Raw genomic sequence first — 72,089 nt, 5'->3', positions numbered from 1 at the left:
TTGTCACAAAACAAGGTGGAGAAAGGAACATCTGTCTTCCCATAATTTGTTATAGCAGCCACAGAACATTTCTGTACTTTGTACTTTTCCTCAAGGATGATATTCAGCAGAACAAAGCCTATGAAAACAAGATTTTTTTTCTTAGTCCTGAAAATATTTCCTTGAGTATACAAGTTTAACTCTTCTTTTAAAGGATGTGCCTGTATATCCAAGTATCTCTTCTTGGATCAGCATAACTGGAATTCATACTATTATAAAGTAAATAAATTTACCTTATTTATAAGGTTTCCCTATTACCAATCTCTGTTGTTAATCAGTCAGGTAAATCAAATGAAACAACTTTTAAGTGCAACAAAAATATGAGGATCCCTGTAAATTCAGGTGTATTTGTTGTCTTCATCTTATTTTCTCAGGTTGTGAACAGACACTGAAGAGGTCTGTAATTCCAGATGTTACTTTTCCTCAGCCAGAGAGTACAGTATTAAAGCCCAGTAAATGTACTAGCTCTCACGAACTCTTCCTAATCTGTTTTAAATACAAATCATCTGAGTTATCCTGAAGAGTTTAAATAGGAAGCACCCCATCCTTCTTTCTACTTGCACAATTGAGAGGGTAGGACCTCTGATGAGCGAGCACTAAGGAGCATGTTTGGGCCATTCTACTTGTAAGAAAAAACTTTAATCTTCTCTCTGTTCTGCCTAATCCTATACTCTGAACAGCAGGAACAACTAATATGAGTACTAATGCTATTTTAAAAAAAAGATCTTTTGAAGAATATTTTTGCCAGCCATAATTTTCGACACTTTCTGAAGGAACTCAAGTTTAGTTCCCTTAAACAAGTGAGACAGTGCCTCAATATGCATGTGGCTTTTCTTAGTCGTTAAAAGTGGTATATTAGACTTGAAAGGAAACATACAGAATTTCATATTTTAAAAACAAAATAATTCTTTACATCTTTTCTGTTCCCTGGAGTTCATACATGTAAACGGTTTTGTTTCTATGTATGAACATATATAAAGACTCTAGCTATGCTGCAGAGAATTAGGCCAATGATATTAATTTAGAAATAAAACCAGACTCAGTTGCTAAAGTTGCTTTTATGTCTCTGTATGATCAACACAGTTAATAGAAAAAAGGAAGGTCCTTGATTCTCCTGTATCTGCTTTTCCTATTCTTTATCTGTAGGAGGAACTCTGGTTTAAAAAAATGTCACAACTAATATGTAAATACACTAAGAAATGTGTAAACTAAAAAAACCCAGTCATGTTAAGATCTTAAAAGAGTCTTGTACTGGGAAAGATATTAAAACCTTTCTCATATCTGAAGGTGGAGAATATGAAAGCAACTACTGACAGTTGAAGTTAAAAGAAAATATATTATTTCTGTTTACTTCTCCTTGGTAGAGTTTAAATTGTTTCAAGATGAAATATTTTTGTTGGAATTGAGCTGATTTAAATCTGTTGGCTCTGCTGCTGCTCTTTTTATAGCATCTGTAACATTAACTTCTGCTTAAGTAACTGGCTGCTGATTGACAGTAGACCACCAGCTAACCCCAGAAAGAACAAAGAAAGATATTGTATAATCAATATTCAGGTAAGATTTATAGATTCTCAGTTTTTTGTTCCTACCATTGACTAGAGCAACTACACCACATCTGTAGAGAGACCACTAAAATTATGATAATATCACAAGTTAACTAGGGGTGGGTTCATTCTATATTTAGAGAAGAGACTTTCAGGAAGATGTCATGAATTTATTGAAAATACTACAAACTCATTTATATGAGTTCATATATACACCATCCTTTTAACATCTTCACAAAATGAATGAGTAAGAGGGAATTTAAATTAAGCTCTTACAAAATATACTAATATAGGATGTGTCAATATACTCTTCCACTTGTACCAAACATCAGATATTTTTCCTGTTAAAAAAAACACCACTGTTCCATTTGTGGACTCCTCTCTGTCTCTCTGAAAACAGCAGTACCTTCTTCACCAGCCAGTCACCAGAGCAACATGAAGCTCTGAATGTTTCAATGATTTTGCATAAGTAGTTATAGTAGAAATTGTCATTTACAAAAACCCCAGTGATTATCTATTTCTTGTCTCTTATTGAATTCACATTATAAATAAAGATAGATGAAAAGTCTGTTCGTTGTTAAGGTTCTCATTTGTGAAAAGCCAACTGCTGATACAATACAAGAATCTGAGAGTGAAACGAACTAGTCCATAGCATTCAGGAACTTGAATGGAAGGAGGATCTAGATTTCCTTTAAACCAAAGGAGAAAAATCATCTGAATCATACAAGGAACTCAAAAGTGCAGGAAGACAAATATTTCGGTGTTCCAAACCTAACTAGGTAAATAAGTGACATAGAGAAATATGGGAATGAGAACAGTTCAAATATAAACAGAAGATAGATATCAGTACAAACTGAAATTACAAAAATAAGAAACTGGGAAAGTTTACACTTCTGTGCTTCCTATACATTGCTTGTGAATCAAGCCATAAGAAATTGCTTCAATTCCATAAATAAAAAAGATTAAAAATAGAAGAATCAGTTGTAATATGCAACAAGAGTAGGAAGATATCTTTATATGATAAAGATACCTATTTATAAAAATACCTTTAAATTAATATTTTCCTCATTTTTCCATGAATCTGATGACAATGATGATGAACATGAAAGCACTGGTAAGGTGATGAGTCTGTGAATAGTGGTTATTATCCATTATAGTGCAACTGCAACTGAGATAGAACCAAAATATGAAGATCTTAAAGTATCCCAAGCAGAGGAATAAAGTCCTTTTATTCCAGATTTTAGAGAAAAATGAAACATAGAATTGCAGACTTCAAAGTCTGTAGTATTTTTTATTTCCTGGGTTGTTTCATATCAGTGGAGAATAGAAGATGAGGTATGAAAAGGAGGGCAGAATGACAACCCATTAGTCTGATAAATACTAATATTCAAGGCTTCTTCTGAAAGACATTTTGAAAGAAAGAATAAGATATTGCCAGTCTAACCTGATAGAATGCATTGAAAAATGATTGATTCTCTAGATGGGAAAAAAGAACAGATCTTATCAGTATGATACCACACAGGAATTGTTAGTTAAGAAGACGAGAAAAAAAGGATTAATCTGGGAATTATAAAGTGGAGAAGGGACTAAAGGAGGGGTGACAATAGGAGTAAAGAACACAGATGATCTCAGGTAGAGGGAGGCTGCAACTGCAGTTCCTCAGTGATTGGTCTCTTGAGTGGCTTAGTTAATATTTTCTTTAATAACCTTGAAAGAATTATGATACATAGTTAAATGAAATATGTAACTTGTTAGGAAAATTGGGATATCATGCAGAAAGAATTGGATGACCCTGTGTACTGGAAAAATAGGAGCAGAATGAAATTCAATAGTAAGAAATATGTTGTTGTGCATTTAGGAATTAATAATAATAATTTTTTCAATAAATCAGAAATTTATATTTGGAAATGACTGAGGAGAAAATCTGTTTCTACATGTCACAGACAACTATGTACCATTGTGTCAGGGTGACCATGCGAAAGGAAATGTGATCCTTCAAAGTATCATTTGAACTGTTTTCAGAGAAGACAGGCAGGAATCAATGACATTGTACAGGGCAAAAGTGAAATGTCATGAAAAACAATGTATGCAATTCTGATCACATACAATCAAAAAAAGACATTGAAACTGGAATAGGTTGGAGAAAGGTGCATAAGATCAGGAGAAAACCTTCTTACAAAAAGAAACAAAATGTTATTGGGTATTTATTAATTTAGTCATAGAAAAGAAGGTCAAGAAGGACTGGAAACATATACAAGGTGTCAACACAACAACAACAACAACAACAAAAAGGCAAAAAAGCTAAACTCTTTAAGTGATAATGATGATTCAGGATTTAAACAAAAGACAATTAGCCAGGTCATGAATAGACATCGGCAAGAAATGAGAATAAGATTTCTGCCATAAGAACAATGAATTATCTACAGAAAGAGCACAACCCCCAAAAAGTCTGACCTATTTTTAAAGTGGAATTAATTTGTTTATTTTTAAAAATTATTACATGTTATGTACCTGTAATATCAGAAGCTGAACTATATTTCAAAAATAATTTCATCCTAGTCCTATGTTCCTAAGCGTTTGCTGACTTACCAGAGAGAGAGGCTTATCACCAGCTAATGTAAATCAAAATGACAGATTTCAGCCCTTAGTTGTTCTGCCAGAGGAAATCCCTAATCAACATCAGCAGCACACGGTATATAAAACTTTTCATTGAATTAGATGTCACATGTCAATTGGAGTTGGAAATCTTTGTTACGTTAGGATAGTTTCAGTTTTTATTTATATAATTTAAAAAATAAAAAGGCTTTTATTTGTCTACATTCAGTGCCATTGTGCTATTGTATGCCCCTTCCAATTTTTAAAAGGTAGATGTGTAGGGTAGGTTAGTAACTGGCATGATTGCAGGTGTGAAGAGTCTGTCACAACACGCTGTTTCAAGACTTTCCAGGGACTCCAGCAAGAGCTATGTACGACCCTTTGGGAAGGTAGGAACCATCTGTTTCTAATGGGATAAAGCTTCTGTTTCTAACCCTGCAGGGTTGCAAGATATTGAACTTACAGTCTTTCCTATATTTAAGGCAGAGTGAATTTTGAAAGAAAGTGTGGGAGAAAGAAGAAAGCAGTTCTCTGGCAGTTATTCCTTGAAGTGACTCTGAGCTCAAGAATGGCAGAAATAATCCGTGAGGAAATGATACAATGCAGGAGAGAATAAAACATTGTATTAGCTTAATATATTACAGTCCTCCAAAATGAGGACATAAACTCATGACATGTTTATCACTCACAGAGGTGATTTAACAGCCTATTCAACTGAAGAAAACTGGTTTTAGACTTTGTGAATTCATGGGGACCGTGTGACAAAACATTCAGATATTTGTAGGTAGTTAGATCATGAGGACTGAAAAAGATAAGCTTAACTTAGTAACATTTTCAAAGGAAAAAGCTGACTGTGTAAAAAACCAGTAGACTCTCTAATAACTAGAGAATAAAATTGAATCAAACCAAAAAGGCAAACCACAAAGGTAAAACAAAGCAATGCAAAATGCTAATCCCCTCTATTGATTCTTCCATGTAAACTGAAGAGGAATCCAGATGTCTAATAAAGGTGATGAAGGACTTCTTCTCTAAGAATGAGAAGAATTGGTTCTTGGAGGGGGGAGTTTCAGAGATACCTGAATTCCCTGCACCCATAGTGGTGTGAGGTGATGTCTCTGGAGGCTTGGATAGGGATATGCTGTATGCTTTACCTCACATTCTGCTGCAGGTGAGAGAGCTTTTGCTTCAATGTTCCACATACTACTAATATTCTATATAGGCTACACACAGACAAAAAGATGCCTCTTTCCATCACTTCATCCTGAAATTAGGATTTAGCTCTTCTCACCTCTTTTCCTAAGAACACAGGAAAAAAGGGGAAATATGAATTGCCTTCAACATTTGGGATCAGTCTTGCTCACGGCTGCTTTTTCCAAAGTGCTGGCCCTTTATACTGAAAGTTAGTGGTAAGAGCAGCCTTAAGAGATGAGGTAGGACATCAGTCCTAGAGTAGGGAAAATTATTTCAATTTCATTTAGTTCCTTTCTTACCAGATAGATACCAGCCTTCCTTTGCTCTTGCCCTGCGACTTCTAACTGTTTGATTGTAAACAAGTTGAATGTTCCAAAACTCCACAGACCTGAGAGTCTGGGCACTTTGTCAGCATTAAATGTTCTGTCTCCTCTCGTTGAGTAGCTTAGGACCTAGAACAGGATTCTACCACTCTATCTATATCAAACCTTTATAGAAAAAAAAAATTAAATCCCAGTCAACAGACAGCATACCAGAGGATGCTAAATATAATCTCATAGTTCATGTTTGTCAAGCTTCTCTACAGGCTTTGACAGAGCTCGGGTGTCTATTTGCACTGCCTGGTGTGAATGCAATTCTTATATCTGGGCAATTAAAATTAAGAACCCAGGGGGCTTTAATCTAAGAATGAAAATACTGTATTTAAATGCCTTAGGAATTTCAAAAAGTATAAGAGTATTGGATTTCTTTTAGCGACTGTGATGGGTTTAAGACAGAGTGTATGTCACCTTGAGTTCCTAGACTTGGATTTTCAAAAAATCTGCAAAAAGGTGCACAGTAAGAATGGATTTTAAAAGTAAATTGACAGGTTGCCTGTTTCTTGCATATTAATGAAGTCCTATAAAAAGGCTTTATTCAGTGTAGAAACAACAGAATTTTATTTAACATAATTTTGTGTTTTATTAAGAAAAATATAAAATTGTGTATCTTTACTGGTGTACGCATACATGTGAATAATAATATATTTTTATGATATAAGTTTAAGAGTCAAATAACATGTAATTTATTTACTACTCAGTTAAGAGCAATCCACTTTAATAACTTCTATTTTTAAATACAAGACAACTAGAAATGGATTAATGAGGCTTAATACTATGAAAAGAAAATTAATGATACATGTGAAGATAATACTTCACAACACAAGCCAGCAGAGGACTGCTCTCCATTAGAAGAGCAAGTTCTGTGAAGGTTCAAGGATGCAAGTGAATACATTATAATATTAGCAGATAGTTACAATTTGCAGAACTGTAACTGTGGAATTTCCATTTTCTTACAGGATAAAATCAACAGATATTGGAAAGCTCACCCAAGCACCTTTGGTCCTGCTGAAAACCCTGAGATAATCATCTTTCCCAAACATGAAAACAATAATATGCAAGGTTACAAGAAGAACAACAAAATTGTCAGAAACATGGCATTCCTGCACTAAATGAAATTAAAAGAGCCTTTCCTAGTAGGTCCCAACCTTGTAAAGAGTTCACATTCCTACGTTTAGCTGTGCGAAGAGTCATATTGATTTCATATTCAAAAACCTTCGTGGGATTAAGGTTTAAATTGGGGTCAGATGTCTCTGGTCACTTCTGTTGCCCTTCTTGAACTGCAAGGCACTACTCACATGCTCAAAATTAGATGTTTACATGGTCAGAATCTCAGTCTAGAAACGATGAAAGTTAAAGCAGATACAACAGAGAAGATACCATAATTTTGTATGGTACAATGATTAAAAAATAAAATAAGAAGCTTCTTTTTATATCCAGTTATGAAAATGCTTACATTGAGTTGAATAAAAAATCTTGGTGAATGGTTCCTCAGGAACGTATTTCTTGATACCAGTTTGGATTCTGTCTCACAAGATTTAGAAAAGGAAATTGGGATAGGCTTGTAGCAGAGATTTGTGTGCTAGTCTTCAGGCATATGACTACTTAATAAGTTTAATAACTCCAAATTCTATACAGTAGATGAAAATGTATATGTTTCACATGTTCAAAGTAATCAGGGCACCTGAAAGAAGACACAAAGCCATAATGAAGTGGCTAGATTTCTGGCAGCCTAAACTGCTCTAACTGCTGGTCTTGCTTTTTTCTACACTGTTTGGTAGGATTTTGAGTTCCCTTTCTACCCCAGCTCTGGTGTTCCTCCTTTATTGGCTTTATGAAGGTCCTTGAGTGCACTGATCAGTCACTTTTATTGTCTAATTTTTGGTAGATATATTGAGTTGAGGTCATACAAGAAAATGTCCAACAAGTACCAAAACCTTTCAAAGGAAATCATAGAAATATCTGACCACAGGGAAGAAAATGAAGCATAAAATTTTCCAGTTATAGACTTGGAATATCACAAGACTCTTGAAGAAGCTCTATTTCATCAGGAACTCCTAAAAATTATTATTACTCCTCCAAGGACATAAGTATCACTCTTACTGATATCTGTTCAGCTTTCAGAAATATTCATGGGTTTTGGATTAAGCATTAGCATTAAGATTGGTGTCTTTAATATAGATGTTTTCCCTCCTCTGCCTTCTTTATCTCACCTAAAGAACTCACAACATAGCAAGGAAAATATAATTCCCACTCCCTGTTTTCCCTTTCCCTGTCCCCCTTTACTAAAGTGGTGTGAACAATCATCTACTGTGTAAATGGAAGCTGCCTGCTTAAAGAGGGGAGAACACTTACATTTCTACCTGATGAAGCTGTGTCACTCTTTCTGGATCATTTATATTCCCTTGAGAAGGGTATGATCCCACATTCCAGGTTGTGGTCTGACTAGCAGGCTGGCAAATTGTTCTGGTCTACCTCTGGCTCCTCTGTTATTTAATTATTTCCTGGTAAATGAGACAGAAGAGGCTGAAAAAATCCCATCCTGGAATACTTTATCAGTGGTACCCCAAGGCAGCTTTGGTTCAGTCAGAGAAAATTCAAAATTTAGCTCCCTCACACCTCACTAACCACTGAATTGTCCCTTTAACATTAGAGCAGCTTTGCCTTTTTTACAACCTGGCAACAATGTGGATATATCCAGGTAAAACTGTTCTGGAAATACTTGTTTTATTAATCAAGCTGAGATTTAAGAAGGATCTTGGCACTTCACTCTTTAATGCTAACAGATTTAAATTATTGTGCAGGCCAGGATTAAGTGGCTAGGAGAACTTAACTAATGGAAATTTAGGTGTTCTGGGGTTTTAACATTGTCTCCTGCAGTAAGTAATGAGGTGGAGGGCTGTGAAGCCCAGTAGTGCTATGGAGAAAGTGGTATTTCATACCACTTAGGTATGAAATCCTTGTAGTGTGCATCAATGGTTCATCTGGGGAGTAACCTCTTGTCTCCAAAATATAATTAATAGAACACAATACTGCATCCTATTTTTAGAAAAATTATATTTAATAATCAAATAGAGATGACAGGTATGACTGAGTTCAGCTTGCAATTTCCTTTAGCTACTGTACATACAAGAACTACTTTAATGACTCAGACTATAAAACAATCACTTATCCCTAGCTACAGAGGAATTATTTTTTGTGTGTGACAATGCAAAATCATTGGGATTACTTTCTCTTTCCCTGAGCAGTTTTATTGAAGGTTCTACTATGTTTCTTCTTCTTGTTATACTTTTGAAATCAGTATCCCCATGTGGATCTGCATTGCTTCCCAAGTATGAGCTAACAAAGCAAAGGCAAGAAAATTGTAAGTTATGCTTAAAAAATGCACTGAAAATTTAAGGACATAATCTGCATACTTGGATTTTGGTAAGGTGCTTGTCTATTCATTTTATTGGAATTCAAATAAACTCCAAATATAAATAATTGAGAAACACAGATTTCCAGAGAGCCAGTGAAAAGTAAACACAGAAGTCATGTAAGCACATTCAAAAATCTCACCCCCCAGGTGGGAGCCATCCCGCTTAGTGTAGCTATGTAAGAGCTAGCCTAGTCTAAGAAATTTGTCAGGTCTCCTTTTGTAATCATTGAAGAGTAAGAGGCATATCCAGAAGGCAACATTTCTCATTTCTAAGTCTCCATGAAAGGGGAGAAAAATTCCAAGGAGAAATCTAATTTTTGTTAGATCACTCTTAGATAAGTCCTGCATTTTACTTTCCATAACACTCAATTCTTGTCAAGATTAAGAGGATGAATGTTTTCTGACTTGTTAAAAACTAATGACCCAAACTCAAGTGTGTTTAATTCACTTCTGTTTCATTCCTCGGTCTAGACTCCCACTGGAACAGAACCCTGACACACCCTGGCTATTGTGCTAAATCCCTTAAAAGTTTGTCAAGCTTAGGATGATTATTGTAGGAAGTGGGAAGTCCACACTTGTTAAAATTCAAAGATGTTTAGGCTGAAATTCTTAATTTTCTCCATTTTTCTAGTGTATAACAAGATCAATAGTGTATATAGTGTAAGACAACATTTGAAAGTAAAAATGTAAACATTGGTTTTTATTAATGTATTATTTTACATTTAAGAATACTGCATATATATTATATATAATAATAATTTTTGCTGAGTTTTTAAAATGTCTTTTTCTCAAAGTATTCTTCCAAGTTTTTCAGCCCAAAGCAAAATAACAGCCTACATATGCTGACTAATAATCAAAAATATTTACAGGTGCTCCTCATCATATTCATGTGTTGGTTAAAAGCATCCTTTAAAACATTTCTAAAGCTTTGTAACCAGCGCAAATACTTAGTAATAAGTATTTTTGTATAGCACAAAATGCTCTCTGGCACTTTGTAATAGCTTTTTGAATCTGTATTTTCTTTGTGCTCGCAGCTTCCCAGCACTGTCATTTGTGTACATGGTTATATCTGAATCTGGATGCAGCTGTGTGCGGGATTCAGCTGACGGTAGCATAAAATGCATCTTTTCCAGATTCAGCTGTGATAGAAAGGAGCTCATATTTCTATAGCAGCCTCACCAGCACAAGTCAAAAGAGACTTGGATGCAGTCAGTGAGGTGACTTTGCATTCCCGATGGTGTAAGAGGTATATTTAGCATAGGACTGAAGACCTGTATTAGCTGAGCTGCTGGAATCAGGGAGCAGAGGATCCAGGAATGGGAGTTGAGAAAATCTGGGGATAGAAATTAGTGCTATCTGTCTGTTTCAGATATACTCACTTGCTTCACGTGGCAGCAAAGCAGTTCCATCCTTTTTGCTGTTTTTAACATGATTTTGAGCAACCTCATAGATGCCTACACTTGTGTTATATTCATATTTCTTATTTACAGTCTCAGCAAATCTTAAACAAGATCAGACTCTGTTCCTTATGGAAAATCCTGATCTGACCCAGGAAAAAAAAGCAAAGACAAGAGCACTTTATTTTTATCTATTAATGTTATTTATCGTTATTGCTATTTCCTGTCAAATCCCATCTTGCTGGTTTCTTTCACCCTGACCGAGTTTCGTCCCCAGCCTTGCAGAGCTGCCTGCTGGCTGCCTATCACAGGCAGGCTGAAACACCTGGGTGCTGGTGCTGCACAGCTGTACACACGCCACTGCCCGGCCGTCTGCAGAGCAGCCCATATGGCCATTCCTCCTGTGGAGCAGGCTGACAGGCAGCTCCATCCGACAGGGAATGCTTGTTCTATAATTAGAAAACATTGCCTTAGGATTACTTATAATAAGAGCAGTATCAAGCCTCTGCCCCAAGCCCCACCTTTATCCCAAATTCAAGGGTATTTTGTTTACTGGTTTGTTTGTAGGGGGTGATTTTGTTTATTTTTTTCAGTTTCGGTACCTTCCCCTGCCACCTGTGAGCCAAAGTGCCAAAATGTCATCACAGTGGTTGTTCTTGCCGTATTTATTCTGAGTCTGCAAATAGAATACACTGAAAATTCCATTTCAGAATTCATTTTGGTGAGTTTAATTGTAGTCCAGCCCAGATAATAGGTAAGGATGCTGTTGTCTGAAGAGTAAAATGGAAGAAAAAAAAAATTATAACATCAAAAATATGTGCACTTTAGGTGGCTCAGAAAAAAGTCAGGTATGAGACAATGATTTAACATCAAATCTAATACCCTCACAAGTTTGTGCAGTCTTCCCTGCTTCCCATTTTGTGTACAGTATAAACTACAGTGTGGAACTACAAACACCTTGAGAGACACTTTGGGATACGGTGGGGAGAAAGGGACTGAGACGTTGGGAGAAAAAGGAAGGGAGAGAAAATCTCAGCTGATGTAAATATTCACAGCCTCAAAGGGGCTGCAATGATGTCTTCAGTCAGATAAATTAACCTTGTACTTCCTATGAATATTCTCATTGCTGAATTATATATTTCCTCATTTCCTCCTCTTGTTTTCTTCCTGAATTTTCACCATTGATTTACCATAAGAATTGTAACGTGACAGTATATTAGAGACACCACTATATTTTTAACCTACATAGTCATGGGCACAAGAAAGTTTCTCCTCAAAAGAGAGCTGCAAGGAGTGTTTTCCCCTCCTCCAGCTCAATTAAGGAACAACATGTTTTTCCTCTCAGTGCTTGCCTTTTATCTATCCCTCTTCTCATGTTTCTCTGTTATTTTTTCTCCTTCATGGCATAGCAGTGGTACTGAATGCTGATGAGATAATGCTGATGAGATAACACTAAGTTTAACCCCATGGACTCCTGTCCCTAATTTCTTCAAGAACTAGAAATACAACCTGAACTTTTTGAGGTTCCCTGGTAGCCCACTGAGCCGATACAGATGTCACAACATTCCAAATTTCTCCATGACCATTGAATACAGAATAGCTCCTGGAGACAGAAGCAGTTAGGAGACAGCATACTCTGTGTCAAAAGCAACTGCTGGATATTGTTAGACTTTTTGATAGCTTCTTATTTGATTTTCTCTGTTAAAAAAACTGAAACTTGTTTCCAAGACAATCATTATTCCATTCAAATTCTTTCTATCACCACCTTACACACACACAAAAAAACGAGAGCCTGCATCAGAAAATATTCTATAAATTATTTTTATGAATATCACTTTTTATACCCACTGGGACTATAGAGAAATGTCCTCTGTCTGAATTTGTTTAGCTTTTATAATATTCAAATAAGGATATTTGAAAAATGGTAAACATAATGGTATTTTTCCTCTTTTTTATAACAAAATGAAAATGACAGAGTATTTGCTTAACTGTTGGTACTGCAACTAGTATATTTTGTAAGCATTTAGATTTGGTGATATCAGAAGTTCTACTTCAATTGTATTTAAAAAATTTTGAAAGTTGGTAGAGTGAAAGAACTCCTTTCATCTTATGGATAAGTACATTAATTTCAAATAGAATGTTTTTGTTTTATAATACATACACTTTCTGCAGTGCCTGCTGTAAACTATAGTTTTCTCCATGCCATTTAAATCCATGTATTAATTTTAAAAGACTGTTGATTAAAACACACATAATAATGAATGAAAAGTTTAACAAGGCTTTTTTTTCTTTCTTGCAGAAGAGTGAAAAATTTTCTTCATTTCATAACAAGCATTGATTTCAAGTTAATATATGTTATCAAAGTTTTCATGAAAGGAAGGAAGGAAAGAAGAAATATGGGGTGATTTGAATTGTCAAGATAATATGAAGCTGAGGTTTTAGTCTTCATTGAAAATTATCTGAGCAGTATGGTTTCTAATTCTTCTTTTTATCTTTATTTTTTAAGATTACAGAAATACAGATCAAGGAAAAGCATAGGTAAAATAATAGGTAAATTTTCAAAGGTGAGAAAAAACACCAAAACACCACATCAAAATACATTTGTTCCAGGCTCTCAGAGTCTGTTACCAGTCTACTTTGTTTTATTTTCTCAAATATCTCAGCAAATAAAAACTTTAGCAGCTTTTAGACATGTTTTTAGTGCTATATATCATAACTAACCCTATGAATTTGCTCTCAAGTTCACACATCACTGAGCTAAAAAGTACATCAAAACATAGAAGAGTAAATTAAATTTGTAACTTGTAACACTGCTGGATGCATTGGTTATCTGAAAGTCCCTTAACAGCATTATTGTACCAGATAGCCATCATCTGGTAGGAAGTGACACTGTTGAACATACTGCTAAAGCCTTCCAAGTTTTCTTAGTGATTACTGCAGAAAATCCTGTTGTCCCTCCTTACACTGTATCTCAGTTTATGAAAATATTTCTAATAGAAAAATATGTGGACATAATTATTTGTCTATGAGGGACCCAGTCGTTTTTCAGCATCCTTTCTGGGAGCAGTGGGAGCCCTGCCCTTGCTGAGGAGTCTCACTCTTCACAGCAGGGCTTATTGCCAGGTAGGAACTACCATCCTAACTAATAACACAGGATATTGGTTTCAGATAATCTGATGACAGATTGAAATCTAATGGTCTACAAGTGATAATGTGGAAAAAAACAACCTGGAAAGAAACAAAACTTCATGTAGATAGTGACAGCCACTGTGTCAGCAAGGGAGACAGGAAGAGAGGCCTTCAATAACAAAGTGTGTGTGCATATATATATATGTATGTATGTATGTATGTATATATTTCATTTTAAAACTACAAACAGACAAGGTCCTTTCTAACAATACTAACAGTGTATGATAATGTGAATTCTGACACTACTGTATAATTAATTTATGTTGTACAGATGTTAGACAAACTCAACCAGCCATATAGAAATAATGGATCTTTAGAGAATGGAACAAGTAATTGTTGTATTTGCCAGTGAAAGCCTACAGAAACAGTTTTTAGAATGAATTTAAACTCTCTGTTTTAGAAAAGGATGCTTGGCACCTAATAATTAGCAAACCAGAATCTATGCACCAAATTATTATAATGTACATATTCATTTCATTAGATTCACACCACCGTGTGGTGTAAAGCGGGAATAATTAAACACCAGATGGTGGTGTAAACTCCAATAGAGAGAGCCCATGCATAATGCATGAGAATGGGATTTACTGTTGTTTTTATCCATTTGGAGCCATTATACTACTCTTGGACCCCAAACAATGTCTCAGAGAAAAAGATCTCTCTGTATTAAGCATTCCTCTATACCGAACAATTTGTTCATTTGCCTTGTCATATCCTCATCAGTTATCTTCCTGTTCAACTTCCAGAATTTCCGAGAACACATTATTTTCTGGCAGGGCTCACAAAACTCCTGAGCTTTTCCATCATGCAGAAGCACCCGCGCTTACGGGATATCATTTTATGTTTCTGCCAGCAGTATAAAGTTTAAGATTAGGACCTTTGGAAATTGAATCTGATTTTTAATGATTGTAGTGTCATATTTCCAGCCTGAAATACTTTCAAAATGTCATTAACTGATGTACCATTAATCATTTAGAATTTTTTGACCATTAAAATATCTTTTTTTTTTTCATTAAAGAAGTAATGAATATGAAAGCGAAGTGGAGACAGGGTATATAGTATATTAATGGCTGGCACAGAGAGCAGATTAGTATGCTTAATTCTCCTTCAGTCATGACATTCTCACTTAGATGTTTATACTGCTCCTGAGTAAAACAATGGCAGTGAGAAAAAACAAATGAATAGTTCACCCCCTCATCAGTCATGGTAAAGGAAAACAAGTTAATTTCTGACCACTACCAAATAAGTCAAAATCAGGAAGGTTAGAAATCAAGGCATACTTTTTTTACCTTCTGCATGAGAAAACATATTCTTGATAAATACTTTTGGTACTTGCAACATTCACAGAAGTCACCATCCCTCCACAAAACAGAACTTCACTTTGCTCATTCTGTGCTACTGAATGAAAGACACAGGACCTCCAGCTTAGTTGCTGCTTAGTCTTTTGTTTCCCTACATCTGAAAGTTCCCCTTGCCTTCCAGTACCCTGTCTGTCAGTCTGTCTGTCCAGAAAATGGGAATCAGGGCATCAGAAGGTCCATCTGTTTCACAGATATAGCGGCTACATGCAATAGCAACAATTCTGCTGTTACTATTTCTCAGCAAGCCTTGTGAAAGATGTGTGCTTTCCAGCACCCTTTTGAAATATGAGTAGCTCCGTGTCTGAATGACACAGCACACACCCAGAAAATATATGGTGGAGAAATAGGGGTAGTTTTAAGACATTGGTTGTCAGCTCAAGAGTAGAAGCTCCACTTCCTGCAGGGAAGAGAGGTGGACACACTGCTTCAGCTGCTTCCCTTCACAGAGGAGGGGATACCATCGCTCCCATGGCCCTGAAAGGAAAATTATCAAACATTTCTAACTGGCATCAGGTAGCTTTACACACGTGACTAAATGCATAATGTACATGACAGTATAAATACAGCAAACTTCTCATGCCACTAGCTTGAATTGTCTGAAGTCCCCAGAAATATTCACAGGACTAGTTACTGGAGTTAGAAATGTTTTCTCATATTATATCATAAGCCTGTGCCTCACTGTGATTCATCCTCTACCTCACTGGCCTTGCTGCAAAGTAGGACCGTTCAGAGTAAGGGTAATTGAGGACAGATTTTTTTTTTTGGTCCTTCTGCACTGGAATAACCCATGACACAATGGGAAAGCACTGTCACGCAGCAAACATTGAAACAGAGCTTTCTAAAGCAACTTGTGTTTCCCTGCAGGGATAAGTTCCAAGCTGCTAGCTCCATTTTGCTAAAACCAGCTACCTAAATCACAATGAGGTCACAAACCATCTACCAAAGAAGAGTTTATCAGGTTTCACTCACCGCTGCAGCTCCATCTCTTTGGGACACACAGCCTCTGCTTGCCTCAGTGGGGGCAAGTGCCTTTTTCTTTGCTCTCTCTGGATCCCAGTCTCTTGTACGGATAATGCTGAATCCTACAAGGCTCCATGATCACCACTGTCAAGTGGTGATCACTGCCTCAGTGATTTAGTACCACAGCCCTTTCTCCCAAAGATTTTTTTTTTGTTTGAACTGGGTTTATACAATGTGAGCTTAGGTCCATAGTAACCAGGTTTTGCCTCAGTACTACACTGGCAAAGAGCTTCTGTGTGGATGCATCTGTATCAGCCAAATACGCCCTTTATAAATACTAAAAAGTATCCACAAGCTGTGCTGGTGTAAGCAGAGGTGCTCTAGGAGCATTAGAGGTTTCTGCTTACACGGCTGTTTGAGCCCTTGGTTTTGCCCTGACTGCAGTACACAGCTGTACTGTCAGGGATCTGCATCACAGACTTAGAGAAGCACATTGACAGAGTAATATTCACTGCTAGGATTATCACTGTTTTCATAATACTGGGGTTTGAGTGAATTGGAAGTTTTTTAAAATTAAATTCCTTTCCTCAGAAGAGTTTTATGAAAGTTGAATCATTTTAGTGAAGCCTAAAGCAAAACAAAATATAAGGACCCTATAGAACAAAATATAACCAGAAAATCTTGATTAAGAATTTTTCTCTGAGAAAGTTTTTTAATGAAAATTGTGAGTTCTTTAATACCAAAGTTTCTGAAAGGATTAAGCAAAAAAAAAAAAAAAATCTTGTGAAAATCTAAATTCAGTTATTTCATTACATTAAGTAGTTTCCTACTCAGCTTCCAACTGCTTCAAAATATTTAATTTCTAATTATTGACCCATTTGTGTAAGGGCTTATGGAAAGTACAGCTGAAGTCACTGTGCTCCCTTTAGCAATGGACTCATTTGAAGATTGAAACCTCTTCGGTAAAGTGCAACCTTTTTATCACAAGTTTAAGGCTGTAGGCAGTAGAGATTATACTAGGCCCCCGAGGATTATAATTCAGTAATTCCCATAGTCCACTGGCACAAAGATCTAGAGAAAACAGTTTTCTCTTGGGTTAGCTTTAAACATTTTTAAGAAATGTACTGAAATAATACCCTTTACAAGTGAAGCTTGCTTGTGCTCATGGCCCAAAACAATACGGTCACAATCATGGTAAGCCTTGACTTGTACTTCGTGCCACTTACTGAGCTCAAGCACAAGCACTGCAGCCACAGTGAGGGGCATGGTGCTGACTGAGTGCAGCAGTATGAGCACATCATCTGTGAAGGCCTGTAGGGATACATTCCAAGGTCAACATCCCTCGCCAAACGTGACGCTGCTGTTTCCTGTTGCAGTTCAGTATTTTGCCATTTTGCCTATATGGAGACTTTCTACACTTGAGATGTTCAAACTTTGCTGCCCATTAATTTCACAATTTCTTTTTCTTCCCGCTCTAAGCCAACTTTTTTTTTTTTTTTTTTTTTTTTTATATATATAGAAGAAAAAAAATGGAAAGGCTGACAATCCATCCAGACACATAGTACTAGAGCTCACTCTGAGCTAAGCTCAGTGCTTGTATCACCAAGGTTGTGAGCTCAATCCCTGTACAGGCCATCCACCCAAGAGCTGGACAAGTGGGTCTCTTCCAACTCTGAAATCTTTGTGTGTGTGTGTGGGTGTGAACAGACAAGTTAAGCTCTGAACTGAACTGAAGGATTCCTAGTTCCTCCTCACAGCTGTGTGTGTAAAGGAAAAGCAGAGTGTGCTGATGTCTCTGTAATTTTAGCTAGAATGGCACAGGACCCATCCTCTACTGTTGCTGCTCCTAAAAGATTGTTCTCTGCTGACTTCCTGGAATAAACAAGAGTTCCATTCTCCCTATCACCTCCTTCAAAAAAGAAGAGTAGCATTTGACATTTAGGACAGAAAGGACAGAGCTAACCACAGTAGTATTTTCTGTCCTGTATTAACTTTCTTATCACTTCAAATTTCTACCTAGTTCTTACCAAAGACATTCAGAATATGAAAAAAAGAAATGAAGATAAGTGGTTTATTCCTTCAGATTCCATGAACTTAGTATAAATCTCTTCCAAACAGATAACACTTATTGGGAGTTCTCTTCTGGGTCTGACAAAATTGAGTGTATAGAGACTGTAAGAAGAGCAAATTATGTACTATTATGCAGTATAAATAATATTGGAACAAAGAAGATTTTGGTGTTGTTTAATGGCATACTAATTTTAAATTTACATTTTGTAAAATTCTATCTCCCTTTCCTCAGAATAAAAGAACAAATGGCAATCAGTGAGATGGTAAGGAAAAAAGCTGGAATGGTGTAAAATGTGTGGTTTTGATTAAAAGAATTCTATGGAATTCATGGTTGAATCCCTAAAAGAATTTAGATGGGTGTATAGACAAAAACCCTATATAGCTCTATAATGAAGAGTATTAAAACACAACTCAAGCAACTCTTTTAGAAAACATTGAAATATTTTGGGCTTCAGGCATAAACAGAGTCTTAAAGAAGAGGAAAAAGGGATCATTCATCAGGCAGATAATTAAATAGGGCCTCATTACAGTGTTTTTTGAACTTTGTTTTGAAGAAACTGGTACTACTCACAGTTAGGTTGCTTCTTAGATCAGAGGAACAACTGATCAGATTCTATACAGCAGTTACCATGACATTACTAGCAAAATTGAAATGGTATATTTTCCTATTTCATAGGAAATTAATCCACCCGATTTTCCATCCTGGCATGAAAGCCAAGCCTCAGTAGCTGATTTTGAAACATTCAGGTATAGGCAAATATGAAGCTGCTTTTCTAACTCTGCATTCTCCAAAAGAGTAGAACAAACGTACTCACCCAATGAAATATGAATGAAATGTCATATCCTTAGCTTGGGTTCATCCCCTGCAGACAGGAGATAAAGAACACTATAAAATGGTGGAAATAGAGTTAATAACAACCATAATTTATTTTGGCAGTTTTTGAGCAAAGTGACACTCCTAATTATTTGTGGACAATATGAGTGTTTGCATATCAACTGTATCCTGGAATGACATAGCTGGTAGATGGCTATTCACTGATTTATTTTTCTGCTTTCAGATTCCTTCCTTTCCTTTCCTTTTCCTTTCCTTTTCCTTTCCTTTTCCTTTCCTTTTCCTTTCCTTTTCCTTTCCTTTTCCTTTTCTTTTCCTTTCCTTTCCTTTTCCTTTCCTTTCCTTTCCTTTCCTTTTCCTTTCCTTTTCCTTTCCTTTTCCTTTCCTTTTCCTTTCCTTTCCTTTCCTTTCCTTTCCTTTCCTTTCCTTTCCTTTCCTTTCCTTTCCTTTCCTTTCCGTTCCTTTCCTTTCCTTTCCTTTCCTTTCCTTTCCTTTCCTTTCCTTTCCTTTCCTTTCCTTTCCTTTCCATTCCTTTCCTTTCCTTTCCTTTCCTTCCTCTTCCTTTCCTTTCCTTTCCTTTCCTTTCCTTCCTTTCCTTTCCTTTCCTTTCCTTTCCTTTCCTTTCCTTTCCTTTTCCTTTCCTTTCCTTTCCTTTCCTTTTTCCTTTCCTTTCCTCCTTCCTTTCCTTTCCTTTCCTTTTCCTTGTCCTTTCCTTTCTCCTTTCCTTTCCTTTCCTTCCCTTCCTTTCCTTTCCTTTCCTTTCCTTTCCTTTCCTTTCTTTCCTTTCCTTTCCTTTCCTTTCCTTTCCTTTCCTTTCCTTTCTTCCTTTCCCTTCCTTCCCTTCCCTTCCCTCCCTTCCCTTCCCTTCCCTTCCCTTCCCTTCCCTTCCCTTCCTTCCCTTCCCTTCCCTTCCCTTCCCTTCCCTTCCCTTCCCTTCCCTTCCCTTCCCTTCCCTTCCCTTCCCTTCCCTTCCCTTCCCTTCCCTTCCCTTCCCTTCCCTTCCCTTCCCTTCCCTTCCCTTCCCTTCCCTTCCCTTCCCTTCCCTTCCCTTCCCTTCCCTTCCTTCCCTTCCCTTCCTTCCCTTCCCTTCCCTTCCCTTCCCTTCCCTTCCCTTCCTTTTATTCTTTCCCTTTTATTTTATCTTGTGTCTTCTTGGCAATTTTATGAGATCTTTCTCTAAGAAACATGTTTCTTTTTTGGCAAACCAATAGAGTTTTATTTCTACCGGACCCTAGGAATATATTCATTTGAAACTCCAAAAAGAGTGTTGCTTTTTATTTTAAAAATTTCCATTTGATTACATCTTAAAAAAAAAGAAAAAAAAAAAAAAAAAGCCAAAAATCACTGAAGGTTTATCGGGGGTAGTTATAACAAGTGCAGTATAAAATATAAAAATGCAGTTTCCAGGTAAAATGGCTATGCTTAAATCCATGATGTAGATAAAACTGTATAAACAGAAGATCATTCTGCATGTTTGGATTACATTAGAGATGGCATACCTACTCCTGTACAGGCATTCTTTTTGTGTGACTCTTCCTATGAAGCAGCAATAGAGACATCAACATTTAAACTAATCAGCCTGGACTCCCTGCGGATTCAACAGAGGTGTAATTTATCTTCCCTGTTTCAGACACCTACTTCAGGATATCATGAACTGTGTCCTGAAAGAGCTAATATCCAGTGCTATCCACTACACAGGCTGGCTATCTCAGACATTCACCACCAATATCTATTCCGCATATCCTTCTTCTGACCATCGCCCCACAAGGGCTGCAGCAGCAGTCTTGTAATGCAGATTTTTAAATCTAGCAGTAGCGGTCAAAGATGCTACTGGGCAGAACACAGCAACTGAGTTGCAGTTATCCTTTCAGCAGCTCAACCATCAAAGTCAGTTGACATAAAATTGATAAATAAAGGTATCTATTTCTACAATGAAGTAGCCAGCCTCTAAAAAAATGTCTCCCAAAGGCAGTTTTCCAAGACAGGAAAGTTAAATATTTTGCTGAAGACCAACAAAGGTTAATGTGTGAGTTAATGGTGAGTACAGGTTCACAACTCTGGACTACCAGCTCGCACAGCTGAATGCAGATTATAAAAGCAGGTTCCTCTTTGAAGGTTTCAGAAAAACTATCCAAGGGTACTGTTTGGGTGCAGAGGACTGTGATACTTAAAGATGTAGTTATCGAATGAGGGATTTAACTCAGTGGCTGATACTGGCCTGAGCATGAGCTCCAGAACTGTGCATGCTGTTGTAGCTGTAGGGCTGCTAGACAATGAGCCACTGTCCTCACCAGGAAGGTTTCTATTCCTCTATCAGTGCCTGGAAAAGGTCTTATGATTGCAACAGAGAGTCAGTGGAGGATTTCATCCTGAGTGTTAGCTAAAGGGCTGCTGATAAAACAAATGTCCCACAGGATGTTACTGCTTTTTATTACAGAGAGGTCTAGAGGGAGTTCAAACAATTAGCTGTCAAGGGATGATTTAAGGATGCTTCTGTAAAGAAGCAGATAAACTAGAGGGTTCAAGTAGTATTCATAGTAAGTAAAACTAAAGTTATTTATGGATATGCATCAATTGGAGCATATCAGCATACCACTGACTTTGAGCTCCTGTCTCTATCAACCCATATTAAAATTTATTGAAATATTAATTTGTCCTACATTAGAGGGGATAGAATTTTGTTTCTTTATATACACCAAAACTCATTTCCAATGTTGCACGCCACAACCCTTTTGTAATAAACATCAAAAATAAAACTGGAAGCATCACAAATGTTGTCTTATTTTACAGGACTGAGAGTTATTTACACCTGATTTATTGACAGGTTGTGTTGGAAATAAGAAGAGAAATTATGCTATTAACATTGTTTGCATATAATCTTCTAACCTCAGGGATGCTGAATATTAAAGCAGGCCACAAAATTGGGTGTTAATTACAGACCAGATAAAGAACATATATTGAGTAAAATATAAAATTCTCAAAACACACCTATATGACCTGGAGCTCATTTCCAAAGATTTTTATCTTTATTAGGTTTAGATTTCTAAGAGATCTAAATGTATTTTAAAGGGGACAGCTGATTGAAGACCTTGTCCACATTAGAGTCAATAGTCTTTTGGCTAGAATACGGTCTATTTTAATAAAAAATAAAAGAAGGAAAGCGTGGAAGGTGAGGAAGGCATGGAAGGCACAGAAGGAAGGGCGGAAGGAAGGGCGGAAGGAAGGGCGGAAGGAAGGGCGGAAGGAAGGGCGGAAGGGCGGAAGGAAGGGCGGAAGAAGGGCGGAAGGAAGGAAGGAAGGAAGGAAGGAAGGAAGGAAGGAAGGAAGGAAGGAAGGAAGGAAGGAAGGAAGGAAGGAAGGAAGGAAGGAAGGAAGGAAGGAAGGAAGGAAGGAAGGAAGGAAGGAAGGAAGGAAGGAAGGAAGGAAGGAAGGAAGGGCGGAAGGAAGGGCGGAAGGGCGGAAGGAAGGAAGGAAGGAAGGAAGGAAGGAAGGAAGGAAGGAAGGAAGGAAGGGCGGAAGGGCGGAAGGAAGGGCGGAAGGGCGGAAGGGCGGAAGGAAGGAAGGAAGGGCGGAAGGGCGGAAGGGCGGAAGGAAGGAAGGAAGGAAGGAAGGAAGGAAGGAAGGAAGGAAGGAAGGAAGGAAGGAAGGAAGGAAGGAAGGAAGGAAGGAAGGAAGGAAGGAAGGAAGGAAGGAAGGAAGGAAGGAAGGAAGGAAGGAAGGAAGGAAGGAAGGAAGGAAGGAAGGAAGGAAGGAAGGAAGGAAGGAAGGAAGGAAGGAAGGAAGGAAGGAAGGAAGGAAGGAAGGAAGGAAGGAAGGAAGGAAGGAAGGAAGGAAGGAAGGAAGGAAGGAAGGAAGGAAGGAAGGAAGGAAGGAAGGAAGGAAGGAAGGTCATAAAAATTGGCAACACTTTGGAAGCCATGGGGTTCAGTTATACTGTTTGAGTATCCAATATATAGAACACAGGTAATCATTATTTTCATTGCTTTTATTTCAGGAACTGTGTAATTATTCAAAATTCACCTGTACACATTTCTATATAGTGCAGTTTTGGCTCAGAATTTTTGCTTTTTTGTTAGCTTTGCCAACAGAAACTTTGTGTTACAACAAGGATGAAGGCTCCAGGCCACAGTCCAACATTACTTTTTGTCATAACATTCTTGCAGTTTATCTTCTTCTTTTCATTTCCATACTTAAAAACACAATAACCTAAGGTAGAAACGTACAAAATCTCCTTACAGACCTGGATGTCCAGCAATGCAGTAAAATGCTCTGAATTAAGTCCATAAAATTATGTTAGTGTCAAAATCCATTTCCATACTTAGACTACAAAAGTGGTATCTGTTGTTCTTGAATAATAACCTTTAAATGGAGGAGCCATCAGTGGATTCTGTGGATTTTCTCAGTGGGCCAGACAAAGGCTACATGAACGTGTCCATGTAGTCTACTCTCTAGCCTAGATCACAGGTCTAAGGATTAGGAAATCATCAATGACCATTGTATTTAACAGCCATTGGGAGGTTTACAGAAATAGCTTAGACTAATGAAACCTGGTTAAACAATTGTGCTACCTTCTGCAGCCTTAGCATACCAGGACGTGTGATACGCCGTGCCTGTGCCATCTTCTATCCAATACTGCAGACATCTCTTGGCATGCTCTCCATTGTCTTCCAAGAAGCTAAACCTTTCCACGTGTTATGCTGACACTAGTATCAGACTCAATTGGCTTGGAGTGAGGAAGATAAACTGTAGCTGTATTAGGAAAGCTAAACGGGCAGTATTCAGCACAAGTGCTTTTACGGATCCAACTTCAGTGTACAAATAGGAAAGGATTTTGCATCCAAGTTTCCTAGATTTTTTGTTTTCACTTTTCCAGGAAGTGAAGAAATACCGTAAATCTTTTTACGTATCTGAGCCTGGGTGACTTTTGAACTCAGGATGTTTTTGAAAATTTGGAGCTTTTATTTGTCCCAGTGAAAGGGCCATAAATAGAAGACTTCCTAATTAACTTCTGCTAATAAAAAGAGAAGTGCACCATCTAAATTTATCTGTCAACTTGTTGCATTCTGTTAATTAAGTTGCATGTGAGATGCTAGCAAAATTCTACCATAATTTTTCAAATTTTTTTTTTTCTTCTTTAGGACTATGGACAGGGAAGATTGTGGCAAAATCTTACCATTTCCTCCTTCTTATTTTCAACCCTCTTGGTCTTAAGGAAGAGGGACCTCCAGATCAGCAGGCAGCAAGATATTCCTTCGAGTATATGACTACTATAAATGGTTTTACTGCATTCACATGAGCCATTTTAACCAGATTTGTGACTATTCAGGAGTTGTATCATCAGCCTAGAGAAGTGCTTCTCCAGGACCTCTTGGCTGAGTCACAACAGCAGAGAGGCCTGTGGTCTGCGTGGGCTAATGATGGAGGAAGAGGGATGGGAAAAATCTAAAACTCTTGCATTAGATTCACCACTGATGGATTAACACTTCACAATCACTGTATGAAAAACAGGTGTATAGTACAGCTCCCTATAGTTAGGCTCTAGGAGAGAATAACAACCTATACATTTATGCTGGAAGAACTTAGAACAATAAATACTAGTAAGCTCTGAGAGCTCTGAATATAATATTTATATATTAGCTTTTGCTATCCCGTTTAGCATAGTATTTGTTTTCTGTTTTTCTCTCTAGTAACATCAGTTTAAGATCATGATAACTATTCTTACTTACAATTAATTATATATGAATTTATTTCTTGTTCCCTAGATTAATCCTGATACTATGGAAAATGTCCTTTTCATGTAGTGGAGTTACTAGGTTTCGACCAAGGTTGCTGGCAAACCCACCTCACCATGATAGTGTGTCAGGAATCATTCAAGAGTAGCCAGCAGCCACTGCAACAGTGTTTCATTTCTAAAATCATCTCCTGATGTTACTAAAACATCACAAACAGCATGTATCTGTAACAAAAGGAATTCACGTTTCTCCTGAGTATTCTCCTGTGTAAATTGCTGCTTCTATTTAAAAACATTAGGCTCTGTCCAATTCTCAGATCCAATGAATCTACTTTATGCCATTCTTCCTAGGCCAAGGAAGACTAATTAATTAATCCCAGTGGAGAAAACTTCCACTACTGTTCATCTCTTTTTGCTATTCTTCAGTCTCCTTTTTTCCACTGTCCCAATTCTCGATGTATTTTTAGGAGCAAGGAAATACAGGGAAAACAGCAGAGACGTTTTTCTCTGCAGGTAGTCTTTAATTTCTTTGTGAATGCACCCCAGAGCATGGAATTGTTGATTTATCCCCAGATTCTTATGCATCTCTTCATGCACTTCTCAGCTGCAGACGTATCTTCCTCAGCTTGGGCTGTAAATCTCTCTTGCTATTCTACTGGGACTTCCATTGGTGAAATTCACTATGTTTGCTAAAAAATAAACAGGGATAATGAATATTTATTGAAGAGTTTTTCCTTATGCATTAGTTATAACGTCATTGTTTTCATTCACAAACTTTGTGCATGAAAAAAAATAGGGATAATAATTTAAAAAAAAAGAATTGGATTAAAGGATAGTAGCAAAGTTTAAAGTCAAATGGTCAGACAGACAATCTAGATGGATGTCACTTGGCACTAGATGACAGGAAGTTGCCTTATGCTGTTCACTGAATGATGGATGACAAATCTTGCTCTTATACAGATGCTTAACTTGCTGGTGTGCATTATAATTTTGAAGATACCATCTGATTTGCAGAAATTAGTATGCTATGCAGCTATAGATATGTTGCAGGCAGTAGGAACTGGAATTGGGTTATTTTTTCCTGTTGTTTGTTGCCTGACAACTTTGACTCCAAGACCCATTCATTATAGCAAACTGAATTTATAGAGGTCTGGACTTTGGCTTTTGCTTCAGTGAAAAAAAAACAGGTTCTCATTTATTGGATTTGCAATGGAGATATAATATGTCTAGCACCTACATAGAGATGTTCTTGATAGAAAAATATAATACCATGGTGAAGCTGACTGGCACCTAAAAATAATAAGGAGATGGTAAGAGAATTTTTGCATAATGCTCACCTGAACATATCTTCAAGTTTGCTAATGTCCCCATTCAGCTTGGCATGGGCCCTAGAAGAACTGTGTAACAGGGATAAATTCCCAAACAATGTGGGAAAGAACATCTGCTGAGGGGTTTATGTAATTTTCCACTCAATTTGTTCTGTCAAGAAGATAAAGTATTTCACTCCTTTGAAGAGACCAAAACTATGGGTTAAAAAACTGAAACTTAAAATGGAACAAATTCAGTATGAAGCAAACTTAGTTTGTTAGTTCCAGTTTTCTGTATTATTTTCCCCATTCTGATTCACCTATTTGGTTTTTTAATCTCTTTCTTTTGTTTTCATATCTGTTGCTGGGGTAAAACATGCAAAGATCCAGGAAACAAGCAACATGACATCCATAACTAATGAGACAGAACCATATTTCTTAAGCACTGGGTTGGAATGGCTGTTTGTTACTTTACTCTCATTGAACACATTTGTCCTATATTGCAAATAAAACAATAAAATTGTACCTTTAGCAATAGAATCACAGTCTAAAACCACTCAAAATGAATAAGTTTGTGCTTCCTCTTTTCCTCATCAGAGCAGATCAAGAAGAAACATTAAATACATAAAACTGAAAGGCTTCTAACGCATTATAGGCTTTCAATATAGTACCTTTAGGGCTCCCCAAACAGCACAATATGATTGATAAACTGTGCCAAAAGCCTTCTCCTGTACTGCAGTGAATGTTATCATTGGTCTCCTTACCCACATTTCCTGTGGAGGAAATAGCTGTTCTCAAATAGTATAAATATTAAATAATATCAAATATTACATACTATACTGCCTTTAGTGTGTTGCGCTGAATGTGATCCATTGTTTTTATTTATTTTTGCTTATGTGATACAAAAACTAATATTAAAGATTATCTAACCTTTAATAACAGAAAGATATGACATTAAAAGTGAAATAGAGTGGTTAAATTGATGGGCTTAACCGATGTGCAGCTTGTCAAACACATTTTAGCATTCCATGAGAGCAGCACGCTTCACTACTGCAGGGCAGCAAATCTGAATAGGCTCACTGGTGCTAGGAAAGATAAGCATGTATCTTACTGTTCTCAGAAATGTGAATTTCTCACTATATTTAAACAGTGCTAAAAGTTTTTGCATTGGTTCCAGGAGGATGTGAAGACAAGGGCTAAACATCTTCAGAGAAGCCAAGGGGTAGCAGTTCCATGAGCTATTTCTGTGTTTGTTTTCCAAGCTGGTTGAACCAGAAAGTAAGAGCACGCACACAGGAGAATGTGTGGTCACATAGCTCCCTCGTGACGCCCAGCTGGACAAATATTTGAGTCAAAGACCCTTAGAGACTCCCAGAGCTCTCAGTCAACTGCTAACAGTTGTACTGTTGTACTGCACAGCCGTACCTGAACCATCTTGGGTTTGGTGAGTTGATAGCAGAGGCCCTCGAGAAGCCAGTACTGTCCTGAACACATGTACAGGGATCTGAGCTTCCTGAAAAGCCAGAAACAAATTTTATGGACTAAAGCTCTGGATTCTGTAACGACACCTGCTTGCCTGGTCCTCACTCTATCGTAATGGGAATCCAAATATGAGTTTGGGGTTAATATGCAAATTAAGAACAAGAGGAAAAATAATACTCAGATGAAACAGAAGCCATTAAAACTTTGCACTAATTTGTATATTTTTCTTTGGTGTGGGATTTGGGTTTGGAGGTTGTTTTATTTTTTTAAGCCTCTCAGTGTTGAGTTTATATAAATTTGTTGCAGTAACACAGCATATATATCATCCATAATTTTCTATAACTTTTATGTAATAAAGTAGATGAGAGCATAAAGTAAGACTACAAAACAAGGGAATGACACTTCTCTTCCTAGTGATCTCTAATAGTGATCAACTCCTTCCATTTCATAATTTGCAGTCATCAAAACTATTATAAAGACTATTATAAAGTAGCCTGACTTCCATTTCATTCCAGCCATTCTTTCTCTCCTACACATTCTTTATAACTTCTTCCTTCTGATTTGTTCTTTACTTATATAATACGTACTAGTTCCTGTACTTTTACCTGCATGTTTTAAAATATTTATAGGCAACTCAGTTCTTTTGTACAGCTTTCAAATCTTAAATCATGGCAAGTAATTGCCCTTGCACACCACTAAGAAATGCAATATTTAAAGAAATTATTGTGCACCATGCAGTAATGGGGAAACTGATAATACCCTAAATGAAGAGCAAACATTAAATATTTTGAGATATTGACATCCTGTGTAAACTAAAATCTTTTAATTAATCTCAAAATCACATCAGTTATGTGATTATGTTAAAGTTTTTGATATGTTGTCGAACCCAACAGCAAAAAGTCTTATGTAAATTGAAATGTTTTATCTCTGTTCATCCCCCTTCACCTTGGCCACAGCAGAAACTTTTCCATCCCATGATGGGAACTGGGCAAATTCTGGAGCTCGTACCAGCCACCCAGGCATGCCTGCAGCATACTTCACTTTGCTGGAGAGGCAGCCAGTTTGCAGCAATCTTTGCAAACCACACTCTGTTACTAGCTTTTGGTGCTGTTGTTGATTGGAGAGGAAAAAAGAAGATACAGAGGAGGAAAAAGGAGCTGCAGGGTGTAGAGAGGGGTAATTTTCTCATTTGTAATTTTATCAGTGAAGCCATCATTTGTTTTCCACTGTGGCCTCTGGCTTTTGCCCAGTAGAATTAGACTAAAAACCTGTGGTGAAATGGGGTAATCTCATCGGTTTGTTTTGTCTTTCAGGCAAAGCAGCAAGAAGTGGATAAAGTCTGTATTGCTGACAATGAACGTGGGCAAACTCCATTTGCTTGCGTTTACCCCTGATTGCCTCACCGCCTAAAGCTGCCTCTGGTTTCAATCACGGCCAGTGTCACAGACCATATCTCTCTCAGGCACTCAATGACCTGGAACCAGCCTGGCTAGAAGATTAACTAAGCTCTGGTGTGGAGACAATAGCTGAGAACTGTGTCTTTCCTGCACAGACCCACAGAGGGTGAAATTCATCTGAAGGGCAAGCAAGGATTTTTTGAAAACTGGCTTGGAATTGTGAGCCCTCACAGAAACTAAGGGCAATTAGAAGTCTCTCTTATGTTCTCACTGAGTATAAAGTTGCTTCTTCACCCTGTATTGTCTAATTGAAATTGCATCTTGGCTCAATATGTCTGTACACTCCTTTAATAGTAATATGGTTTTTTAAAAAGGCAAAAATACATTCACTGCATGCAGTAATCTTAAGTTTAAATAAAACACACAAGCAAAATTCCACCATGCAACACAAATATTGTGCACTCAGGTATTATGATGAGCAAACCAGTACAAGAATGTAATGGAATAGAATTAATTACTGCTATTGACCCACACAGAAGTGAAAGCCTAAACTGCAACTCTAATGTTTCCAACTAAAAATGCCCCCATTTTATTCATCATGCTGGCTTTCCTGGGTGTATTCAGTATAATATCCTTTTACTTACATAGACTAGCTTTTAATTTTTGCTGGTGACTGTCCAACAGAAGGGGAGAGCTCTAAGAAAAGGACTTTTTTTGCTCATCAATCCACAGCATTAAATTCCTGTGGCAGGCTCACTCTTCAGCTTGAGTGTACAAATTATGCTCATAGATACATACATCTGTGTAGCCCCATTGAAGGCACAGACTTACACTAGACAGCCAAAGTAGATTTCATAAAGCAAAGGAAAGCCAATACTGTAATCTAAGACTGCTTTTGCCCTTCAGAATATTTATTGTTGGGGATGGAGTATGAAAAAAATAAAAAGCTTTTTATCTTCACTTTCATATTCCAGATTTAGTTTGCAGTGTTGATAAGTAGAAAAAATCCCAAACTTTTTCATTCCTTTGTTTTTTATGCAGCAAAAATTTTAAATTAAAATAATCAAAGGGCAATAAAAGTAGAATATCTAACTGAAAATGAGAAAAAATGTTTGCATTCTGATCATTTCATGTAGATATGTATTTGTACTTTGTTACAATAAAGTACCAAAATATAGATTAAAATTATGTTGTAATATATTGCAATTACACATTCTCTTAACATTAACTACAACTATAAATAAGTAAATAAGTAAATAAATCTATTTCTGGTCTTATATCAGTTTTAAGAACATAGGAAAATCCATCCTGTGGAATTTTCATCTCTTTTATGTAAAATCAATCCATTTTCATGTCTGTCTTTCCCCATGGGACCAAATAATCTGTGCTGCAAACACAACTCAACATAGACCAACTCAACAGAGCTACTGATTAAGCCTTGGGTCATCTGTAAGATCTCTTCTTCAGATAGAAGAATTGAAGACAGTATTAGCAGCAAGTTCCACAACTGGACATACATTTCTCTTATAAAATTTATGTGTAATCTTATGTTTGGCCCTCCCCTGACAGACACAAGAAAAAGTTAAAGAGGAGTCTCAAAGAGGAGACTTTAAACTATTTTAATACTTAGGTGTAAAAGGGAATACAAGATGGGAATAAAGAAATGCCCAGGATTTCTTTCAGTGAATGAAAACACATTTAAACATTTAAAGCTGTGAATATGCAATAATGTTCATAACCCTAAAGGTAGTGGTTTAGATCTCAAAATCATTCTGGTTGAATCATTAGAACTCAAATATTTCTTTAATTCAGAAACCACAGGACACCTTCAGCAGATCCAAAGAAACCAAGCAGCAACTCCACAAACTGAGCTCTATTACCCCATTCCTTTATTTCTTTACTGTGAGGCAGCAGATTTCCATTTTAAGCCATGTCCACTATCTATAGCAGGAATCCATTTCATTAAAACATTACTCTTGGTTTCATTTAAATAAACAGGCTGATGTGGCTTAAGCAAATACTTTTGTCTTGGACAAGTATGGCTCATAACAGAGAACAACAGAGAGGTGGTATGTAATTTGGGCACGTTCCTTTTCAGAAACTCTGAGACAACACGTTTCACAGACAAAAGCACAGTAAACAGTGTTGAACATACAGTTGCAATGAGAAATTCACCTGGAAACGAAATAACCATCATTGTAGGATGAAAGGAACCCTCATTTTCCTCTGGGTTGCTGAGATCTTCTCTAAAGAGAGCCAGCACAAGGTCACATGTGGTTCACATGACAGGATGAAGAAGTGCCAGTGGTCAAAAAATTTATAATCATTCACTGATTGTGAGTCTTGGCCAAGTGTTGCATCCTGTCCTCAGAATCATGGCCTCAATGAAAAGTGCAGTTATAATAAACTTCAAAAATAATAAAAAGTAGCAGTTCTTGTATTTTCCCTTCAATATATATAATGTTTGAATGTTTAGACAATCACTGGTATGGACTATTTTTATATCTCTTGCATGGAAACTCCAGTATATAAAATAGATCTCTTACCATGGTGTGATTCCAAGCTCATCCTAGTACTAGAATCCATCCTGGGGACTCCTGCAATAAAGAACATGAAATTTTGGAAAGACTTTAAAAAAAAAGTGAAAACAGATATGGAGAAAAGAACGAGGGAGATGAGCCAGGAAAATATATATTTACAGAATTCATGATAACAGAATAATAACATATATTATTTTTCATTTGCCTGATACTGTCATCTAGGGTTTCATGAAATTAGCAGTTTGGGCTTTTGTCTGTTCTAATTTTCTCTTAGAATTGTGCTCACAGCAGGAATAATTAGCCTTAAAACCAAGAAATAACTAATCTTGCAAACTCAAATTTCTCTTTCAACTGAGGAACGTGTTTGGTCTTTAATGCTGTAATATAAATGATACGGCCAAGGTAGTGCAGGAAGCTGGCAGTAAAAGAAATTCAGCATATATTTCCCAAGCCTCAAACCTTAATGTGGAGACCATTCTCACTTTATTGCTATGTTTGTGATAAACAGCTTTGAGAAATTCTGTGCAACAGGAAAAAGGCACAGTGCAGCTCACTTTGAACTGCACAACTACTTAAAACACACATTTTATATATATTTTGAATCAGAGCATATCACTAAGGGTTTCATTTATATTTGTATGAAAAGGATATAACAGACATCGTTTGCTGCGTCTGTGTGTAAGCAAGAACTCATTAAAACTAGAAAGCCTGTGAGGGAATTAGGCACTCCAGTCTCACAGGATTTTAGTATGAACTAAGTGACTAACTTCCTGAGATATCATTATTGCCTAATAATGCACTTGACTGTTATAAATTATCTTCACACACTTGAAACCTGAATGGATTAAAATATTTTTTTTCTCCAGAGAGTGAGCAGGTTCTTTTATTTCTTTTTGACCAGATGAAAGGTTAGCTTTATAGGAATGTGCAAACGAAATCACCAATCACAACAGTATGTTTCACTGGCATATGTGTGTGCGATGAACCCCTAACAAGAGAAAAATCCTCTTTATTCAGTTTACTCTCCCTTCGTTTGGCTTATTGACCATATCAAGTTAAATGTTAATTGCAGGCTACAGAGAGGTTACTTATCCCTTTGTAATCAAATATCTCATTCATTAACTACCTATGCAACAAAATATCTGTTCTTGCAGATCTGACTGAACCTTTTGTTTTCATAGCAATAAAAAGATACCACCAATCAGGGTAAACATGGATAAAAGTAATGTTTTCATTTAAAAAAAAATGCATTTTAAATAAAAATGCTAAACCACAATTAAAAAAATACAGAGATATATTCAAGAACACTTTTAATAAAAGAGTTTTGGGATTCAATAAATCCATAGAGATTAAAAATACCTTTTTTTCTTCACTCATTATTACTTTCTCATTATGCATTGACTTGCTGTGTGACCTTAGGCAATTAATTTACTCTCTAGCCAAAATTTTTCAACCTGAATATGTAAAATTAAATATCTGAATCTATTTTTAGATGCTCAAATAAATGGCCTGATTTTCAGAGGTCATCTGCACCCCAAATATTCATTAAGCTGACAGGGGCTCTGCCTGCCCTTTACCTCTGAATAACTAATTGCTTCTTGCATACATAAGTGGTGGATTTAGATGCTTAACTCCTGGTATCAAATGCTATCCTCAGGCTCCCCACATAAAGGAGTATGGCACAGGGAATGACTGAGCTAGCAAGACCCAAGCAAAAAGGTTTGAACAACTCAGTATTGGTTGAGGTCATAAGTGATGCTGCTGTACTCACATGTCTCAGCTCAAGACTCCTCAGAGATTTTTCTGACAAAAAAAGTTCAAGTGTCACTCTTCTTACATAGCAGGCATGTCTGAAGAGATTTAATTTTCCTGCTTGTAATCCTGTGCACTTCATTTAGGTGCCTAATTTAGACATTATGCATAAAATCCTGTTTGGCCCTGGAAGGAGGCTGGAGTTTGCCTACTCTAGTGGAGAGAGAGTGCCTCTGAAGATAAGCAGAGGGAAATCCACTGCTATTTTAAGTGTCTATCTTTCCACTGAGAATGCAGAAAATTAATAGAAAATGTTAGGTGCTTCCATCCACTCAGGACCCAGAGTGTTTTAGTCCTCTTCTGAGGAAGATATCTGGTAAAGGTGACACTGTCTTATGCTTAATAGTCTAGTGGTTTGAGTGCTCACTAAGCAAATGAGAGGTTTGCATTCCCAACCCTGATTGCCTTACAGGGGACTGAATCCATCTCTCCTGTCACCCTGGAGAGTGACCTAATCACTGTGCCATGAATAATCAGTGAGGCACTTACTGTTCCTTCTCCTGAGACTGAACTGCTGTGTAGCCAGGAGTGCAAAATTCATTATTCTGGGAAAGCAGCGGAGAAATAAGTGTTGGATTGTAGTCACAGGGATATGCCTGAGAAAGAGATGTCTCCAGCATTCAGCCTTCTCTCGTGGAACTCAAACACATCTAACCTCATGTTGAAAAGAGCAAAAAAAGGGAGGGAGCCCTGGAAAACACAGCAGTCCTAAGTTCTTTATTCCTATGCTACTCCATTTGGGGACATGTGATCTCATACACTACTTCCTGCACTCAGAACTCTCATTGTTGACTTCAGAGACATTCAAGTTCAGAAAATTGCATCCCTTCAGACTCCCTGGTGGTTTATGTCTTGGAAAGGTGTCCTTGACACAAGTACAATCCCCTAGGGTGAAAGAGGTATAGAGCAACTACTTCACAGGTTTCATTCCTTGTTTGCAACAATCATATGGACAAAACTGGCAGCTTTGAAAAGTTAAGCATTTTGAGTCAGGATTCAGGGCTCTGTGAGTTCAGGAAGGATAAAGTCTATCTGCTGCATTGAGAGGGCAGTCCCTTCTTGAGGAAGAATCCCTACATGTGTTTGCCACATATTGAGGTTTAAATCCTTCTGGATTTGTTTCCAAGTTATTATTCAGATTTCTGCTGCAGAGTGCAGCCTTCAAAGACATCTCAGGGTAGGCAGAAGGGGATGGCCCACTCTACTTCAGGGCCTGTTCAAGATGTTAATCAGAATTTTTACTTAATCCATCAAAAACCTGCCTACCAACAGGTCTAGGTATCAAACTGCACTGTGTAACAGATGTTTAGAGCTGGGTGTAAGTCCAGCAACTTCTCCAATTCTCAGTGTCTGAAGCTTAAATGGAACACTTGCAGTTAGTTTCCCACTCTTTGGTAGCTGTCTCTCAAAGCAACACCTCATAATTAAAGTTGTCTTTTGACCTTGCTTTGCATTTACACTAACATAGTCCACAGTAGACATGATTATTTGTGACTGGAGAAAAAGAGAGAGAAAAATAACAAAAACAGCTTAACTCAAGGAAAAAAATATTAGAAGACTGCACTTCTGAGACCTTCACTGAAAGTAGTTCAGCCATGGTATTATGTTTTATCCACACTTGACATACTTTAAACGCCAAAACAGGAAAACAAATGTGCAGGATTTTTCACCATCTGTTACTTATCACTTGACCATATACAAAATAAAAATTTTAAGGGTTCTTTACTGATATTGTCAGATTCATGACATAACATTCAACAGCTGAGTGGGCTTTGGATACTTCTGTCTGTAATACTGCAAGTAGGATCTTTACCTGTAATTAATTTGATTAAACAGTTGAAGCATTTAGCTCAGTACAAACCTGATATATGGGCATAATCAAATGCTTAGATATTTAAACACTTCTAGTGAAGGAACAATTTGCTGGTACAAAATAGAGGCCATTAAAAAAAATATTTTGTATTGTAACTTCGCTCAATAACTACAGAAGTTTAATGTACTGAAAATCTATACATAGCTGAAGAGTATAAATCTCATGGGCAAATGGGATTTTATAGCTTAGTGGAGTAAAGTGATAAAAACTGAAATAAATAAAACACTTAGAAAAATGTAGGAAAAAAGTTGTAAGGTATCTGGTGGTGGTGAAAATCCTGTGAAATTGTGATTTTTTTTTTTTAAGCAGAAAAGTTCATTACACTATATCAGTTTTTATATGAGGGACAGAACCCAGCACTCCAGATGTGTCTCACCACTATTGAGCAGAGGGAAAGGATCGCTAAGCAGTGTGGCTCACTCGTGATCTGTCCTCTAGTGGATTTTGCATTGCTTATCAAAATCCTCTGGGTCCACTTGTTCAACCAGTTTTCACTTCATGTCACTTCCCACTTATCTAATCTGTAATTTATCAATTTGTCTATCTAGACATTGTGAGAGAAAGTATTAAAAACTATTAAAGCCAAGAGAACCAACATTCACTACTCTCCTCGTTTTAGTCACATCATTACATAAGGTTATAAGGCTGGCCAGACACGACATTGTCTTTATACATCCAACAGTTCCAGATTGCCTTCTTGTCATTTATGTGCTTGAAAATATTTCCCAGGATTAGTTGCTCAGTTACCTATGCAGGGATTGAGATGTAATTCCTCATACTTTCTTGCCCTTTCTGTAGATGAGAATGACCTTTGGTCTCTTCCAGTTTTCAGGAAAGCTCCTTGGATAATCAGGAGCTGTGAGAGATAAAATGACAGTGGCCTCACAATAGCATCAGCCAGCTCCTTCAGCACTCCTAACTGCTCGTCACCAGATGCTGTGGACTTACATATGTCCAGTTTGTCTGGGGTTCCACAACCTGATCTTTTCCATTGAGAGTGAGTCCTTCTTCCTCTATATTCTCCAAACCTTAAAATATTCTTTGTTCTTCTTTTCTGATAAACACGCAATATTCTTATGCATATACCATAATTTTATTGTCTATTGGTTACCTACATGCTTGTGAATGCCCTTGAATTTCACGATATTGTTAGATTTTAATTTTATTTTAGTTTTACTAGAGCCCTCCTGATTTAGAAAAACCTTGCTAAGTGACATTTTTGGGGCTCTCTTTGGGAAAGATTAATGAGGAAATAACAAGACACATATTGTGGAGAAGTAAAAATTATGAGAGATAAAACAGAGACAGAAAGAAAAACCCATCAAAGATCCAGGAAAGGGTAAGTAGAAAGATTTACTTATTTCAGTAAATCCCAGGAGAAAGATCATTCAAACCTAACTCTGACACCTGAAGACAGCAGAAGAGAAAGTGGCAAAGTTTTTCTGTCAAATATTAAAAAGACAAAAGAAGAAGTAAATTGATGTTCTTAAGTATACACTGTCAGAAAAATTTTCCTAAAAGGCTTTCCTTTTTTACTGAAAAGGAAGACAGGACTTGGAGTGCCAGATAATAGGTGATAAAGAGTAATTAGTGATGGAATTTCTGGACTGTTAAAAGGCCAGCAGCCGAACATTAAGAAAGTAAGCATTAAGATATCCATAATCTTCTGAAGAGTTGCTAATGAGGTATTCAGTACATTGCAAAGGATAATTTCTGTCATTTGGCATGCTCTATATAAACTTACTTTCCATAATTTTATTAGATTCTTATTATTCACTTCCTGCTTCACCAGATTAGTGAAATACCAATCAGGATGAAACACAATAGCTCTCTAATCAATATACATTTATAGGGAAAATAGCTATAGGGTAATGCCTCTAGCAAAACAAAAAATTGAATATGCATTTCTCAGGAAATCCCTGGTCAATCTTATTTTTTATCAAAATATTTTTCACAGTTTTTTAGAAATATCTTTAGATCAAAGATTTCTAGTCTATTGATGAAAATGAGAACCTAAGATATAATAATGAAGAAGAAAAATGTTTTTCAAACAAAAATATAAAAATCATATTAAAAATAGTTTTTAAAATCTATCAGATGCTGTTATTATTCAATGACATATAAGGCAAGCAAAATATTACACTTTAAATAAATCGTAAAGTTATATTTTTAAATTCCAAAATAATAATCTCAGACTCTTCTTTGTTATGTTTTTGTATTTATGTGCATGTATAAATGTCTGTATGCTTAAATGTCAAAATAATAAATCAGAATTCATACGTATTCAGTGACCAGGAAAATATTAGCTATCTTTTTTAGCCTTACAATTGCTTCTTTGTGTTCTGGATAAAATCAGAGGTGTATAGGGAAAAAATAGGATACAATATTTCACAAAAGCAATGATAACAAAACCAGAAAATTGTACTTATGTTGGGAAATGGTCCTTAAAAAATTTAAAGAAACTGTTGATTACTTCAGGTTCTATATCATTACTTTATTTAATTGTAGCAACTTTTAACTTAAGAATTTGTCACTCCGTTTTGAAGACTGAACTTTTTCTGGCTATCCAGGTGGCACAACAAAACATTGTGATTCATAAAATAGAATGGCATGAAATGAAAGGGAAAAAAGACAGGCAGCTCTCTTCTATGTGTAAATGACCCAACAGCTCCCAAAGGTCCTTTTCCCTCCTGAATGTTTTAATTTATTAAAAGAGCAGAATGGAGAAGTAATATATTTAATAAGGACAAATTTATTATAAAATGAAGATAAGATTAAATAAAATTATTTTATACTAGAAGTATTTTGGTTATTCTTCATAAAGAATGGTTTGCAAAACTCTTGTCAGCTGCCATGAAACATAAAATAAATAACTTCCATGGAGTGAATTTAATCTAAATAATTGAGTTCTCACATTTCAAATGAGAGTTAAACAGAAACTTGAAGGGTGTTTGTGTATATTGTTCTCCTTTATGTTAAATGAATAAGCACCACTGAAATTCCTCAATATGAGAGTGTTGGCTTCATTTGATAACTGAGTAGAGATTCTCATTCAAGGACCACTCTTGCATGTCATTCAAATATTGACCAAAAAGTCTGACCCCATCAGACCGTTGCCTCTAGTCAGAAAGTCTGGTAAAACTTGAAAATTACAGGCCTGACCCTTTGTCCACTGGCTGAGAGAGACATAGAAATCAGATCTCTAAAATTCTGGAATGAGTGTCATGATCACAGGCTCAAAAAGCAGATGGGACCTCATTTGAAAATGGAGATACTGCACTATACTGAAATATGCAATGTTAGCACACAGTGATGGGAACAAATGGTACAAGCGCAAAAATACTCTCCCACTTCACCACAAAGTTGTTCTTACATATTGTCTTCTCTCAGTGTCACTGGAGTTTGGGTGAAACATTTAAGTAGTCAGCATGCCACAGAAGATAAGGATGACACTACATTGTCTTATTGAGGTGACTAATTTCACAGTATCCAACTGAAATTTTAGGGGCTTGACCTAAGAGCACACAATTCACTGCACTTAAATTCAGATCTTCATAGTAAATAAAGAGACACAAGTGCCTCTACTGGAAATTATTTGCCCATTTGCCTTAGACAGCAATTTTAGGATGGGGTATATCACCATATAAAACAACTTATATTTTTTTTCCTTACTGGGGATAAGGCAATTTAAGTAGACACTGAACATTTTTAAACTAGATTTTCTGATGCTTCTGAAATAATTCTGAAGTGTCTCCAGAAGACAAGCCATGTTATTCAGGAGAATCCTGGTATCTACATCTTTGACTGAGAATTTAGGAACCTAAACAGAAGTTTCTAAACAGAAAAAAAAAAAAAATTCTTTCAGCCCTGTATTTAGTCTGTCCATTTCTAATGGGCATTCCTTGACGGGAGGAAAATATTGATCCCCTCAGCTCAAACAGTATTTAGCATACTGAGTTCCCAGCTTCTTGAGTGAGCCCTCAATTGCTTACACTATGATACAGAAGTTATGCACCACTGCTGTTGTGGATCATGCCTATCTTATCAAGTTAAGCTGATTTCAGGTGCACATCTATCTAACTGTAAATCTCTTCAGAGCACAAGGATGGATGTAGGTGCCTCTCTTCTCAAAACAGGCACATGTGAGCATTAATGGGCAAGTTTGGTTTTACATAACTTGTAGGAAATCTTTTTCACCTATGAGAACTCATTTTGAGAACACAAAGGAATTAAACAATATATAGAAATATGTCTCATTCAGACAGTTAAAACAGCAGGTAGCTTTTAAACCTATCAACAGAAAACTATTGAAAAATGAAATTTTTCCTCCTTTGTACTACTTACCATCTGCTAATGACCTTATACCAAATTGATATGATACAAAATGTCATGACTAACATAGTTATATCTGCAGAAATTTAAAAAAAAATCTTAATCAATCCAAGTGCAATAAAGTGAAAATAATATTTTAGCAGAAATTATCTCTGGCAATTTCTTAGTAATATACTAGTGATACCTAGTGATACAAGTATATCACAAAGTGATATACTTAGAGATATTCTCTTCAAAAATCTGATTATTTAATCAGTTATTTAATCAGTTGTTATGATAACTCATAATGGTTAAAACTGCCATGACAGTAGCATCTTTTTGTAGTCTCATTCCATCACATTTCCTATATTATGCAAATCAGACAAAAATTAAGAATAAATCATGGTACAAGGTTCTCCAAATCAAGGCACTGACTGGAGCATCAGATGTCATGAGAAAGGAAACCTCCTGACTAGAATAAAATAAACTTGATGGAATAAGCATGAATACTGTCTTATCTATGCACAACTTTAGGAAACCCTGACTTTAGCAACAGATATGAAAATCTGTGCAAAGGCACAAAACTTTATTCTATATAGCAGGCAGAAATGATAGGACTTTTTGATGTGGTTTAGTGAGGATGATAGTATTCTGTCAACAGATGGATTCGATGATCTTGGAACCTTAATAACTCTATGATTTTATTCTATGATTTTCATGACTTTTCTTAAGGTAAATTGCTTTCTGACCATAGTTCATTTCTTTCCTGATAAAATGGTAAGTAATAGAAATCTACCAAGGTTTTGTTCATTTTATCCTGTGCCTGGAAGAAGAGATGAACAGAGAAATTAAATAAATGAAAGAAGAAAAAAAATGCAGATGTTGATGGCTTTATCTTAGAATAATTACGTCTTTCTTATTTCTAAAGTTAGACTTTTCAAGATATCTAGATTTTTAACTATCTCGTAACAATAATGGAAGAACATATTTTCACCTAAAGCCATAGGGTAAATAGAAACAAGGACTCTGAACAAACTATGGTTTACTGAAGCCAAATTAGTATGAACAGGCTTGAGAGGTCAACAATTACAGCTAATGACAGTATATCATAGAATCATAGAATGTTTTGGTGTGAGATGAGGGTACAAAGTGATGCAGGGTTCCCAGACATTGCAAAGGAGTGCAGTTTTATTCCAAAAACCAGGCCTGATAACCAGCTGGTTATCAGCTACATGGTTTTAAATCATAAAAAATGTAATTTAACCAACCACCATCCACCACGATGTGAACGTGCAATGGTTACATAACTTGTTTTTCTACCTCTAATTCATCTGGGTCACTTTCCCATAGTCCTCTTCTGCTTTGCCAAAGCAGCAGGCCTGAGCCATAGTTTTACAAGGTCTTCTCTTTGTAAGGTTTTTACCTGTATGCAACAGTTTGGGCTGGCGAGGACCTTAAGGATATCTAATTCCAAACCCCCAGCCTTGGACAAGGACACTGTCCACTAGACCAGGTTGCTCAAAGTCCCATCCAACCTGGCCTCAAACACTTGTGGGAATGGGTCTTTCACAACTCCTCTGGGCAACCAATTCCAGTGTCTCACCATCCTCCTAATAAAGAATTTCTTCTCAATATCTAAACTAAAACAACCACCTTTCAGTTCAAAGCCATTCTCCCTAATCCTGTCCCTACATGCTGTTGTTAAAAGTCCCCCCTATCTTTTCTGTAGGCTTCCCGAGGTACCATAAGACTTCTATAAGGTTTACTTGTAGCTTCTTCTTCTCGCAGGCTGAACAGCTCTAACTCTCCATTTGAACGCTCCACTGAGATTTGAACTCTCCATTCCAAGGGAGGCCCTGCCCCTCCCTAGCAGACACCTGTCTTTCAAACGAAAACAAGCCCTCAGATCATCTTCAAAACCCTCAACCTGGACTCCTTCCAATAGGTCCATAGCCTTACCTCAATCCATATACTAAATCACTCTTTATGGAAGGATATTGAGTAAAGATATTAGTAAAGAAAACATTAAACATTTTTTATCAAATATTAAGAACTGGATGGTTGTTCCAGAGTCCAGATCATACCTGGTGCTGTCTAAAACAGTAGCAATTGTGCTAAGAGAACACAGTTTTCAACAGATTTATACCAGGACAATGCAAAGAGAATGTAGAGGCATGCTTAATATATTTTATATGCCTGTATACATATATGTGTATATATATATATATATATAAAATTAAAAAAAATAGATCAAACATCTTTCAAAATCTTACATAGTAAATAACTCCATAAAGTGTACATGTTAATACCCTATCACTAGTATTTTGCTTACAATATTCATTTGGGTCAAAATCTCATTTTTTAAAAGTTTTCTGCATCTCAATGTTGAAGAATTTGTCTCTCTCCCATTACAATATAATCTTTCAGTCTCCAAGACTGTATGTCTAGGGTGACTTTAAACAGTAAACTTGGTTATTCTGGAATTCTTTAAAGCTGAATACTGTGGCACGCTTGTGTCACACTCTGTCAGACATTAAAGATTTTTCTTCATCTTTCTGTAGAGACAAGGTCTCTCACGTGCTGCTTCTAAGCCACCCAATCACCTTGAAGAAACATGCACTGGTACCCTCATATTATTGTGGAGTTTCATGTGTCACACATTAGAATAACAACTTTTGCTTTTGAAAAAGCTCCTCAAAGATGTTAAATGTGAGCATCTGTTGAAAGATACAGGTTGGGGAAATTGAAAGGACAATCTTATAAAGGTTATCAACTTGCCTTTGTTGGTTTTTGCATATTCTTTTACCCAGTAAGGTTTTAGTATGTTGTTCCATTTTTGTAGACTGGCTCATCCAAATATTTTTGTAACTGCATGAACATGTCAAAGGTCCTCTGTGGGAATTCTGTGGGAAATATGTAGAATGACCTGCCCATAATGAATAAGGAAAACATCACAGCATGAGACAGTGTGGAAGTTAAAATGAAACAATTTCACCTCTGTCTGTAAAGTGTTTTAAAAGCACTGCAATAGGAATTCTGTCTTCACAGAGTAGTTGCACTTCCATGTTCAGATCCTAGTTCCAGAATTCAGTTTTAGTATTGCTAGGTAGTCAGCAGTTCATAAATTGGTTAAGGTATTAGAAAAAAAAAAAAAAAGAAAAAAAAAATCGAGGCTGTTCCATTTACACATTTTTCACTACCAACTTATATAAGAATATGCTCTCTCTTTAGGGTTCTGCTGGCTTGAACCTTCTAACAAGTGACAAGGAAATTTTACAGTCAGCCAGCTACATGGACTCTCCAATGACAGTACATGACTAGCTGACAAAGCTGTCACCCATCATTGGCCTTAACTATGAAGGAACTAGAGATGTAAAGATCCTGAGAGATTCACTACTTACTTCGGTTCTTCTTGTAGCAACAGAATAAATCAGGTTTTGACATGTCATAGCACCTAAACTGCCAAATGCTAACAACAATTTAAACCACTTAGGTTCTGCTTTCCGAGGTTGGTGTAAGAGTTGCTCTGTTTATCAGAAGAGTGAACAAGATACTGAATACTTCAAAACAAAACAAAACCAAAGCAAAAAAGCCCCCATACGCTTCAATTTAATTCAAACAAAAGATGTGGTTGAGCATGTTCCTAGTAGTCCACCAGACACCCAGAAGTAATTTTTGAGCAGAAATCAGTTAAAATCAGGAAGGGTTATAGACAGATTTACAACTCTAAATACACTTCATAGGAAAAGTAGGTCCTTAACCCTCATAATATCTAAAATTGGACAAAAATGTCATTTATATAACAAAAAAATGTACTGTAAATGTAACATTTTTCCTCCTGGGTAAATGGCAGTATGGTAATCAGTGTGGCAATCACACAGTTATAGAACTAAAATGTTAAAAGCCTCATGTGATTCATACATCTTTTCAGATAAACATTAACTCCCATCCAGTAAACTTGGAATACATGCCAAAAGAGCTAATGGTGCAGTCTATCATAAAGAGAGGAATTTTTTTAAAGAATGAAGAAGTGTTTCCCAGGAACTGTAGTAGCCACATGATGATGCAAACTGTGCAGCTTTTTCATGAAACTCAGTGGGGACATGCATGTGCTACATCAGGTAGTGCCATCTGCCACTTTGTGCTACAAATTTCATGATCTGCTCCTTTGACATAGACTCCTCAGATTCTCCATTTCCTTTTTGTGAGTTTCTCATTATTAAATCCTTTATTTCATTTACTGTTAGTAGCCACATACAAAAGCTTTAAATCCACTGTTCTAATTTAGTTGAATTTCTTGGTTATTTATGCATTTGAAGAGAGCTTGTACTGCATTTGTCATTCAGACATTAACTTACCTAAGCCTCTGGTTTTGCACAGGGGGAAAAATTATAGATTACCTTACCAATACTATTCTCCTGTTTTTAAAACACTATCACTCTTGTCGGTCTGTACACAAAAGGCTTACATTTCCTGACTAGCATGCATTGCTCAAAAGATTTTTTTCTCATTTATTTCAGTTCTCATTTGTACAGCCTGCAATGAAAACAGGAAAAGATACAAGAGGCAAATTCATTTGTTTAAATTTATTCTGTCAACAGACCATGAATTACTGACATATTACATACTCAGTATTGTGAAAATAATTCCTATCACATGCTAGGTCTCTTCAATTATCCATATAGAAAAATGAATTAATAGAAACACTTGTTTCTTTAAAATCTTTACATAGAAATGGAAAATAAAAAAAAAAAAAGAAAGAAGGAAAGGATTTACTGATGTAATGTCAATTCAGGAAAACTATAATACCTCTTTCAAAAAGACATTGAGTTCACCTATAACCTATACTGCACAACCCATCCAACATAACCCATAACCCTGAATTTGACAGGCAATTCTTTCACTAGCAGTTCAAGAAAAATCCATAAATAGGATTTATAATTTCAGATGTGAACATGTCTACACCTGAGCTAATCTCTCCAGGATCTTTTTATTGGCAATGGAGTCAGCAAAAAAAAAGACACCCTGGGGCACTATTCATCTGGCCTACATTAGAAACCTACTATACACTCAGATGAATCATGCTCAAGAAACACTGAGTTTCAGTTCATTGATTAAAGAGATAGTAAAGGGTGCCTGGAACAATAGTGGGTCATATTAATCCCAGCCTGTATATAAACACAAGAGAAACCCAGCCTGAACAAAATCTGTAAAAGTAATGCATGCTTTGGGATGCACCTATTTTGGGTGATTGGTCTTTTGGGTGATTGTTTAGGAGATATGCATCAGGAATGAAGGGCAAGGAGGTCTGTGGCTCATTTCCTGATTTTTAGCTTCTTGAAAACAGATTTGCAAATCTGGAGAGAACAAGATCCTGAGTCTTTGATATTGTTTTGAGCAAGGGCTAGAGCAGATAAGGAATAGAGAGCACTTCCAGTCAAAACTACTTAATTACTCTCTGAAATGTCCCAGACCTGGATCCACCAAAAGGAATGTCCAAAACTGATGTGTCACTTCAGGAAACCTTTCTTTTCAACTTTTGCTTGTTTTAGTAGTGGTGTTCTGTGTCTTGATCTCTTTAGGAATGGGTCTTGAATAATGAAAAAAAAATAAAGAAAAAAAAAAAGAAAAAAAAAACCACACAAAAAAACCAAACAAACAAACAAACAAACAAAAAACCAACCAAACAAAAAAAACCTTGCCTAATATCAACGTGTAAATATGGAACTCTTGCTAACTGTATTGGAAGTTCTACCTGAAGATGACCCTCAGATCCAAACTCTGCTCTCTATACAGCACTGTAAAACAATAGGCAGTCTTGGCTTTGCTAGAGTATCTGATTTGTATTTTAATTTAAAATCAGACCACTTCCTTTCAAGAAAAGAAAGCTTCAGCAGACAGAAACTGTTAAAAAAGAACAGGAATAAAAAAGAAATGACTTTTTCTTTCCTTATGTGGAACCTTTTAATAACTCAGCTATAGTCAAGATCTTTGTGAAATATGGACCTTTCACACTCAGGATGAAAACCATAATCCTTACTCCTTACTAGTGAGGTATATTAATAGTAGATTCAGCTTGACATGATGGTCATTAAGGCCCTCAGGAGCTGTGCTATAAATGTCAGGAAATGTTGTCAGAGAGTTAAAGGCTTGCTTCATGTGGGCTGCGGTAGATGTTTCTTGTTTTCTGTCATGTTGTAGAGGTCCAAATACACATTAAATTGTTCATAAGTAGTGAATAAGAGATGAAATATACCCACTAATGCATGTATTAAGAGTATTAATGCCACATCACTCTCAAATAATGTTTGAGTAATTGTCCTAATAATTTTGCAAAATAATATTAGGACAAAACAAAAAAACAAAACAAAAAAAACCCACATAGAAAATAGATGAAAAAAAACTAGTTTCAAAGCCAACAATAAAGTACCAACAAAAAAAATAGTGTCCTTAAAGGATCATTTGCACTATTGATGGCATTCCCAGATACTTTCAGAAAAACATGCTCTTGGCTATTACATTTGCAATTCCACTGAGTTGCTATAAGGAAATGTAGTATGTCACCACTTTTACTGAACTTTAGTGTTGCAGCCTGTTGTGGGTCAATGCACTCACACCGCCAATTCATTATAAAACCAGGCTAAAATTTATATTATGCAAATAAGCTTACTAACCCATGTTAAATTACAGCTATGCTGTGATGCACAATAAACCACTCTACAGTGATTTGTTGTGGTCTTTTTATTTATTTTCTGTTCTTATGATAAGCCTAAACTAAGCAGAAATAATTCACCATGTAAACACTTCAATGAAATTGAACTACTCATTTTCAAGAATCAAAACCTACTTCTCAGTACTGGAGGACAGAGATTAGCTTTATTTAGAGAGGAAAAGTGAAGTAGTATTACCTAAAGTCCTCAAATCACCTGCATTTAAATTTCTCAACACAGTTCTTTAAAATTACTTCTTGGCAAATTGTGCAATTATGTTGAACATCCAAGTATCTTATACTAGAATGCATATTGATTGACTTTTTCTTGAAAACCAAAATATAGGCAAATGAATCTCTTGCAGAGAAACATGTTAAAATGAAAGAGGTATTGCAACCATTCTCTGAGTTAAACCTGATCATAGTCTAAGCCAAAATTCTTTCAAATCAAAGAGAAGTCAGAAGGTTTTTTTTAAAGGTGAGAATTTGTCTCTGAAACAGTTTTTTGTTGGTTTGTTTGTCAAAAACCCCTAACAATTAAAACATCATACACAACTTTTGAAATATGCCAAAACTCACACTGAATTTAAGTAATATTTTTATTTGCAGAGGAAAGGGGACCAAAAGGAAATTGAGACAAAAATTGTTGTGTTTAATTTCCTGAAAAATAAAGTAAGGAAGTATATAGGGTCCAATCCTGAGGTCTTCCCAATCTCAGCAGATTCTGAAGGTTTTTGAATAAAAGAGTAAACTTTCCCTCTCCCATGTTTTTTTTTTTCTTACTTTTAGGTTATAGAACTGTACCCAATGCCATACATTGTCTTTTCTTGCTCTTCACTTCCCAGTACTTTGTGAAAATGTGTCATAATGATGTTAAACCTATTATTTTCAGAATTTCAAGGAAATATATCTTCTGAGTGTACACTGGGGAACAAGTTATCTTAGAGCTGGTATTGAGCCATTGGAGAATAAGGCTGTTTACACACTTTTCTCACATCTTTGAGGTCATTATGGTTGCTATGTGACTTTGTTTTCTTACAGAGCAGTAAAATATATTGAAATACGTTCTCTATTTATACATGCTTGTGTATAGAGAAAGAAAAATCAATATACATCATTGAAATAAAAATTAAGTGAAGACCAAATTCACTCAGTGTACCTAACTCATAGAAAGAGTTAAGACCTAGTAGAACACTAAAAATAGTTAGATAGAACAAGGTCCTGATAATCTTGGTCCCTAGACAGATGGCAGGAAAATTTCAGTTGTACCATGAAAGCAATCAATCCTTCCAGAGTATTCATCATGTTGAAATGTCTAAAGGTGTTACATGATTGTGCTATAAAGCTGCTAAATGATTACAGGCAAAAATCGGTGTTTGAAAAGCAAACACAATAGGTGGCAGTAAGTAGACATCACATATTTGGTTAAATCATGTCCAAGCCAAGTTCTAATCAGAACTTTTAATCAGGATTAAATATGAAACATGGAAATAAAAATCTTTGTGAAAATACAGGATTTATCACCCCGAAAGTTAGGTAGAAATTATCTAATTCTGCCATCTAAATATCAGTCAGAGTTTAGCCTAGTCATCTGGGCTCCCTGAACAATGAGTGGAAAGGGACAGCCACTCCATTGGTGGCACCTTATTTGATGCAAGTTCGGATCTTGAAGACATACTGCCTGATACTCACTCCTCACACCCTGTCATTAAGTTTCATGAGACAACTAGCTGAGAAATCCAACTTCCAGATAGTTAAAATTGTGTGACAAGTCCAACACTTTAGCAAAGAACATTTTACATAAGAAGCAAGAAATTGTCTGTAATTTTTTAGCAAACACTCATCAAAAACAGTCTATTCAATTTCTATTTTGCTTAAGAGACAGCTACAAACTTAACAAAACCTCTCTGTATGTCAAAATTACAAAATTTCTTTGTTATCACAAAAACACAAATGAATATGTTTTCTTCCTTTTTTTTAAAGTTGCAAAAAAATTAATATGTTAGATCCTAAAGTTACTTATCTTTTACAAATTCTGGGCTTTTTTTTCATTATTCTCTCTATACTTCTCCCCAAGTGAAAAAAATAAAACTATTGGACATTTAATTGCATCTCCTAAATGACACTCCTAGATGCTGGCTCATTGTTCTGACAGCTGCAGCCAGGGCTGTTGGTGCTCCAAGGGGTCTGGAGAGTGGTGAAGGGCAGTGCCATGGGACTGCTGGGTCCTGAGGAAGATCAGGGAGCTGCAGAAGTGCCTCTCACCCATGCAGGGAGCTGATCCAGGTAATCGTAGTCATGGGGAGTGCAATGCACACTCCAGGGTTTCTGCTGCTTGATCCACTGCATATTTTAAATATCTCCTGATGATAAGTGAACTGTGCATAATGTGGGTCTGGTAACTAAAATCAGCATCCTCTCAGAACTGTTTTTACCAGATTACATAGGTCAGAGCCTCCCTGGCAGCCAGTCATCCTTGTGCAGCCAGTGGTTAAGGGCCAGCAGCCTGCCACATGCCTATCATGTAACTTCCCAGCTATGGCTGAAAGTGTGTCTCTTCCTGTCACTTAGTCCCCACAGCACACAAGTATTTTCTTTGTCCCTTTATTCTTTTGTTGGAGGGCAGTGTATAGCTCTAACCCACTGCCTGTGTATACAGCCTGACAGGGACAGGGAACACTCTGTGGTGTCTGAAGTTAGTGGTTGACACAAAGAGCAGATGTCTTAGACTAACAAACACACATCACACACTACAGCTCCACCAGCAGTTGAATGAGGCCTTTATTTTTCCATGACAATAGGAGTCCTGACTCTGCAGCTGCTGTAGAAGATATGGTAAAAAGCATTGAAGTCCAAAAGCCAAGGATGTGAAATAGATTCAGCCTCTTAAAATCTTATTTCTGCTGTTCTGTATACTTCAGTGGCCTGCCTAGATTTGAAATTAAATAAAACAGAAAACAAAATCAGAAGGAAGCACAATTCTTCCTCCTCTGTCTGTACTCAGAGCTATACCTCTGGCTAAACACAATTCAAAACAGTGGGGGTATGTGCACACTCACATCTGCATCATTAAGATGAGCTTTCCTGTGCCTTTTCTGAATGTGCCTGTGACAATTGTGGTGCAGATAATAGTACTACAGTGGCTGTACAGCTTTTGCCGTGGGCTGCTTATGAATACCTCTCATGCCAAGTGCTTCAAAGAAATATTCTTGGTATTACCATGCACTTTATCAACATGTGTTTCCAACAAAAGCTATCCTCATTAAAAAAAGACAAATGTCTAATCCTCTACGCTTCCTGTCTGCTATTGTTTCCAGTGTTATAGAAGGACTCTCCAAAGTCTGCTAGTTTCCAAGGCATTTGTATTTTATATGTTCATCACTCGCAAGGAAACTGCTTTTAACTCCACATTTGCAACTTCACCAGGAGAAGCCATTTACAGTTATGCTGGCATGTTTAGCTTTAAAATGTTCAAAAGTCTTACAAACTGGAATTAAAAGTGCAAAAGCCCCATATTAAGGATATTTTTTGTAGTGGTAGTGGTAGTATTAACATGTTTAGGGATGGATTGTAGTCCCAGTGGACTCTGCAGGTGTAAGTGGAGCAAGCTACAGTTACATTTTCTTGAACAGCAGATTATGATCTCCATTTTCTTTCTGGAGTGCAATAGACTTTTTTTTTTACAGAAATAATAGCCCCTCTTTTTCATGGCAAATTGAGCGCAGAAGCCCAAAATGTGCATTCTTTTGCTGAAGCAGTACAATATAATACAACTGAAGCTCTGAGGTTTCAGTTTCAGGGCAGTGACTGACCAGCTGGCCAGGGCCTTTCCAGAAGGATGTCCCCCAGCTTTACATAGGGGGCTGCAGAATGGTGCCTGGATTGATGTGATAATCCAGGAAGCCAAAGAATGGGTAGATCAGGCCAGACAAACATCTCTATTACTGCAATTGTAAACTCCTTTTCACCCACGCACCTTTAAAGGTGAGAACCTTGTGGAAGGGGAGAACATGATTAACCCATGCAAGTCCTAGTAGGAAGTAAACAAACAAACAAAGAGCCCCTGAGGGTTTTCCTGTCTATATAGAAAAGAAAGTAATGTGAGACAAATCTGACTTTCCTGCTTTTACAAATGTCATCTGGGAACACATTTAGAATCAAGTCCAGGAAAGTAAAGGATAACATCAATTCCTGTTGAGAAGAATGATATCAATACCTATATGTGTAAGGAAACTGTAGCAATTATTTTGCAAACAAGCACCAGTCACAGCAAAATAGATACCTTATGAAATCCAGATACATTATTTTCACCACTGGAGGGCTCTCATATTTTTGCTTTAATTCCATAAGAATATATTGAGATTTGAGAGGAAAAAAAGCCCAGAATAAATGGCTTAAACAAAGTGCATTTTCTTCTTTTAAATGTAAGTATAGGCTCACAATAAGAATTGTTTTTTACCTTCAGTACACCTTTCTTTCAAAAATAAATATTATTTTTTTAACAGTAACAATAGCCTTAGATAACATATGTCATAAAATAATTGCAGGATGTTGTACAAAAAAACCCACAAAAAAACAAAAAACAAACAAACAAACAAAAAAAAAACCCCAAAACCAAACCAAACCAAACCAAAAACAAAAAAACAACAACAACAACAAAAAAAAGAGTAGGATTATTTCTTATGGTTATATAGGGAGAAATGAGGAAAATTGAGTGGTTTTGTCCAAGCTGCCTACCAGGCCAGCAGCAAATCTCAGCTCAGGTCTCCCTCAGTTTGCTCCCTTTATGTTAGAATCATTAGGATGCCACAAAACAAACAGTGGAGTGCAATGCCTATTAGTCTGTGTTACCTGCACTGGCCTCATTACTGTAGAGGTCAGATGCTTTTAACAAGTCCAGTGTATTTATCCTCAGAAAGCATTGCAGCACAAGGAGTTTTTGTCAATGCTAACATATCCCAATCATCTTCTACACTCTAAACTGTCACTCCTGTCACTGGACTACCTTTCCTTTTCCTAAGTGTGCTGCATTAAACGAATCTTTTCTGGTCTATTGCTAGCAGATTTTATTGTTATTTATAACAATTTAAGCAATGTAGGTAAGGTTATCAGATAATCCAGAAGCAGTTAAATAAAAAACGGTTGGATTTTTATATGCTGAAGGAGATTGTTAGATAAGCCTTCACTTTTGATGATTCATCTGGCTATCTGTTTAAATACCATGACATTTATCATCATTATCAAAAATGTCTATATATTAGGTTTTATTACTTATTTAGATATACCTTTCAGAGATTTGCCACTACCTGAAATCAGAATCATCATGCTGTTTAGTTTGTCCAGTATGTGTCTTTAAGTACTCGCAGGTATCTGACCGGATGAGAACCTTTAAGAGCTCTGCCTTTTCTGATGTTTTAGCCTCTCTTGGTACTTAAATCAAACGTAAAGAAATATCCATCTACTTGCAAACCTGACACTCACAAGTATTTTAAGTGCTTGGATAACCAGAGAACAGATTTAATACATGACAGACCGGGAGATTCTGTAACATGAGGTCTGCCAACATTGCTGCACCAGGAATGTGCCAAGAAGACATAAGCTGTCACTAAAAATATACCTCCTGACACCTTTGAAAATTATTTAGCCTATTTGAAGCAGATGAGAGTATTAGTGGAATGGTGGGAGGTAGATCTCTTCTAAATAAATTCTGGAAGTTAAACAGCCCCACAAGAATCCTTCTCTAAGAGCAGGGAATGTATCATAAATAAAGCTGCAACCTGAAGATCCTAAATAAAAACAAGAAAGCTGCTCAGTTGGACAGTGGCACTGCACACAAGTTTATTTCTGGATATAAAAATGTAATTAATTATAAGTAACAAGCTTTTTTGTGTGACAAAAGTTTGCTGGTTTCTTATTTGTTATAAGAAGCTGTGAGAGACCACAGATACACAATATGAGTTTGTTTCTTTATTCAAAGAGTGAGAAAATCAGGAATAGAAAGCTTTTTCAGAGAAATCTCAGCATACTAACAAAAACATCTTTTGCAGTCCAAAAGTTTTTGAAGGGCAGCCTTGTTTAATTTAAAATTAAAATCTCAATGTAATCTATTCCTCTGCAATTGCTTGCAGGGACTTGCATTGAAATGTAATCCAGCAATGCAAGATAGGACAAAAAAGTGTTTTTCTTTTTCCTAAATAAAGTGTCCTTATGACAATGCTTACATTTTACCCAGTCTTCTGACTGTCCAAAATCTCTTATATGTTTAATAATTAGCATCTGGTTAGAAGTCATCTGTTTTAGTGACTTCCTCTCCTGCTTTTCTTTGCCAAGAGGAATTCTAATATCTCAGGAAGGAGCCAGTAAGAAATTTATTGCTGGAAAATTCTCAGCATCACGTCCTGAACTCAGCCTTACCAAAAATTCCCCTAGAATGTCACGTTATAGTCATAGTCCTCCTCAAGTACACTTAAAATTAATTTCTGTGACCAAGATTTTCACAACTAATTCACAGTTAACTTCTTTTTCCTGCTATCCACTAACACCAGCCTCCTTGTCACTGTTCCTTTTAGCATCAGGTGTGGACATAAAAGTCTCCTCTGATTCAGAACACTGCCCCCATAACAAATGTCAAGTACACTTTTAAAAGACTTGTAGGAAGTTAGTAGTAAAGCACACCACACCACCCACCTTTAGAAAAAAAAAAAAAATATAGCTAATTGTATCTTCACATAATTTAAATATATCCAGTACAAAGTTATAACTATTCTTATGTATCAATGGATATTTGAGTCATTTATGTTAAGATATTAATTTACCTACAAATTTCTTTAAGTCACATTTTGGATACATAATCGCCACATATATTTCTAACCTCTGCTTAGGAGAACTGCTTGATAGTTTTCATTTCTCTTTACTGAGGGCATGGCATTTCTTATGAACTTGCTGGTATCATATTTTGTCTGTCTTGTTCCATTTTTATCAGAGTTCTAAGAGGACAATCTTTCTGCTTGTCACCTTCTCTTACAGGAAAATCCAACACATCTACAGCAGAGTGTTAGGAAATATTTGTTGCCAAAATATTTTTTTACAGAAAATTTATTTTATGTGTATTTCCTCATGTCTTTGACTCTAGATTCCATTATGTTAGAAATAAGGGGAAAGAAGAGATGCACAGTCTGAGAATGTTTTGGGACTGGTCACTACTTGCATAAAAGCATACAAGCAGTGTGATAGAGGCTTTATTTCTCCTAGTTAGTATTTAGGTACTGCTCCAAGAATCCACAAATAATTTGGAAATCTGCTTCACAAAGGCCAAGGCTTCTTCAGCAGAAAACAATTTCACAAGGATACAGGTACCAGTACATGAAGTCTGCCAGAGGGCAGTGGGATGAATAAGGTCTGACTTTTGGCTGTCTTGGGAATCAGAAGGATAATTCAGTTTAGGCCAAAATGCAGAATAATGAATATTGAATCACAGTTGTAACTATTAAATTATTTGTATTTATGTGCTCATGGCAGACTTTTTACAATGTAGATACTTCAGCATTTTTGCCCATTTTAATCATCTGTTTTTCTTATGTGACAGTTTGCTTCTTACGCTTCTGGGATTTCCTTCTTTCTTTGATTTGGGTTTTCATCATTGAATCTGGTTATTGATTCAAGGAGCATAAAGAGCCCTGAGATATTTTAGCTTAAACCTGCTCATTTGCAGGTGTCATTTTATTTCTTTTTTTTACAAGTTCTTTCTACTTTTAAAGAAAATTCTACAGCATCTTATAAGTCATGTAAATTAAGTAAAAAGATAGATTCATTCTAACTTAAAAAAAAAAAAAAGAAAGAAAGAAAAAAACCACTGATGTTAGCCTTTAAATCTTAGCCTTACCAGGTAAAGAATTATGCCTTCCTTAAGTGATTTTTAATACAAATGAACTTGATCCTTCTTACATAAATTTAGTACTGAAACCATTGGATCCTGGTCTTGACATGCATATTTGAACCCTTCCTTGAACTCTTTTTGACTGTTCATTTCTTAGTTCTCCTCCCAAACTCAATAGTACTACGTTTGTTTGTATTTTTTCTATGTTAGTTATAACCACAGTATGCAGAACTTTGCATACTTAACGACTGGGATTTTTATTGGAAGTGATCTTTTTAACTTCACAAACAGGAGTTTTTTTGAGTACCTTTACACAGTCTGTTCTAATATACTTTTTTATTGACAGCTTTCACAAAGGGAAGAAGATGATATTGATACTGAAAAAAACAAAATAACTGAAACACAATACCTCAGATTGTTCTAAATCAGTTATGAAAATAGTAGATAGATTTCATGATACCCTATTTGGAATTACTACCCAATGTGATCTAGATAAATATTTGCTCTTGCTGTTAGAGAGAGCTCAGGCTGATAACGGTTGATAAGTGTGTCCTACTTGAGCATTAGAGTAGATTAACATTCTGTCCTAATTTACTAATTGGTTTTTCCACAATCTCATTAGGATGATTTGCTGTGTTTTGTTGTTGCTATTAGACAAGTCAATAATACTGCAAGTACTAAATCATAATACCAATATTGTCATGGATATTTTAAAACTTCAGGTCAAAGGAAGACTGAATTATGGAAATGTGGACTCAGGTCTGATTCTTTCTTACATTGCAGAGGCAAGGCAGAATGGCATTTCAAGGTAAATTTTTAACAAATTAATTTTTTCACTTCTTTGAAGGAGAGGGAAGACTTGTCAATGTTGTACTTCCTTATTTTGGCATATTTTGTATTTTGACAAAACCATAGGATGCATTAATGAAATAAAGTTCAGTTTATTCTTTCTCTTATGAGATCAGTTTGGTCAGAAGGTAAAAAAAACTTTAATATCTTTGTCTAGTAGATAATCAAAATAATGTCTGAACATACATAAGTTATATCTGGAACCAGATTTAAAATTTATTCATATTAGTATTTTGGCAGAAACAGAGCATGGAAAAAAATACTGACAACCAATTATGACGAGGTAATAGGGATGAAACCTCTCAATATTCAGGTTTGTCAAAATATTCGGATTATCTGATTTGTTTAGTGTTTCTTCCAGACAAAGGAAACATCTATCGGGTATAACAAGATTCATGGAGGTAAGCATTTTTTGCCAGATAAGATTACATGTTTAAAGCTACATTATGTCAGTGAAAGAGAAAAAATACTACAGAAAGTGAAGCAACAAATGGTCATCACTGAGATGGGTGTTGTAAACCTTTTGTGTTCGGTTGAGTGCATATACTAGGCCTACAAGAAAATATAAGACTGAAGAGAACATTAAGAATTGCACCATCTAAATTTCCGTGAGGAAATGAGTGGAGATCATTGTGAAATCAAAAGTTCAGATGTATAGAATTATAAAATTATGGGTTGTTTTACAGAAAGGTTTCATTCATACATTTGACGAACTTTATTGTGAATATATTTTTTAATTTTGCTTTTATCTCATGGAAAGTATTTATTTGACAAAATCATAGCTCTATCAGGAACATATTCAGTTTTAACGGTCTTCCAAAACAAAAAAAAAACCCAAAATAACCCTCAAATCTGAAAAAAGGATTCATAGCATCAGAGTGTGTGTTGATATTTGAAAAAAAAAAAAAATTCAGTGGTTTGTTACACAAAGGATTCCCATTTTGAAACTCTCTGTTTAACTCAGAATAAAATCTTTAAAAACAAGATATAACCTTTGAAACGCAATCTCGCAATACTAAGAAACTAATAAAAAAGTAACTTTATCTCACTTTTTTATTCTCTATGTTGCTTCTTCTTTCTTTAAAGAGAGATAGAGATATTCCTAGATTCTTTGTTTATATCCCAAACTGACATAGAAAAAAATTCACCATCAAAATCTGTCACAGGACAGAAAATTCACACAGCTCTGGTTTTGCATGCCATCTGTTTTCTTTTTCTGTTTCAGCATAGGGCAACTTATTTTTGATGGTACACAGTTGTACTTCAGTCTAGAGATAACTTTGCTGTCTGGACTAGTACTAGTTCAGGCCACTTGAGAAATTCTTAACTTCTAAAACACAGAGAAGTCAATAGAATATGTTCTAACAAAAAAAAAGGAAAAGAGATTATTTTGGCTACTGTGTAGGTTGGCTGAGAACTCCCTCCAGTGTACTCCCACCCTATAATTCTTCACCTGTTTTTGCATATTTTTCATTTGCTGCATTATGTTTCCTAATTCCAAAAATCACTGTGAATCTGATTTGCAGGAAGTCTTTGGATAGAACTTGTCATCATAAACTTGCTTAGCGGTTTTCCAGTTACATCTCAGGGAAGAGAAACACACTGAGTAATTTACAAACAAGACACAAAGACCTCAAATCTGCTAACAAAAAAAACCAGTAAGGTAGATGCAAGATTCTGAGAGGGCAAAAAAAGAACATTTGAATTTTGGTGGGTTTTTTTGTCCACTATGTTGATTATATAACATAAAATTCTTTCACCTCTGAAAAGTTGACATGTTCCTGTAAGTTCCAATTTAAACAGGAGTGGGCTTTCAATCATACAAAGGTATTCAGAGACAATCTAGTGAATAAGGCAGCTGTTGCTACTACCCTGGTGAAAGAACTGAACTCAGCTATCTGCAAACTCCTTTTGGTAAGAAGAAAACAATTATTACAACTTGGCCCTAAATGAAGGCTGCAATAAACCTGTGAGAAATAACAGTCCCTCCCCCCGCACCAAAAAAAAAATTATAAAAATGGCTACCTGTAAGAAATGCACAAAACTAGCCAAAAGGCATCAGACTTTTTTATTTTAACTGTATAAAAAAACAGACTTGCAAATGTGCACCAAAAGCAAAGTGAGCCGCTCTGGTCTCTCACTAACTGATCAGCATCAGCAAACCACTCTTCTCCTCTAAACTCTTCCAGTTCCCCCAAAAAACTCTGGTTAACTTCTATTTCCAATATATGCATGCATTACAACTTCATAACTATGATATGGGGCTAAAAATGGATATTTAGATAATTAATACAATCCCACACTGATGAAAAACATGGGATGTAGAACAAGAACTTGAGATGTCAGCTGTACACCTCTCATGCAGCTAGCACACAATGTTGAGTGTATTTAAAAACCTCATAATAATAGATAATGAAAATTACTTTACTTGAGCCAAATAACTGCTTTAAACTCAGATCTGGAAATACAGTACACTGTCTAAAGCATTCAACATGATAACCATTGTATTTAACAGAAATAGTATCAACTGTTTCACAAGATATGAATACTTGCAGTAGTAAAAGTGATTATCCTAACTCAATTAATATGCAGATGATTTATAATGGGAGAAAAGTTTATTATGAAATCATTAGTGATATGCTAAAACTTTTATTTCTAGGACTTGTCTTCATATAAAATATTAGTACAGTGAGCATGAATTTGATATCTGTATGCAATAGGGTATAGTTACTGTTGCAAATACATCAGAAAAAGTGTATTTTTATTTATTATGTCCATAAAATTTCATAGACAAAAACAAAGCAATAAAATCATTTTATCATGGTATCATAAGCAATATGGCTGTGGGGAAAGGTGAGAGTGAGTGAAATGAATTGGTGCTTAGGATAATGAAAGTGAGGGACTAATGGGACCCAAAGGACTCAAGTGAAATACAGCCAGATTCCTGGTAAGTTTCTTCCAACTCCTCAGAGAGTAATTCTGCTTGGATTTGACCAATAAACTGCAACAGCCACTCATTTCTAATCCCAGGCTTTTTATAAGCAGTTTGCCCAGTCACACTGAATAGTGTAAGAGGAAAGCAGCAGAAGGTGAATAGCTCTGCGAGGTCTGATGGAAAATAATTAAATAGGTCCTCAAAAAGTGAAGGGTTTGTGCTTAGAACCATGGAAAGATGTTACCTTCCTTTCAGAGTACGAAGAGGGAATTAGGGGGATTTGTGAGGAATGTTGGAGGAAAAATAGAGTCAACCTCTTGCTCGTCCCTTTCTCCCCATATCCTGCTTTGTCTCTTTTCCCCAGCACCTTCCTCCCCTCATCCACCTACCTGCCTGAGATATTTTCCTCCAGACACATTGAAGCTGCACAAGAATTCATGCCCTAAGTGGTGTTACGTCTTTTCTTTACAGGGCCCCCTTTCTTCAGGGATGAAAAGGATCTCTCACTGTTATAGGTGTGTGACTTGTGATGAAAAATCAATTATAGAAATAATTTTAAAAGGTACCTAAGTTCGCAAAAAAAAAAAATTTTTAATCCTTTTTTATTTTTTTACCAAAAAAATTTGTCCAGGCAGAACTTAAAATTCAAAGAAATCACATGACAACCATTTTTCAAATATTTTCTTCTGAAAATCAGCCCTGTGGGTCCTGGACTTTGACTGTTTGCTTTGGTTAAGTATCACTGTATTCTTAGTAGGTCTAGTCTCAACCACTCAACCTTTTCAGTTTCACCCATCACTGCCTTTTTGCACTTAGACTGAATAAGTAAGGTACAATAATCACTGGCTGTGCAAACCTTACCAACCTGCTAAAAATTTCTTACCCCTCCTCTCTGTGAAACTTTTTCTTTCCCCTTTGGGGGAAACATACACAAACAATGAGACACATTCACGTCTCATTTAGTCCATAGGAAATGCATGGTTCTGAATCAGGAGTCTCTAGCAGAGCTCTCAGAGTCTACCTGTAGCCCTGTAGGACTCAGAGAGCTGTATTATATTCATTATATGAACCTAACTTTGTTACGATCAAATTCAAATTGGGACCACATTTTTCCAAACCACCCAACATTTTGGGATCCTCCAGGGAAAAAGGAAAAAAATTGCAAGATATTAGTGAGCACTGCTAATTAGGTTCACTACCATATAGCAGATTAATACCTAGAGTGTAAAAAATAAGCTAGCAAAGGAACAAGTCTGTATCATGAGGTAAATGAAAAGTGATAGACATCAATGTCTTTCACATTTCACATAATAAGAATCTGTTCTCCTGACTTAGTTCTTCCTAAAGCGGAAAAATATTACGTATTTCTTTGCTAAAATATCACCATAGATCTGAATCTGAGCTTAAAGGTTCAAAAGGTTCCTAGGGGTTCAAAAATGTTAATATTTATTATTCTGCCACTCTCCTTTTCTCTTTAGGAAGAAATTCTAGTACTAAGCTAGAATTGTCTAAGCAAGCTATTACTGCAGGTATGCACCTTATCATTAAATGAAACCTCTAAAAGGCCTATGTACTGGTGCTCTGATCTAAAATAAGCCCTCTCTGCTATTTTTGCAATAGCTCAAAATTGAATAAACAAGCCATCATTTTGACATTAGACAAAAATAATATTGGGGGGAAATCATATGAAAATTAATATAAGTATGAAAAAATGAAATATGATCAACAGTCACCCAGCACAAAACATAAAAAATAGCTTTTGTAGGAGCACATTACAAAGATAAACCAGCCAGTAAAACTTTGAATAAATCACTTTTTATCACTTGTTGTGACATACAACCATTGACATTGACAACTTCAGAACTCCAGGTCCCCATGAAAAGTATCTTTTTCAGAGGTGGCCTGCACCTTAAATCAGCTACTGTGGGAAGACTACCTATAATTCTCTTTTGATTTCCTCCGCTGGACCAGCTTAATAAGATTCAATCCAAACACCAGTTTCAGCTTCTGATGTGAGCAGATGGCAAAAAGCAGGGACCAGAGCAATTACAGGATAGTACATAGAAAACAGAGAACCAAAAAATGATAAAGGAAATCTGGACATTTTTTTATTATCTGCTATTTAAGCAGGGCACCTTTCTGGCAAAAAGGAAGGATTATCTCAAGGTTATTTATTCATTTACTAGCAATCAACAAGGTTCAGATAGTTGAAATCCCCAGTACCCTGAGAGTCAGTAAGAGGCCTCATGCATATGTTCCGCTTTATGTTGCTCATCTGCAAAACAATGAGGCTTGTAATGATGTGAAAGGTTTAATGGACTCTCTCCTGGTTTGTCCTCTATCCAAGCTCATTGTTATTTGTGTAATGCAATCTTCTTAAAGAGTGTGGTTCCCGCGGGGAGATGAGCAGGCAAGGACTGGGCTGTGGATGGCAGCTCGTGTCAGGGATCGTGCAGTTAACAGTTTTACATTTAGGATCCCCTAACAGTCTGGTTCTAAAGACCAGTTTGCTAACACCTAGAGCTGGTTTTGGTTGTTTTGCACCAAAAAAAAATTCCTTTAATTAATTTTGAAAATTAGTTAAATACAGATCAGAAAATATTATCAGTCAGTTAACTAAGATCTATTATTTTATTGTTATCTAGATTCAGGGAGACTAAGGCAATGATGAAGGTATTTAGGCTTTAGCGGGCCATTATGTGGTAAGGACAACAACAACAAAAAGATAATCAAGAAATACAGTATGCATCTTTGACAAAGCTATGCAGATGAGGTGATATTTTGATTCTCTGATCAAGACACAACTTCCCTTAAAAATTCAGGCTTACCTGAATATTTGCTTAAAAATTAATAGGAAACAGGAGTTCAAACTCCATAGGCATCTTTGAAAATCTGAACCTGAATATTTAATATTAACCATCTGAGAACACCTTTAATCTTCTTTTTATTCTTAAAAGAAGTGCAAAGGAAATCAAAATTAAATAAAATAATCCCTATAGGCTTTTCTTTGCATCTTCATTTGTCTGTGGAAAAAACTATTTAGCTAGCATGAGCCTCCAGTAAGTATTTTAAAATAATTTTAAAGGTATAAAATGTGTTTTTACATACTGCTGGCTTTGTCACACTTGCTTTTAAACTCACTCTTAGTCCCAAAATTAAAGGCCAAGTTAGTGCCATCAAGGAAAAACATGAAGCTGTGATATTTCCTTTGGAAAATCTGTCGCTTCCTAGAAAATTGTTTTGGATCAGGGTGGAGAAAATAAAACTGTTATAAGGAAGGAACAGCTTACCAAAATATAGACTCTGAACAAGATTAATATGAATCATAGATTCCCAGAGTGGAAGGCCAGAAGGGACAACTGCTTCACCTGCTTTGACCCTCGTCAAACCACGGGACACTGCATTTCACGTACTTCACCTTGTATGCAGCCCAGCCACTAGTGTAGGACTGCAGCAAAACTTGTGCATAGCTAAAGCACGTCATTGGGAGTTCAGGAAGCCTTGAAATCAGAGCATCACGGGAAGAGGAATCCAATAAATTTCTTTCAAGCATCCTTTTTTTTAATGATAACTAGTCCTCTTTATGTGAGGAAACGTGTCATTTCTCTTTGGAATGTGTCAAATAGCTGCTGTTATGCCCTTTGCTCCTATTATTTTATGAAAATGCCATTATCATAGCTCTTAGACTGATTTAGGTTGGAAAGGAATCAGGAGGTCATCTCATGCAAACCTCAACTAGCACAAGGAACAAAATCAATAACAAATCAATTTTTTTAAGAAGGAAAAGCACTGTGTAATGTCATTTCCTGTTCTCTCTTTGTAGAGGAGTCAAGAGGAGTATGTCACATAAATTTCATTCTATCAACATTTTTTAAAAAGTGGAGATGCCAAAACTCAAAAAAAGCTGTAGTACACATTAATGTTATACCTATTACAAAATGTCATTATTCCTTTTTGCCACATCTCCACTCAAAAATCTTTCATGCATTTAATTTACATTGTGCCTTTAAAATTATTTCCAAGCACTGATTTACAATATGTCTTTCCTTTTCTATCAGCTATTTTTTTTGCATATGTGCAATTTTCCATGTGTGATGTACAATCATTTTCCTGCAATGGTATTTCTCTTACAAAAATATTTATACATGTCTAGATATATAGGCTTGATTGACTGCATGGTTCAGACATTTTAGAATTATCCTTTTGCCATCATGATGGCATTTGTGTAGTTACAAATTTCATTCATAGGGATTTTATGTTAACTTTCATAAACACTTATCCAGAATTTCATATATATATATACAGTTTCATTTCTCCAGTGCCCTTTCTCCAGATTGTTTCCCCAGATATCATAATTTGATTTTCTCCTTTTTTATCTCGATACCAAACCACTGGACAAAACAATCCACAAACACTCTTTCAAAACCCCTGTATTCACTATTTCTGCACCTTCAGGCGGATCAACACTTGTAGATCTACCTCAGTTTTAAGATTTAGCCTTTCCTGCTTGAGTAAAATATTTGTCTCTCTCCCTGACTACTGATCTGATTTTTAAAAACACAAGATGAAGGTGGAAAAAAATTAAGGTAGGGTCTGAATTTTCTAGTTGTTTGTTTTGGTGGGATATTTTTTCTCTCTTGGTTCATTACTCTTCATCTTTAATTTATTTTTTTTTTAAACACCATCACCCTGCCCATCATCACTAAAAGACCTAATCATGTGAGTTTGAAAACCGAATGATGTGACTCCCTCATCATTTTGTATTGTCAGGCTCTAGCTACAGAAAATTTTCAGTACACCTAATTTAAATCATGAGGTGTATCTTTCCACATACAGACACACTCTAATAAGGTTTTCATTCAGGTTCTCACCATATTCAAAATGCTTTGGCCAAATATCATTTTCATAGCTCATTTCTTTGGTAATAACAGCCCTCTGTATGAATCTTTCTATTCATTCTGCTTCTATCACACCAAATTGAGATTACTTATTTTTACATTCAAGGTTCTTTGGAGCCCCCTAATCTGCTCAGCCTTTCTTGTTTGCTACTGAAGTGTCAGATCCCATCTCTAATATTCCTACATATTCTGGAAAATACATTTGTACACAGTTCTGCAACAATACTTGCTGCTTAGAGCTTCCTAAACGTCATTCAACTGTGCTTCTGCAGGCTCACCCTCATTAATTCTTTTTGCTGCCTACAGAAAGTTTCTCAGCTGTGAACCCCCCTTCTCGCATGCTGATCAGAATTATCTAACTTTTCCTTTTCTTTCAGTACACCTTCCCTCTCTCTCTCTGTCTCTCTCTCCCAGCCTGCAGATACCCCATGGTTTTTTACCAGAGTTAGACAGTTGATTTACTCAAACAGGAACTCTGGGTTTGTGACACAAATCAAAGATTAACCTGAAGGTCAAAAGTCTCATTTCAAGTCCTGAAACATTTCATGTTTTCTGTTTTTTTATTGGTTTCCTGGGTGGGTTTGAGCTTTTAGAGAAACAGGAAATGGTACCAGATTTTGTACTTCATGGAGTTAAGAAATCTATAGTTGTGGAAAATAGAAGATGGATATTCAAGGAAATAAAAGAGAACAAATGACTACATTATATGCTGTTGTTTCTTAGATGAACAGAGACTAAAATTTCTCATTTAATGCAAGCTCTTTTTCTAATAAATATCCACCGGAGGAAAATGTCAAAATATTTTGTACTTTTTTTTTTTCACTTTTTTTCTACTTTATGTTTTCTCAAGAAGGTGTGAAGAGAAATGAAAGTATCACTAGGAAAAATGTGAACAAAAACTGAAATACCATCAGAACTACTCTTAATTTTCTTTTTGTTGTTGTTGTTGCAAAACAGAAAATTAGAGAAGAAAGTTTCCTCCAAAATTAACAGATCTTTTCACTTTCCTTCAAACAGAAAATATTGGCCTGCCTGGTGCCTTCGTATTTGTCTTTATGATGATTTGAAAGGGTTTAAAAGCTCCTGATTGTGCAACTGTTATTTTATATTACTGCACAATCTTGTTGTAGGTCTCCACTCCATTTCATTGCTAGCTGTGTACAATTATTTGAATGAGTCATCGGCCAATATCATTATTGTTTTATTTACAATTAGCAATATGTCACACCTTTGTTTCACAATGTTCTGAATGTCCCAAAAGTCTTTAAAAATAATTTAATGTATTCAGTAGGAAACACACAACAGCTTCTCCTTATTTCCCCGTCACCAAGACCACCAGCAACTAAAACATTGAGCTGATTTTTGACACAAAAAGTAAAATATTATTCCTTTTTGGTATTTGAAAAGACCAGCAATGAATATGTGAAGTAGGACATTTACTGATTAAACCATTCCCAATAAAAAAAATACAGAAATGTCTATATCAATGTGTGAAGTTACCATGAGGTTCGTAAAATAGTAGATACAGGTTTGTTTATATATGTTCTCGGGAGAAGCATGTTCATACTGAAGTTAGACTTAAATCAGATTCAGTAGTTTCAGATAGTTATTATGACTAGAAGAAAGATACCTTTTTAGAAGGGACTTCAAACTTCTGGTTTTCTTAAATGTGCAAAACTAAAACTCAGAGGGAATATGACTTCAGTCAATAAACATATCAGGATAGAAGAAGACAGAGAAAAATGAAGAGATATTTGAGCTAAAAGCTAACGTAAATAAGAGTAAACAAGTACAAAAGGTTTGTGCATAAATTTTACATGAAAATTAAGAAGTGTATCCTAACCTTGGAAGAATAAAAGATCTTCTAGACTGACCAGACAGAAGTGGAACAGGTCTCAGAAGTTCCAAGATAGAGCTAATAAAAGAACTTTTATGACACGTTTGATCATGCAAAACCCTAGTTTCCCACAAATCTTTTATTTCAGACTACCTCCCATGCTGGAAGTGCCACATTCACATCCCTAGAAAATATCGTATATCATATCAAATATCGGATATCACAGAATGGCTTGGGTGGGGTTGGATGGAAGTTTAAAGATTTTCTAGTTCTAACCCCCCTGCCATGAGTAGGAACACCTTCCACTAGACCAGATTTCTCAGAGCCCCATCCAACCTGCTCTTGCTTCCAGGGATGCAGCATCTACTGCTTCTCTGGGAAACCTGTTCCATTGCCTCACCACTGACACCATAAATTGTTCCAGGGTTAATTTAAGGTCTTCTGTAATCCACAGGGTACACAAGCAATAGTATATTTATATGTAACCATTCTGTAGGGCTGCTCAAGCTGAATTTGTCCTCGTTACACCCATTAATGAAAATAGATCAAAAGAAGCCTCTGAACAAGAAGCCAACTCTAAAATACATAAGAACTATCAGCTGCAGATCTTGCTTTGGCTCTAGTTGATCTATAAACATTTATATGAATTCTTAATGTGCTTTTGTATATAGCAGCAAGTTTCTAATTGTAAGTGTTTAGGTTTTTACAATTCCTATATACAAGGGTGTGTATGTATATTTATATATATATGTGTATGCATTATGTACATACACATAAAAGCACCACTATAGATAGATATGTATATATAGGTATAAATATACAAATACATATCCATAAAGCACACAATACCTCTAATGGAGAGATGAATAACACAATGTTTACTGGAAGGCTGTAAGTGGCTTTGAACACTTTTAGTGAAACACTTCAACATTTTTCTAACATAATATTTTGAAAGGGCCCAGGGTCAATACAAATGCAATATATGGAAGCTAAAAGAAAATTGGACAGAAAATTTGTCCAAAGAGCACAGTAAGGTGGCATGTAAAAACAATAATGGGCCATTATGCTGTCTTATTAGAGAAATTAAAGCATTGCACACACTGCCTGACTCATAGTGCCTGGCTTTTTTACTGAACAACTTGAATCTTGTGTTTTCAACTCAAGAAGTGATTTTTAAAGTGTAATTTCCTTTTCAACTCTTAATATTTAATAAAATCAGATGTGGCAAGCTTGTTTGGGAACCTCAAAAGGCAGAGAACTGTTGGGTGCCCAAAAATACTCTTTGGTTAGGCAAGTGCTGAATTTTGTGTGCAAACAGGATAAATGGAGTCTTGTCAGGTGCAAAGAGGGGTGATTCATCTTCTGCATATGTGCAGAAAATTTCACATTTTGAAAAGCTTTATAGATACAACAGTATAAAAAACACAACATATATGAATCTAATATATGGAGGATCTATATACTACACAGATTTTCTATTTAGAAATGGACCTACAGCATTAAATTCAGTTTGAAGGATGTACCTACCTGGAGTTTTGCAGCAGGTCACCAGTAAATTTTCCCTCCATGGTGGAAGTTATTTAATTTATTTTAAAATGTACTTTATTAGCCAAAGTTCCTGATACTGTTACTTTTTCTCTTACAAAGAAACTAGAAAAAATGCTTCTTTGAAGACATAGTTATACTTAGAAGCATTTATCATGCAGTCTACCTACAAAACTAAGTCTCCAGTTCATTTTGGTTTCAATATTTTTGGTTGGAACCTAAGCATTTAGTTCCATAAAGAAAAAACAAAAACAAAAACAAAAACAAAAACAAAAACAAAAACAAAAACAAAAACAAAAACAAAAACAAAAACAAAAACAAAAACAAAAACAAAAACAAAAACAAAAACAAAAACAAAAACAAAAACAAAAACAAAAACAAAAACAAAAACAAAAACAAAAACAAAAACAAAAACAAAAACAAACAAACAAAAAAAAGGCAAAAAAAAAAAGGCACAACAAATAGCAAAATGCTGCATTCAAATTTGTTACCATGTGAACATTCAGAATCTCTCATCACAAAGGCACTAAGCACACTTTTCTGTGGGTATATATGGAGGACATCTGTCTGAATTTATCCTATTGGAAGTGACTGGTACACAAACTGCATTTATTTTATAGAAGAGGGTGAAGAGAGCAAATATAATTTTCCCAGATGTGCTTAGAAACACTAAACAAATTAATTGCGTTAGGTTTCTTACTTGGGATAAAGAGAGAGGATACTACAGAAGACAAGGATATGACTCATTCATTAAACACTTTATTTCTAGGCCTTCCACGACATTTATTGTGCTAGCATCCAGCAGGCTTGTGAAATTCTGGGAACATTTAATGTGCATTCTGCTTCTGTGAGTTACAGATTTACCATCTCTTTTGTGCTGATGCAAGTCTGAAACCCAGAGTCAATGAACCAAAGTTATCCAAGTCTGGGAACTTGAATCCAAGTGCCTTGAATCAAATATAGCTGAAATAATAACCTCTTTTCCAATTTCCTCTTCAGCAGTACTTTATAGCTAAATGTATATATATGAAGGAACCAAATTGTTAGAAGACTAGATAGAATAATGGACATTATAGCACAGCTGTGTTTACAGGGACTGTTACAAATTAGCTTATTCTTTTCTGGACTGGTACATTTAGTCTGACTCATTGCTAAAGTTCTCTAAACCTTTCAAAGGTATTCTATATCAATAATCTCTCCTTTTATTTCTTTGTTTTTTCTGAAGCGTTGTCCAAATTATAGCTTTCTTTGAGAGAAATATATATATATATATGTGTGTGTGTGTGTGTGATTCTTGTTTTCCTCATTGAGACAAGTTGTCCTCAGTTGTCATTTTTGTTCATATATGACTGTATAGCTGCATTGACTCATGAAATTTATATGCCAGTTTTGGTTGTTGGTTTTGGGAGGGTTTTGCTTGGGGTTTTTTGTTGTTTTGCTTTGTTTTGTGTGGGTGGTTTTTTTTGTGGGTTGTTTTGTTGTTGTTGTTGTTTTTGAGAAACAAGTGAAAAAAGGCAAAATAAGAAAAGGAAGTTCTACATGTAGAAGAAGTGGTACAAAATCCAACTATTTTCTCTTTTACTACCCTTTGCTATTCCTCTCTGTTCAGGGACATATTTTGATCTAAAGGATAAAGCTCAGAGTATGGGCAGTGGTCCACAGCTATTCCTGGGACTTTGTGAAATTATCTGTGGACAGGAAAACACAAACCTGCTCTATGTCTACTCTATAATCTCTGCTTGGATCCTAAATTAAGTTTAAATTGGCTAAACTTGGGTATTTGGGCCACCCTATGTTTGTATTTACCTGTGATTACCACCCAGTGGAAACACACATGAGTCTTCTCCTGAAACCTTTCAATGATTGCAACTGGTAAGTCAGACCACTAACACAGAAAACAAAAAGGGTACTCAATTTATAATTTGCAGAGCCTAAAATGTTTGTTGAAGAATTTCTTGTGTTTAGTTCAAAATTATATGAAACTTTATCTTTGATGCAGCAAGGTTTGATAGCCTAGAGAAGTGCTGACTCATGAACTGACTAGCAGGACATCACAGTGTGAAACTCTGTAGACAGATAAAACTTGGCAGCCTTCACCACCAGATAAGAGAAATATTTACAGAAAAATAATATGACAAAAGATTCAAGGAAAAAAGTCTTAGAGAGGTGTTGAGTATCACTAACTCCATGATAAGTGTTTTGAAACAGCAAGGAAGTAGGATAAACTTTTTTCCTAATTCTAAGATAGAGTAAGCATTTGTATGAGAAGAATCGTGAGAAAGAGAGAAAAGCAGCTCATGGGAATTTTGCACTTGAATTCTTGTAGCAGGACACTCCCAAGTTTTGTGCTTTGGCTCACTGAGAAAACTCAACATTTTTGCCATTTGACACACGCTTAAATTTCTGCTAGTTTTCTGTGTTTCCATCTCCTCTGATCTTCTGAGGGTTTTTTTGAGAGAAACATGAAGATTTAGTGCAGTAGGAGAGTATATAGAAATTACCTGAATGTTCCAACATCACTCCTGCTCTTTTTGCAGAGGAATGAAGGGAGAAAAGGGAAAGCTGGCTCAGCGTCATATAAGGTGGAATCAATGTTGTACCATCTATCTATTCCTTTCAGTTGAAGGAAAATGGGAGCAATTCAGCAATATGGTGAAATGAATGATTAAGAATTTGGAATACTGATTCCTGGATAAAAGTTAGAGGAATCACTTAATCAGCAATGCCTTTCACCAGAACATGAAAATGTCTTAAAATCTTTCAGCCCTGACACATGGTGGAAGAATGATTGCCTCACTTAGACTGAGTAGACAATTCTTGAAAATTATACTTTCATGTTATATATATCATGTGAGTGATATATATATATATATCTGAGTGAAATGTAAATGGGATAAAGGATAACTTTACCTTGATTCAACAGTTACTGTCAGACTTCTCAAAAATTTCTGTGAAGAGGACAAGTAAAATAAAATTTACAAATATTTACTTGTTGATAATTTCTTCCTATTTAGGGGCATTTACTTCTCCAAAGTAAATATAGTTCAGATCTTAGGAGAATCTCACCTTCACATTCAACCAATTCTGCAGATACTTCATAAAAATGAGCCTCTGTTATCAGAGTAGAATAAAAGCAGAATGCCTATACATCTGCCCTCTACAGAAGAATGACTTTTCAGCAGACCTCAGGTTTCGGGACAGCTTGTGGCAGACTAACCTCAGAGATATCCAACATTCACCAAAAGACCTGAGGAAGGATATTCACTGACTGACTCAGACTTAGTAAATTCCTTTGGATCACATGGCAATCAACTTTTCACCACTCATAGGGATGATGATGATCTCTTATTAACCCTAAAGTGATGGAAAGCTACTCTCAACTTCCATATGGTGAAGGATGTGGAAACTCAGGAACATGCTTACAGTATAACCACTTTGCACCAAGTGGTTATATTCTTGACTATTTTACCTAAAGATTTTATGCACAGTTCTCAAATTACTGTTGTTCAAAACTTTCACTCAAAACAAGTTTGCTTTATTTTGCACCTTTAGATTTCTGTGGAAAATTTTCTAAGGCCTCTGTACTAAAGTTCACTGGTTTTCCCCATTGTGAGCTCCACAAGAAACTCCCATTTTTTTTCTTCCCTGCTTCAGATGCCCAGCCATCACCACCAAGGATATAAAACATCTTGTTTACCTCTAGTCACATCACTGGGACAGTTGTCATGTTATTTCAGAAATGTGCTGCAGCTCGCTACAGGTACCAAATGGAATCATAGAAAGGTAGAGGTCCTTGATTGAATTTATTTGTGTTTGAATCTGTCAGGGATAAAAGAGCCAACAAATAATAAAATAGATGCAAGCCTCTGTAAGTCAGCAGCCACCTGCTACCTCTGGGCTATTAGAGGGGCCCTCAGCATGACAACACAAATCCATGCTGGCAGGCCAATCACAGATTTAAAAAAAGCCCTACATCAGCTCACCTCTTCAACTCAGTCAGCAGAGTGACAGCAATGTTGAAATTTCAATTTTCCTGATATTAGTTGTGAATTGTTTTATCACACTATTTTTACTCTCACTGTCTCATTGTCTTTTAAATGCTGATAGTGTTGATGGCTCTCAAATGCAGTCTATCTACTTGCTCTTTTGAGAAATGAAGGTTTCCCTTTACTCTTTTTTTAAAACAAAATATTTCCCCAAATAGGCTGAAGCTTTTGTTTCATTTTTCTCCTTCTATACATCTAAATATTGTAAATTGCAGGGAATTGTAAAAGTCAAAGTACTCAGCACAGGCATCATAATTATTGATAATCAGCTATTCTTCAGGGCTAGCACCATTTCACGTGCAATTCCCTATTTTGATTCCTATTTATAGAATGAGTCAAATTCTGTACTGCTTCATATCCCTTGCAATTACATAAATTAACCCTAAGCATTTATATTGATGCCTTCTTTAATAAGCTTAAGGAAAGAAACAGAGGAAAATGTAATATTTTTTTTTCCTTTGTACAGTAAATAAAATCGAGGTGTCAGTATAGTCAGTAAAAGTTTTCCCATTAGCTTCAATGGATCTGAGTTTTCATTCTTATTGATTGAATTTGAGTATAAAAGGAGGATCACAGTTTATGGGTTTTGTTTTGGTTTTTTCTTTGTGTTGCAGGCTTTGAGAGTGGAGTTCAAAGCATCCTGCCTTCATCTGAGGCTGCAGAACTAATATTAAAGATAATGGAGAATGGGGAAAATAAAGAAGTAATTTAATTTCCTCTTGTTTTTTGTAATCACTGTATACCAGTATTTGTGCACATTAAAAGCTACCTAAAAGCTCCTGTGTGGACTCATTTGTTTTCTAGAAAGACTGCATTACTAATCTGAACCAGTTATAGAAGAGAATTCTGTTTGAAACCAATGAAGGTAAATGGTGAGACTCCCCTGGGACTACATCAAAACTTGTATTTGGCCTTAGTACAAGGCCTCAGTAATCATACAGAGGCAAATTTCAACATCTCTCAGTTGTCAGTGACCTGATTTTCTTCATCCCTCATTATCAGATAGTATATTTGGGAGAGACCTGAATATATCCAAGAAAGCTGGCTCCTTTGAGAATCCTGGGGAGCTATATGTGAATAAAGAGATGGCTAGTAGGCTCAGATGAGGGGCCAAACATGCAACAGGAACTTTGGAGATATCCTAATTTGTCCTCTGCTCTTTTTCTTCTCTGAGGATTCTATGAGCACTGGGTATGAGCATTTTCTTTTGCAGCTCCTGCATCTCTCATGACAAGATTCCTTTGTTTTTCTTTATTTGTATTTTATATTTTTTACATATTCTTTCTGAATCCCATTCAGCAACCTTCTGCTTCGTAATTTTTATATTGCAACTGTATTGTTTAACTATAAAATCTAGTAAATAAATTAAAATATAAACATGTGAAAGAGTTTTCTTCTTAAAGTTGCATTATACATCTTAATGTACTTAATACTCCTATTATGGCCCTGGTTTACAGCACGTAGGCACGGTTCAAGCAATTTAGAAGTGAATAAATCTCTCTGTTTAAGTAACCAATATTGTGTTCCTGCTGCACACAAACTCCTACATATATCATAAGTCCATTATGGTCCAGTAATAACAGTACAATAACTGCTGTACAGAAATGCATTCTCAAAAGCAACAGCTGTCAGCTAAAATTCTTCACAATTTTCTCCTGAAATAAATTTACCTTTTCTTTCTGCCTACATAATTCAGAACTTGATATCACACAGAACCAGAACAAGGTTCAATAGCTTTTTAAAACAACTTTCCTATTTAAATGGTACAGTGGGTATTTTTTTAGCCAGAATAAAAATTTATGCTAAGAAATTTGTTCCCCGTGTGATTGACATGAGCAAACAGAGTACTACTAGTCCAAGGGCACTACTGAAGATTTGAAGCTCTGATAAAGGAAGTTTATATTGGAAACCCAGAGGGTGGCTGGGCACTGGGACAAGCTCCCCAGGGCAGTGGTCACAGCACCAGCCTGG

The sequence above is a fragment of the Prinia subflava genome, chromosome 2, assembly GCF_021018805.1.
Source record: "Prinia subflava isolate CZ2003 ecotype Zambia chromosome 2, Cam_Psub_1.2, whole genome shotgun sequence".
Classification (NCBI taxonomy): Eukaryota; Metazoa; Chordata; class Aves; order Passeriformes; family Cisticolidae; genus Prinia; species Prinia subflava.
Note: the sequence above shows the minus strand (reverse complement) of the source record.